Genomic DNA, 72,089 nt, shown 5'->3' with positions numbered 1-72,089 from the left:
TCCTTAGGTTAGTTAGGTTTAAGTAGTTCTAAGTTCTAGGGGACTGATGACCTCAGATGTTCCATAGTGCTCTTCCTGTTGAGTTGAGGTCCTGGTCGCGTTCTGCATACCCTGTCAACACGAATCAACTCGGTTAGTGTCCCCTTGTGCGTGTGTCTACAGTGTGTGCAGACAGCAGGAGCGTCTGATGTGGAGCTGAAGGCTTCTCTTTAACTGCTCAAGGCCAGCGTCCGTCGCGAAGGTTGGCCAGCGTGAGACGGGCGAGGCGGCGGCTGCGGCGGCGGTGCCGGCGATTTGCATTCAGCAGGGCGTGGCCGCCGCAACCGCCGCCCGCCGCCCACGGACCCCTATGCCAACCGGCCGCCTAGCGATCTGCGCGCTGCTGAGCGTCTTTCAAGGGAACCAGCAGCTCCCGCCTAACTAGTCTACATCACAACAGTCTTCTCTTGATTTTGTAAACCCTCGTCGTCAGTTTTGTAAGCCCTCGTCGCCAGTTTTGTAAAGACATTGTGACCGCTCAGTGTCATTCAGTACGATCACGACGACAACCCTCGATCGACGTTAACACTCGCGGTGTCTCTCGCCTTCATACATGGCAGTGGACGTTTGAAAATTCGTGACGCTAGCTCAATGGTCGTCAATTGATTTAAAAGTTATTCCCGGCTGACTCTTAATTCAATTACTGCCACGGGGGCGAGGAGAAATAACACATCCTGGTGATACCAGCATTATGCGTATTTAGATGTTCGATTAATCTGAATGGTTTGCAATGTTCCAGCGATTCTATTCGAACTACTCTATTGATACGGGCAAGTCTTCAGGTCCAGATTGTATACCGATTAGGTTCCTTTCAGATTACGCTGATACAATAGCTCCCTACTTAGCAATCATATACAACCGCTCGCTCACCGATAGATCTATACCTACAGATTGGAAAATTTCGCAGATCGCACCAGTGTTTAAGAAGGGTAGTAGGAGTAATCCATCGAACTACAGACCAATATAATTGACGTCGGTTTGCAGTAGGGTTTTGGAGCATATACTGTATTCAAACATTATGAATCACCTCGAAGGGAACGCTCTATTGATACGTAATCAGCATGGTTTCAGAAAACATCGCTCTTGTGCAACGCAGCTAGCTCTTTATTCGCACGAAGTATTGCCCGCTATCGACGTGGGATCTCAAGTTGATTCCGTATTTCTATTTTTCCGGAAAGCTTTTGACACCGTTCCTCACAAGCGACTTCTAATCAAGCTGCGGGCCTATGGGGTATCGTCTCAGTTGTGCGACTGGATTCGTGATTTCCTGTCAGGAAGGTCGCAGTTCGTAGTAATAGACGGCAAATCATCGAGTAAAACCGAACGATATCAGGTGTTCCCCAGGGAAGCGTCCTGGGACCTCTGCTGTTCCTGATCTATATAAATGACCTGGGTGACAATCTGAGCAGTTCTCTTAGGATGTTCGCAGATTATGCTATAATTTACCGCCTAGTAAGGTCATCCGAAGACCAGTATCAGTTGCAAAACGATTTAGAAAAGATTGCTGTATGGTGTGGCAGGTGGCAGTTGACGCTAAATAACGAAAAGCGTGAGGTGATCCACATGAGTTCCAAAAGAAATCCATTGGAATTCGATTACTCGATAAATAGTACAATTCTCAAGGCTGTCAATTCAACTAAGTACCTGGGTGTTAAAATTACGAACAACTTCAGTTGGAAAGACCACACAGATAATATTGTGCGGAAGGCGAGCCAAAGGTTGCGCTTCATTGGCAGGACACTTAGAAGATGCAACAAGTCCACTAAAGAGACAGCTTACACTACACTCGTTCGTCCTCTGTTAGAATATCGCTGCGCGGTGTGGGATCCTTACCAGGTGGGATTGACGGAGGACATCGAAAGGGTGCAAAAAAGGGCAGCTCGTTTTGTATTATCACGTAATAGGGGAGAGAGTGTGGCAGATATGATACGCGAGTTGGGATGGAAGTCATCAAAGCAACGACGTTTTTCGTCGCGGCGAGATCTATTTACGAAATTTCAGTCACCAACTTTCTCTTCCGAATGCGAAAATATTTTATTGAGCCCAACCTACATAGGTAGGAACGATCATCAAAATAAAATAAGAGAAATCAGAGCTCGAACAGAAAGGTTTAGGTGTTCGTTTTTCCCGCGCGCTGTTCGGGAGTGGAATGGTAGAGAGATAGTATGATTGTGGTTCGATGAGCCCTCTGCCAAGCACTTAAATGTGAATTGCAGAGTAATCATGTAGATGTAGATGTAGATGAACTCTGTGCTGATGTACCGACACGGACTATTTTCGCAGATATACATGCAAGTACCTAATGGATGTTCAGTTTCTCAATATAGTTCGTCGCACTCACACATTATACATCTGCTGTAAGAACAATTTCATGCATTTACATTTTTGGCGTCCCACAATATTGGTTGGCTAAATATTATGACGATACGTTGTATACAACTTCCACAGATATTGTTTATCATGTAGTCAAGACTACGTAATGAAGCCAAAATCGTGGATAAAATTGAAATTTAGTTTGTTTATTATCACTTTTCTTCTCACTAAATAAATATGAAATATGAATCGGGATTGGGGGTGATGATCCTATCCTTCTTTCCAGTATTAAAATGGTCGATATCGTGTTCTGAATAACGCGTGTCATATAATGTCAAAATATCGACATGACACAGGCTATCAATTCGGCACTTAAATGTCTATTCTTCACGCTCGAAATGTTCGATGTGATTGTCTTTCACACGCAGGGTTCAATTTAACGGTGTATGCACTGTTTTTAGTATTTTAGGCCCCAGTTAATTAATATATGGTAGTTAATGAGCGAACTATTTTTATGCTGGCGCGTTGTTTGTATTAGTTACCCCGCAACCGTCCAAGGATAAGACTCTCTTAATGTTCCGCGCACACGCGTTTCACAATTTTAAAAATGCAGAATTACGTCAACTATAGCTTTCCGTTGCGTACAAATTTCGTGGGTTCCACAACTATAATAGTTCCCAAGAGTATTTTTCCCAGCTAACACAAAGTTCGAATTATGTTGTCGGAATCATATTCACTTCACCCGACAGTAAACGTCTCTGATCACTTCGTCACACGTAATGTATTTTAAACGTGCTTGAAGAGTCTTTAAATAACCTCCTTAACGAATTTCGTAGTCGCGTACCACTTTTTCATCGACTAGCCCGATCGCGATAACTGAAGGTAGAGAGCTCAATAATGTGTTACATGTTCTTTTATATTTATTAAAAAACAAACGCGCCCCTATATCATTCTGTCCCGCTTGGTCTTTGCTACTTTGCTTTTTATTACTTTTCATTATATTGCTTCTTGCATCATTGCCATCAAGGTTAGGAAACGACTGAAACAACTCACTAACGGTTGCCAACAATGACATAAACGTTTCTATATTCTTAGAGTGAAGTACACAATTTTACTTGTGTAATAATCTTTGCTTCTCTGGATATTCTGGAAAACTACTGCAGATACAGGTCTGGGACATGTTTTATTAGATTCGTCAGACGAAGAACAACAAAATAAATGGAAATAGTGCTTTAATTTAGCCTTGTACAGTTTTGCGATGGTTTCATATTAGCGAAGTTGCTAAATTTTAGGTAAAATCTTTTACCAGCCATAACTCCGTAACTAAACATTTGCTGACATATGTTTATATAAACTTTTTTATTCAGTTTTACTTGTAGAATAACATGTTAACCCTAGGGTGCCCAAGCCTTTTTTTCTAATTTGGATGCCTAAGTGGGGGGGGGGGGGGGGGGGGGGGTGCGGCGAGTCCACAGGTATTAAATAAGTTTACTGACGAAAAATTACAACTTTCAAAATGGTTTATGTATTTTAATTAAGGCATCGGTTTAATAATGTAGTTAATTGTTGTAAATATTGGATTGAGTGAATAAAAAATTGACATATTACAATACAAAATACAGATGTGTTCATATACAATAGACTACTCTGAGTCCTCAACTTCAAGGCAAGAGACACACTTCACAATTTTTTCTGAATGTGTGTTACACACCTGTTTGACACTGTCCACAATACTGTTTTGGTTTACTTAGATTGTTGTACTTCTGCTTCTTTGTTTTAGCTTTTCTTACACAAATTTTGCATCGACATTTCCCTGCAGGAGCCTGACATGCTTCTATTGTCACTTCTTTGACTTTCTTTTGTAGAATAGTCTCAGCTGATTGAACAATTTGGTTAGATAACCCTCTTGTATTGGCACTTCTTTCTTCTACCTGCAATTTCACTAGTTCCATCCCAGCTTGCAGAAGATAAAGTTTCCGTTTGTTGTGTTTCTTCTCATTCCATCTTGGATGTTGCTGGATGAATATGGTGGTTGCATTGATAGCACAAATGTCGATGAGAGAGTAAAATACAGATAGAGGCCACCTCTTTGTTTCTCTCTTGCAGGTGTACCATTTGATCAATGGTATCAACTCCACCTTTAGTGGAATTATAATATGCATTTATCTCGGTTTTATTCTTCTCTCCTTCAACAGTGCCTTTATCTTGGTGCATTGTTGACAACATCAGTAAGTTTTTACTTGGTTTCGTTTTCGCTGTGTAGGACACCAAAGTTACTGGAGGCCTACGTGTTGGGAACTGCACTAACTCACTGCAAGTTTACAAGATAAATAACAGCTGACTGACATCAACAATCACTTTCTCTGAAAGTAAACCGATTGTTGTGAATATCAAGAATACCAACCAACAAGAATCTAACTTGCATTGTTGTAGAGATGAGAAATACGAAATCCTACTAAGGGAAATTTTCTATAGTATGGAAGCCTAAGGGGCGGGGAGGTTTGTTGGACCCATAATAAGTTTATTTATTTTTTCTTCCAAAGCAGGAATTTTTTATAAAATATATTGACACTAACGTTTCATAAAATAGCCAACAAACAATAACTCAAAGGGAGCATGTAGTATGAATGTTACTTGGGCAAAAGCAGGGGACATAAAAAAATTATGGTTTCAACGAACCCCCCCCCCCCCCCCTCTTAGGCGTCCTAGGGTTAAAATATTTGCATATCTTCGCGAATCACCCTGAATGTGTAGATAATTGCTTCAGTAAGGTCGATTTCCTCCTCTCCATTAACTCTACGTCGTTCCCTTTGTGCTTTGCCGCGAGGCCTGTTGTTCCAGAGTTGGGCTGTTCTATTAACGGCCTACGTGCAGCGCTTGTACACGGCTATGAAGTAGCTAAAAGCTCGTATAGGCGCGGGGAACGCGGAGCGGTGCTGCATTAACTGACGGGCAAGTGAGAGCTGGCGCCAGTGAGCGGGAGCAACGGCCACTTGGCTGGCGCCAACTTCCGGAGAACAGCCTCGCAGCGGCCAACTCGGCCGTGACGCGGCGCCGGCTCTGCAACTTGGTCCTCCGTGGTCGCCACAAGCCGGCCAGACCTAGAGGACCAAGTGGCCGCTGCTACTGCCGCCGCCCAGGAATTTCAGGCTGCTCGGCCAGCTCCACTAAAAGCCAGCTGCGCTATCGGCGACCACGCAGTGCGTGCGTGCGTACGTATGTGTATGTTTGAAGCAGGCGTGGGCAGCCTTTGGTAACCCGCCGGTTTGATTCACACACAAGAGATAGGCAAACTAATGTGAATACCTGAGACCTGAGTTTCTCCTGGCGTATACAGCTTTCAAATAACTTCCGGGAATTCAGCCAGGTAACACTTTCAGCGACCGCCGATATTTCGGCGGGAGAACACCCCGCCATTTTCAAGGCAAACTGGAACGGACAGGTGACGTACATGGAAATTCTTTAGATATGTTGACGATACCTTTGTTGTTTGGCCTCATGGTAGGGAGAATTGGAATGTCCATTATAATTAACCGGGCTGTTATGCCGTGGTCGGTTGATGAATTCTGTGTCAATTCCCAACGTTTCGTCTCCGTAGCTCGACGGAAGGTCCAACACACCCACTGGCTCGCTACTGACAGTCAGTAGCGAGCCAGTGGGTGTGTTGGACCTTCCATCGAGCTACGGACCTCCTTGAAGATGTCTCCCGTAGTCGGAGACGAAACGTTGGGAATTGACACAGAATTCATCAACCGACCACGGCATAACAGCCCGGATAATTATAATGGACATGATATTTCCGGCCGTGAAAGTCTACATTTTAGTATCAGAATTGGAATGTCTTTCTAGAACATCTGAACTCGATCCACCCGAACATACGTTTTACGGTGGAGGTAGAAGAGGATGATTGCCTTTCATTTCTTGACGTGTTGGTTAGGAGGAAGGATGATGGATCATTGGGACATGCAGTCTACAGGAAACGTACTCACACCGACTTGTCACCATGCGGCTCAGCGTTAAGGGGTACTTCGTACCTTGGTACACGGGGCACATGTCGTTTCTGAAGCTGAGACTTTGCCAGCTGAGCTGTCCCATCTTGAAGTTACATTTCGTCAAAATGGTTATAGTGATAGACAGATCGAACGTGCGTTGCGCTATCGACCAATTGTTTATCGGGTGATTGGTGATAATTCTGAGTCAACACCTAAGTCTACTGCCTTTTTGCCTTACGTAGGAAACACTTCCAACAAGATCGGTCGTATTTTACGGAAATACGATGTGAAATGTGTTTTCCACCCTCCATCTAAAGTTAGAGCGCTTTTGAGTTCTGTTAAGGATGATCTTGGTCTGCGTAAGGCGGGTGTATATCGTATTCCCTGTAGCTGCGGCATGGCATATATTGCTCAAACTATCAGGACCGCGGAGGACCGATGTACTGAGCATAAACGGCACACACGATTACAGCAGCCAAGTAGATCTGCTGTTGTCGAACATTCCTTGGATACTGGTCACCCCATGTTATATAATAACACAGAGATATTGGCATGCACGTCCAGCTATTGGAACAGTGTTTTTAAGGAGGCAGTTGAGATTAAATTAGCGAGCAACCTCGTTAACAGGAACGGAGGTTTCTGTTTAAACTCTGTTTTGAATCCGGCTCGCCGGCCGGAGTGGCCGTGCGGTTCTAGGCGCTGCAGTCGGGAGCCGAGCGACCGCTACGGTCGCAGGTTCGAATCCTGCCTCGGGCATGGATGTGTGTGATGTCCTTAGGTTAGTTAGGTTTAATTAGTTCTAAGTTCTAGGCGACTGATGACCTCAGAAGTTAAGTCGCATAGTGCTCAGAGCCATTTGAACCATTTTTGAATCCGGCTCTCTCCCTTGTCAAAAACCAGAGGAACAGAGTCAATGCTACCTCACTTGCGAATTCGTTGTCTCACTATCGATACCTCTGACTTTGGTCATCTTTGGTGACACTCGTGTTCAGTGTGTGTGTTATCTTTCCTGCTTCAGTTCGAGAACCGAGATTTTAAATTTGCATGTACGTCGCCTGTCCGTTGCAGTTTGCCTTGAAAATGGCGGGGTGTTCTCCCACCGAAATATCGGCGGTCGTTGAAAGTGTTACCTGGCTGAATTCCCGGAAGTTATTTGAAAATGTGATACCTGTTCTTACTTGGGAATGGTTTATTAATAAGGGGCTGGGCCCCATTTGCCCTTAATACAGCTGCGATTCTTCTTCGAATACTGGCAAATAATGATTGTATGGTCCCTATTGGAATGTTATGCCACTCCTCGATTAGAATCTAGCTGCAGTAGTGACGAGGGAGGCGGAAATCTGCTCCGGAATCTGCGCTCCAAGACCGTCCACAAGGGTTCGTTAATATTCAAGTCCAGGGACTGTGATGGCCAGAGAAGATACTGCAGTTCATTTCCACGCTCCTCATAGCACGATTGTATTATCCTGGCTGTGTGAATAGGTGCATTATCCTCCTGAAATATGGCGTCATTGTTGGGGAACAACATATGAATCGGGCTGCACTTGATCACCTAAAATTTTCACATAATCGTTGGTTGTAACTAGGCCTTTGAGAGTAATGATGGGACCAGCAGAATACCATTACATGGCTACCCATACCATCACACTTCCATGCTTAACCGTTGGAATCAAGCAATCAGGATTCTTGGCTTCTTTCGGCGTTTTCTAGGCGTAAACCCGGCCCGATGTTGGAAATAACGAAAACGTTGACTTGTCGGTCCATGTGTAGCGTTCCCACTGATCATCCATCCAGGATTTATGCTCCTCACACCATGTTGTACGTTCCTTTGCGTTGATTGTCATCACTAAAGGTTTCGCTATAGCAGCTCGTCCACGAATATTCGCTTTATGTAGTTCTCGGCGGACAGTGTCGTTAGAAAGCGGGTTTCAAAGATGGCTATTGAGCTCTGCAGTCACTTTAGCCGCCGTAGTTTTGTGTTGTTTTGACACAATTCGTGTTAGCGTACGACGACATCTGTAGTTTTGTTTTTCGACCACTATTTCGTTTACACGATGATGTCTTTCCATGTTTTTTGTAGGCTGAAACAGTTGCTCTTGAAACATTCAATTAAGCTGGCTGCCTTGGTTACTGATGCTCCAGCAAACTGGAGCCCCACAAGCTGCCCTCTTTGGAACTGTTAGGTCCTTCATTGCACGTCGATCTCGGCCTCTGAATGCAAATACGAGGTGTGCATTACTCGTAAACACCTTGCACTAATGCCTGGTCCGTACGCACAGTCCAGCGCGGCACCTGCCTTAGCTGCGTTGTTAATCGTCAAACACAACCATCCCATTACTACCACTGTTCACATTATTTTGCCTATCCCCTTTGCTTCACCTGGCCGGCCGCTTCGTCACGTGATACAACAGTGCTCCTAGCGCATAAGTCAAAACTGCAGCATCCGTGACGTTAATGTTTATGAAGTAACATACCGATACGAATGGCACCCCTTTCTCGAAATGTAACGGCAAAAAGTTGAGCATCAAAACATGTCTTTTTGAGAACACATTCATTTTGCCCTTCACCCATCGTCAAGTGATCACATTTATTTGTATACTTACTAAGTTTTACAATAGCTGTCTTAAAATTTTCCATTGCAAAATTCTGCTACGCCTGTAGCAAATAAACGCTGTTCACGACACGTAAACAAATGTTAACATCTCAAGATGGGATGCCAGGCATCCTGAAATGTTGTCGTGGAAAAATAAAATCCTACAAAAGAAGCTAGTCGCAGTTAGTTCATTATGCATTATCTCCAGTTTCACCAGCTGCAGCGTTCCTATTCGTCCACGGCGGACAAGAATTATGTTAATAACTAATGGTCAGACCATTGGTGGGATTGAGCCTGGAAGTTATAAATTCCAGTTGATTTTGGCCCCGCTGCACTGACTTTGTCGGTTGCACATGCTGGCGTCACATGCTTAATAAGCTGTACTGTTTCCATTTGAAAACTTCTTTGGTCTTTACATTGTGGTTCGTACGAAAATTGGTTACATATTCTGAATAAACGAGGTTTGAATCACAGTAACGCTGTTGGTTTCATTATTCGATTGCACCAACATTGGTGTTCTGATGTTCCCTAAATCGATGCAGGCGAATGTCGGTACGTTGCTTTAAAAGATGATGAATGATTACCTTCGCCAAACTTGTCCCAAAAGACCTTGTACTTCGTCTCCCTGTTGTCATGCAACATTAAACTCCCATTCTTCAGTTGTTGGACAAGCTGTCCTCTTCAAAAACCAGGAGGAATTAGCGCAGGTATTCTATCGTGCCTGATCTATGTAGAAATTGATCAACAACTGGGACAGAGCTGTTAGGATCAGCTGCAACTCTTAGCTAAACAGCATTTACGGAAAATCTAAACATGACAGGAGTCCAGTTGTAACTGTACACGAGGAATACTTCAACTAAAAAAATTATCGTTCTGTTTATGGCGTCAAAAGAAATTACAGTTCGACTCAGTATTCACAGAAAATGGTAACTTAATGCAAGACTACTTAGTTATACTTGCCGCCAGTGTTCTTAATGGAACGAAGCAACATCTCTGACTCTTAGTCGACACCAGATATGTGCAAGCACCTCTTACAGGGTAAATAAGGATAGAAGATAAGCCGATAGGGAAGGATCTGAGTGTCAACAAAGCATCAGTTGCATACGAAATCTTTTAAAACCTACACTGCGGGCAGCTTATATCAAGTTAAAAGGGCGCTGGTCAGGATATTCGAATACCAAGTCCAGAACACTGTTTCAGATAATTACCGTAACGATGTTATATCGCTACGAGGCGGATCTCATTTCCTGCGCAACTTCCTCTGCCGGTGCTCTCCAAGAGATTTCATTTACTACTTAGGGAAATAGGGGCAAAGAACTGGCCATTATCCGGATAAAAAGCACCGTTACTGGCAGTATAAAGCTAACCTCGCGAAAGAGAAATGTCGACTAAGGCCACTTGATAACTATTTCTCTGCAGTTCATACGGTTTAAAAGAATCAAAGAAGTTGAAACCTTCCGGCAGTATTGCTCCGAACGGTAAGCTTTAGAATTAGGCCATCACTAATACTTGCTTTGTTAGGCTTACCAAAAACAAAACAAAACAAAAAAAATTAGCACGTGGGTCCAATTAGAAGACATGCAATAATCCATTACAAACGCGGTTGTGAGGAGAAAGTGCGGCTATTGCGCCGGATACCCTCATGTGATCTGATATTAAGAGCTGATCGCTGTACTGGAAACGCAATAGTGTATGAGATACAGTGAAGAGTGTTAAACGTGCTAATTCCAAGAAGAGATTATAGCCGGTAATATGTGAAACAACCTATAAAACACTGATCCAGCAAGATGAGTGTTTCAAGGACATTATATGAGATAATTACTCAGCTGAAGCTTAATCATGGCTGTTTGAAGAAGATTTTTACACAACAGACACCATCAGTTGTGAACCGCAAGACGTGGAGGGCCCTTTTTTGGCGGCGGTGATGTGGGGGGGGGGGGGGGGCATGGGGAGGGGCACGCAATGATAAAGCAGAAGACAATCAACTGCAGCAGCTATCAGCTATATACCTTCGATGTCTAAAGCCTGTGTTATCAAGGAAATATTTAAGTATCTACAGACTGTTAGTACGATTTCTCAATGATCTGAATGTCTAAATAATGATGATGATTGGTTTGTGGGGCGCTAAACTGCGCGGTCATGAGCGTCCGTACAAAGTCCCAATTTTTACACAGTCACGAATAATGATGATGATGAAATGATGAGGACAACACAAACACCGAGTCACCGGGCAAAAAAAATCCCCAACCCCGCCGGGAATCGAACTCGGGATCCCGTGATCTACATTCAGCAACGCTAGCCACTTTTTTTTTTTCTTTTGTTCGTTGTATTTGGTCGAAGCAGACGTCCATGACATCCATTGAAGTTCGTTGTTGATCTTTTCACTCAGTTTTTTTATTACAGAGACACGGCAGGTCTCTGACCGAACACGCTGAGCTACCGTGCCGACAGCCACTAGACCACGAGCGGCGGACGAATGTTTAAATGACACCTCAGACTGTCCTGCTTCACAAATGACATATGTGAAGCGCAGAGCCGGCCGGTGTGGCCGAGCGGTTCTGGGCGCTACAGTCTGGAACCGTGCGACCGCTACGGTCGCAGGTTCGAATCCTGCCTCGGGTATGGATGTGTGTGATATCCTTAGGTTACTGTAGGTTTAAGTAGTTCTAAGTTCTAGGGGACTGATGACCTTAGAAGTTATGTCCCATAGTGCTCAGAGCCATTTGAACCATTTTGAAGCGCAGTCTTAGGGTACGATTTGGATAAGAACTGAAGACGAAAATTTTTTGGAGGGTGAGAGTGAGGGGAGGTGGAGGGTGAGCGGCGGAGGAGGGAGAAGGGGGAGGAGGGGATCAGTCTTCTGATTCATTTGACACGGTCCACCAAGATTTCCTCTCATAAACCATCTTCTGATACTTGTTGGATATTGTCGAACCTGTCTTACCTATCAGATTTTACCCTGTACAGCGCCCCTAAGACCATAGAAGTTATTTCGTGCTATTCCGTCCCGTTCTTCTAGTCAGAGTTTTCAACATATTTTTTTCCTCGCCGACTGGGTGGAAGACCTCCTCATAACCCACCAGTACACTAGATTTTCAGCACTCTCTACTGTGCGCAACAGAATTACATGGTCACTTTTTCGAAACACCGGCTCTCCACTGCGAAGCGTAAGTATGAAATTTGGGTCAAGAGGTGGAAAGCTTGGCACCCTGCGATGCCACCCTCTGCTCGGCGATGCTTCAAACAGAAAGGTGTTGATACATGCAAAGAACAGATCTCAACTCGGAAGTTCATGTGACTTTTAAGGTGACTTAATGATGTCACATTTACACCAAATTTCACAACAATTTTATCCATCGTCACCGTGGAACTGTTACACGGTGAGATGGTCCTCAAAGCCCTTACCCACATTTCACCCCTTCTTTTGACGTCTCCGCGATGGAGATCTGAACTGCTACACCAGAGTTAAAATCATCTCGTTTTCTTATGGGTGGCGGAGGAAAACATTTCAGACACATCGCCGCTTAGAATTCATACGAAAAGGCCTAAGAGGGTGGCATAAAGGGCATCAATGAAAACATTCCTTTGTCTGAAGCGTTGATTCCAACACACTTCGCAGTCGGAAACAAGTCGCAGCGCAATGAGCAAAAGGAAGATGTTCTTGACGACCTTTGACACTGCTTATGCCTTCGGACGTTTCAACCTTTCTCTAAGGACATTGCGGGGCTGCATTCCCGTTAAACGTGATCGCACCCCTTAGGATTGCAGCGCGACCGCTATTTTGGTTGTTGTGTCCAGGTTGGTACCACTAGGAATTGTACAAAATCATTCATAGAAACCTGAACGTGATCCGAAGCAGCAAGTTCTATTTACAATTATCTATCGATCCCACCAATTCTGAGTCGATTCCTCGCCATTACCTTTATAGGTGATTTTCTCAAAAACGCGGGATTGTTGACCCAAAATATCTTAGATTCCTTCGTTTTAGGTTGTACACAAGCGACCTGCCAAATCTGAGCCGAATCGGTTGGCCGTACCTGAAGCCTTCCCTTGTAAGACATCCAGTTCGGAAACACGCCTGGTGCTACCTGTGCACCTTACAAATTTGCCTATCAGATATGGTTCACCCTGGCGGCTGCTCTAGCACCTCAGTGTTAGGCAGCCCCCCCGACACCACTTGGGAGAGGCTTGCCTACTGTGTGACGGATAGAGACGGCAGCTGGTGTTGGCAGCTGGCCGCGCGCTGAATCCGGATCTGGTAGCTAGCGCACCGAATCCTCAGGAGGTCCCAGCATCCTCCTCCGATCCGGAGACAGGCGCATGCGGTCGCTAGCGACAGGAACAAAAAGCGCGCGGTCTGGCGACAACACGTGTTCACCAGCTGCACACGCCGCCGCTACCGGCCGTTTGACTGCCGACTCCTGCCCGCACCCGGCGCACCCACTGTCTTCCTGCTAGCCCTGCCTTGCACCTGCAGCCAACGGTCGGCAGTCAGCTGCCAGAAACCTGCATTGGGGGAGGACCGTGTTCGGTCATCCAGAATTGGCACAGTTATTAAAATACTCCAGCCTATTCTACAGTAGTCTAATGAATAAATAGAAGTACCATCTACACAGGATATCTTCAATAAAAGTTGAAGATTCTATGAAGGTCCGATTCACAACCACTGTGTCTGTACCAAGCCATGCTGTGAATAACACTGTCATTTGAACTACCTCTGTAGATGGGAACTGTGCGTTGAGTTCCACTAACAAGGAGACTGCACGGCAATGTAGTTTTGTACTTTTTTTGTACGAGGGCTATTCGAAAAGTAAGGAACGGTTCGTCTCGAAATGGATACCACAGTGAAAATTCGATGAAGCCTTGCACAGATGTATTGGACAGTGTCTCTAATATGCCACCTCGTTCTTCTCAGTTCTGAGTGCACTGTCAGAGCGTAAAGATGGCAAAAATAGTGTCTCCGGCCAAGTATAGGTGCCTGCGGAGAGACTTCGCCTGATTTCATGCAACCCAACATAACGGAACTGTCATGCAGTTCCTTTTTCATGGCCTCGACCCCTGAGTCAACAGATGGGGACGTTTGCAAGACAACAACCATCTGCACGAACAGTTCGACGTCGTTTACAGCAGCATGGACTATCAGCTCGGAGACCATGGCTGCGGTTACCCTTGACGCTGCATCATAGACAGGAGCACCTGCGATGGAGTACTCAACGATGAACCTCGGTGCACGAATGGGAAAACATCATTTTTTCGGATGATTCCAGGTTCTGTTTACAGCATCATCATGGTAGCATCCGTGTTTGGCGACATCGCGGTGAACGCACATTGGAAGCGTGTATTCGTCATCGCCATACTGGCGTATCACCCGGCATGATGGTATGGGGTGCCATTGATTATACGTCTCGGTCACCTCTTGTTCGCATTGACGGCAAGTTGAACAGTGGACGTTACATTTCAGATGTGTTGCGACCCGTGGCTCTACCCTTCATTCGATCCCTGCGAAACCCTACATTTCAGCAGGATAACGCACGACCGCATGCTGCAGGTCCTGTACGGACCTTTCTGGATACAGAAAATGTTCGTCTGCTGCCCTGACCAGCACATTCTCCAGATCTCTCACCAACTGAAAACGTCTGGTCAATGGTGGCCCAGCAACTGGCTCGTCACAATACGCCAGTCACTACTCTTGATGAACTGTAGTATCGTGTTGAAGCTGCATGGGCTGCTGTACCTGTACACGCCATCCAAGCTCTGACTCAATGCCTAGGCGTATCAAGGCCGTTATTACGGCCAGAGGTGGGTACTGATTTCTCAGGATCTATGCACCCAAATTGCGTGAAAATGTAATCACATGTCTGTTCTAGTATAATATATTTGTCCAATGAATACCCGTTTATCATCTGCATTTCTTCTTGGTGTAGCAATTTTAATGGCCAGTAGTGTATTTGAACCCATTTTACTAGACATTTTTGGTACATACCAAGTTATTGTTCGCCCTGTAGTTGTGTTTCGAAGTTAGTTTGATTAGTTACGTGATAATCAATACTGGATGACGTCACTGTTGATGAAAAGGAATTATGACAGCGCAGAAGTGTTGAGGCACAAACATCATGGTGAGGCAGCTTACACATTTCGTCCACCTAGTGCGCACTTCAGTGAGAGTAAGCTTTCGCCCCATGCTCATAACCAACACCTGTCACCCACCTGACACATAGTCTAGTGGAATAAGTTTTCGATCCTTGGTCGTAGCGAACACTTGCCTCTCGCCTGGCATATAGTCCAGTGCAGTAAACTTCCGCTCCTTTATCACAGCCAACGCTTGCCGCCCACTTGACGTGTAATCCAGTGGTGTGCGCTATCGCCCCTTGTTCATAGCCAACACTTGTCGTCCTCCTGATTACAGTCCAGTGGAATAAGCTTTCTCCCTTTGGTCATGGCCAACATTTGTCGCCCACCTGACATATAGTCCACAGGAGTAAGCTTCCCCCCCCCCCCCCCCCCCCCCCCCCATTGGTCATAGCCAACACTTGAACAGCATTGTCGTCCACCCTGACATACAATCCAGTGGAATAAGCTTTTGCTCTTTGGTCGCAGCTGACACTTTTGGCCCACCTGACGAATAGTCCAGCAGTTACCTTTCGTCCTTTGGTCGTAGTCAACATTTGTCGGCCACCTGGCACATACTCCAGTGGGAGTTACGTTTCGCCCCTTGGTCGTACCCAACGCTCGTCGCCCACCTGACGTATAGTCTAGTGGAGTAAGACAGCACTGCTTGCTGGTAGCCAACACCTATCGCCCCAAATTGACGAATAGCCGAATGGAGTAAGCTTTTGCCCCTTGGTCTTAGGCATCACTTGTCGCCCACCTGACGTACAGTCAAGTGCAGTAAGCTTTCGCCCCTTCGGTCGTAGCGAGGTTCGTCGCCTATCAAGGCGATCCTATTGCCCCCACCAAGCGGCGAGCCACCCCGCTGCGCGTTCCGACACGGCTGTTTATTTGCCGGCCGGCCGGCCTACGACGTCGATATCTGATATTTATTATCTCGGCGCCACGTGCTTCCCCGTTTACATCAGCAAATATTTGGGAAGGGGTTTGCAGGGCGGTTTGTTTGCGCAGCGAAAGTAATCAGGGCGCGGGCAGCGTGGAGGAAGGCACAGCGCGGGCCGGGAAGACGGGAGCCATTCTTTCATCGTGCGCCGCGTCGGGAAGGCGGGGGGGGGGGGGGGGGGAGGGGCGCGGATAATTGCGTCTGGGCTGCGCTTGGCGTGCAGGCTGGCGCCCCGTTTCCTCCAGGCGTATCAACGCGAGCTCCGCTGCTGTGTTGGCGCAAAGCATCCTGCCAAAATCAACACATAGCGGAGCTGGCTTATTCGCCGCGTTGTCGGTCACCTGTCGCGCTGATATAAAACGCGGAACGAGCAATAAAATGCTGCTTAACGTGGATCTTAGAAACTGCCGAAAGTAACAGAAAGGTGTTTGGAATATTTGATCGGGTGAACAGAGGAACATTTTTATAGAATAAAATCTATTTCAGCTGATAGTAATTTTCTTCATTTGTTCCACGACCGGTTTCGGAGCTTAAAGCTTCATCTTCAGGTGCCACCAAATAATTATGGGAACGTAAATGTGTGGCGGTCGGGCCAGTCAGTCATGGGGAATCGCACCCGCGTCAAACAAACGCATGGGAGCGAAGGACCGGCAACCACGCCGCCCGCCTGGACAGCGCGACAACTTTAAGCTTCGAAACCGGTCGTGGAAAAAACTGAGAATTTTATTGACAACTCAAGCGGTTTTTTATCATTTATCAAAAGGTTCGTTTACAAATAGTTTTTACTGCTGCCATTCACTCTAGTAAACGTGTAGTAAAATGCATACCGTAATACCTATGACCACTTGTTCATTTTAATATTGTGAAACAAATATCTTCTCTTGCAAGGTCTTTGTTTTCCCTATTTTGGGAGGGGGTAGTATGGACCAAAAGAGGGGAAAAAATCCCAGTAAACGTGAGCTCTAGAATGCATACCTTAAGAGGAATGAGCTCTTCTTCAGTAGAAGAGGTGTGTTTCACAGTAGCGAAGGAGAACAACTGCTCACAATCTTAAGGTATGCATTTTAGAGATCACGTTTACTACACATAATTTTTCTTCTTCTATTATGCTGTCTGTCCGTCCGTCAGTTAAGACTCCTTCTTCTGAGGAATGGGTGGGCGTATCAAGCTGAAATTTATGTACCATAGTAAGGTCTATGGACCCTTGGCGATGCAAAAAATGAAGCTTCCAAGTCATTTCAATCAAAATATACGGCCATTGATGTCACATAGTTTGATACAATCTCACTCATTAAAACCTACAGGATAAAAATGGAAAATAGCGTATGGCATCGTTCGCCGAGGGCCCCAACCGGGTAAGTTCGGCCGCCAGCTGCAAGTCTTATTTCAGTCGACGCCATATTGGGCGACTTGCACATCGGCGATGAGGATGAAGTGATGATGAGGACAACACAACACCCAGTCCTCGTGAGGCGAAAATCTCCAACCCGGCCGGGAATCTAGCCCGGGCCCACTTGCGTGGGAGGCAAGCACGTTACCACCCAGCAATGCAGGCGGACACTTACAGGATAATTCCTCTTGACACAGAATCACGAAGAAAGGTTTCACGGTACAAACAAACGAAAAAAATCAGAAAACTGTTGATTTGTAATTAAATCACACAAAGAAAAATTAATTTTGTTATTTGTTATCCGTCTGCAAACTTGAAATTAAAATATTGTCGAAAGTCTTGGAATCAGTGGGACCGACATCTTGCCAGTATTGTTGTGGTCTTCAGTTCTGACACTGGTTTGATGCAACTCTCCATGCTACTCTATGCTGTGCAAGCTTCTCCATCTCCCAGTACCTACTGCAGCCTACATCCTTCTGAATCTGCTTATTGTATTCATCTCTTGGTCTCCCTCTATGATTTTTACCCTCTACGCTGCCCTCCAATACTAAATTGGTGATCCCTTGTTGCCTCAGAACATGTCCTACCAACCGATCTCTTCTTGTAGTCAAGTTGTGCCACAAACTCCTCCCTAATCCTATTCAATACCTCCTCATTAGTTATGTGATGTACCCATCTAATCTTCAGTATCCTTCTGTAGCACCACATTTCGAAAGCTTCTATTCTCTTCTTGTCTAAACTATTTATCGTCCAAGTTTCACTTTCATGCATGGCTACACTCCATACAAATACTTTCAGAAACGACTATACTCGATCTTAACAAATTCCTCTTCTTCAGAAACGCTTTCCTTGCCATTGCCAGTCTACATTTTTATCCTCTCTGCTTCGACCATCATCAAAACTCATCTGCTACATTAAGTGTCTTATTTCCTAATCTAATTCCCAAAGTGTCTTATTTCCTAATCTAATTCCCTCACAATCACCTGATTTAATTCGACTACGTTCCATTATCCTCCTTTAGCTTTTGTTGATCTTCATATTATATCCTCCTTTCAAGACACTATCCATTCCGTTCAACTGCTCTTCCAAGTCCTTTGCTGTCTCTGACAGGATTACAATGTCATCGGCGAACCTATAAGTTTTTATTTCTTCTCCATGGATTTTAATACGTACTCCGAATTTTTCTTTTGTTTTCTTTACAGCTTGCTCAATATACAGATTGAATAGCATCGGAGAGAGGCTACAACCCCGTCTCACTCCCTACCCAACCACTGCATCCCTTTCATGCCCCTTGACTCTTATAACTGCCATCTGGTTTCTGTACAAATTGTAAACAGCCTTTCGCTCCCTGTATTTTACCCTTGCCACCTTTAGAATTTGAAAGAGACAGTATCAATGTCAACAACAAGACAGAAGTCGTCGGGATTGTCGATTCCCAGAACGGATGAGCTGTCTATAAGTTTGTACGGAACCCTCAGTGCGCGATACAGTTTTCTTAATAATTTTTTCCCAAAGGAGTGTTTCACTCTTCCATCAAAAAGTGCCTTGGTTTCGCTCCAGTGATTATAGACGCCGTTGTTATCTTTCATTTCGAACTTTACCACAATTGACCACTTTATCTCAGGAAGGTACACTAGTCTCTTTTCCCGGCTGAAAGGTCACGCAAGCTACGAGCAAGGCTGTACACAACTACTGGCAGCGCACTCGTTTCGCTTTCTAAGACGCGTGGCGCCTCGCTTTAAAGCCGGCTACTCGGTACTATTGAGCGCCGCCCGCTGCCCGCACTTGGGCGGGAATTATTAAGGACGGGAGGCCGGAGACACGTGTGCGCCGCCACACGTGCTGAGTGCCTTTTTGCCGCTCGGCGCGCCGCTATGAATTCTTGAGCGCCTTCTTCTGCTTCCCGGCGTGTCGGCTGTCGCGCGGCCTCCATCATCAGCGGCGCTTCTGATGAAACACCTCGCACACCACAGGACGGGTAACTAGGACGCGCGTTGCCGCGGCTGGCACAAGAAGGCACCGCAGGCGAGCTTTCCCGACATTACGCAGGTACGTCAGACCCTTCCGCGATCATCTGTGTCCACTCCGAGTCCCAGACGGTAGGCGACAAAAACTTGTTGTTGTTGTTGTTGTGGTCTTCAGTCCTGAGACTGGTTTGATGCAGCTCTCCATGCTACTCTATCCTGTGCAAGCTGCTTCATCTCCCAGCACGTACTGCAGCCTACATCCTTCTGAATCTGTTTAGTGTATTCATCTCTTGGTCTCCCTCTACGATTTTTACCCTCCACACTGCCCTCCAATACTAAATTGGTGATCCCTTTATGCCTCAGAACATGTCCTACTAACCGATCCCTTCTTCTTGTCAAGTTGTGCCACAAACTCCTCCCCAATCTTATTCAATACTTCCTCATTACTTACGTGATCTACCCATCTAATCTTCAGCATTCTTCTGTAGCACCACATTTCAAGGGCTTCTATTCTCTTCTTGTCTAAACTATTTATCGTCCATGTTTTAATTCCATAGATGGCTACACTCCATACAGATACTTTCAGAAACGACTTCCTAACACTTAAATCTATACCTGATATTAACAAATATTTCTTCTTCAGAAACGCTTTCCTTGCCATTGCCAGTCTACATTTTATATCCTCTCTACTTCGACCATCATCAGTTACTTTGCTCCCTAAATAGCAAAACTCATTTACTACTTTAAGTGTCTCATTTCCTAATCTAATTCCCTCAGCATCGCCCGACTTAATTCGACTACATTCCATTATCCTCGTTTTGCTTTTGTTGATCTTCATCTTATATCCTCCCTTCAAGACACTGTCCATTCCGTTCAATTGCTCTTCCAAGTCCTTTGCTGTCTCTGACAGAATTACAATGTCATCGGCGAACCTTACAGTTTTTATTTCTTTTCCAGGGATTTTAATACCTACTCCGAATTTTTCTTTTGTTTCCTTTACTGCTTGCTCAATATACAGATTGAATAACATCGGGGAGAGGCTACAACCCTGTCTCACTCCCCTCCCAACCACTGCTTCCCTTTCGTGTCCCTCGACTCTTATAACTGCCAACCGGTTTCTGTACAAATTGTAAATAGCCTTTCGCTCCCTGTATTTTACCCTTGCCACCTTCAGAATTTGAAAGAAATTATTCCTGTCAACATTGTCAAAAGCTTTCTCCAAGTCTACAAATGCTAGAAACATAGGTTTGCTTTTTCTTAATCTTTCTTCTAAGATAAGTCGCAGGGTCAGTATTGCCTCACGTGTTCCCATATTTCTACGGAATCCAAACTGATCTTCCCTGAGGTCGGCTTCTACACAGTTCTTCCATTCGTCTGTACAGAATTCGCGTTAGTATTTTGCAGCCGTGACTTATTAAACTAACAGTACGGTAATTTTCACATCTGTCAACGCCTGCTTAAACATAGGACAAAAATAGTAACTTCTGGGAGTCATGACGCCAATATTGTGCAATACCGTCACAGTTCGGTGCAGAAAAGAGTCCACAGCTTCCTCAGATACGTCATAAATCGCTACAGCCTCTCATTTCCCACATGTTTCATTCAGGCTTACGTTTTCGTTAATCTCAATTTGCGCTTTCTGACCCTTCCGATGATTGGTGCAGGGTCATGACTTTCGAATGTTCCACACTATACATGCCAACGGCCATCCGTTCAAGTGTTTCAAATGGCTCTGAGCACTACGGGACTTAACATCTGAGGTCATCAGTCCCTTAGAACTTAGAACTACTTAAACCTAACTAACCTAAGGACATCACACACATCCTTGTCCGAGGCAGGATTCGAACCTGCGACCGTAGCGGTCGCTCGTTTCCAGACTGAAGCGCCTAGAACCGCTCGGCAACACCGGGGCCATGTGTCCAAAGGCGCATGAAACGTGATACATTTCAAAAGGCCAGCTGTCGTCACACAGCGGACGCCCATTTGCGGTTCTGGCGTGCAAATTCCAGCCTTGTCCGCCGATAAACAGCCACCAGCACGGGTACGTGAACCAGGAGCCAGCTTCAACGCAACAACGTTCGGCGAACTATCCTTGAGGAGACACTGTCGGTAGCTCCTTGATTCCTTTGGGCAGTCGGTTGCTCAACAGTTGCACGTCTATTCGCCCACAGACGAGACGCAGCCGTCGATCACCCCTTTTATCTATGTTCCGTGGTGCACCAAAGTTGCCTTGGGGCTGGCTTCGGACAGCGCCATTTTGCCATGCATCTTGTTCTTTAATCACGGCGGTACGCCAACAGTTTACAAACTTAGCCGTTTCGGATATGCCTCCTCCCTTGGCCCGAAAGCTAATAACGATGCTCGTTTGGATGTCAGACAAATCGTTCCGTTTCTTCATTACGACAACGGTTGCACTGTTTTCGGCGTCCCCCGACACGCTCTGTATCCAATGCTGGCCGGAGTGGCCGTGCGGTTCTGGGCGCTACAGTCTGGAACCGAGCGACAGCTACGGACGCAGGTTCGAATCCTGCCTCGGGAATGGATGTGTGTGATGTTCTTAGGTTAGTTAGGTTTAATTAGTTCTAAGTTCTAGGCGACTGATGACCTCAGAAGTTAAGTCGCATAGTGCTCAGAGCCATTTGAACCATTTTTTATGCTCCACTGCTAGTGCTACATCTTCCTGTCTGCGAGTGGCTACTGACGTCGAATATAGGCGGTGACCCCATTAATGTGACTGCACCGTGTATAAATCATTCTGGATCTCTCGAATCCAGCTTGTAGTTCATGAGTGGGCGATAATTTCAAAATGGCTCAAATGGCTCTGAGCACTATGGGACTTAATCTCTGAGGTCATCAGTCCCATAGTTCTTAGAACTACTTAAACCTAACTAACGTGGGGACATCGCACACATCCATGCCCGAGGTAGGATTCGAACCTGCGACCGTAGCGGTCGCGTGGTTCCACACTGTAGCGCCTAGAACCGCTTGGCCACTCCGGCCGGCCGGCACCAGTCGATGTGGCATAGGGCCTCAGAGTTTGTCAAACTAGGACGGTATGCTTGTAGCCCTGACAACACGGCTGTCATCGTCTTGGGAGAAGCGACTATCTGCAGCAGACTAATTATAATGACGTGGAAAAATGGGCAACGCTTGTTCGCCGAGAGTGCTGAGATAAAAATCCTGGGTCTTGTTCACGGTAACCTAAATGAGTGATCCAAGTTTCTGACAGCCGATGTGGAGCTAGCCACGAAGCCAGCATTGCCGAGGCAGTACACAGTGAGTGCATCTATACTGGTGCTCCATTCCTGGAGAAGACAGCGGATACGGCGAACTGACCACGGCGATAGTATTCGTGTTTCGCGTCGCGGCGCCTAGCGACGTGTTCGCTTGAGCAGCCACTTTCTGTGCGAGCCACGGACGCGCGTACAGAGCCCAGCTTCCGGTCGTGCAGGAATGCAACTCTCGGACTTCACCCTTCTCGTTCGGGACCCTGTCCTCCGCAATGATGAAGTCTCCTAAGTGACACATAAGAGATGTAGCAAAAAATAATAAAACACTTGCGTTTGATTGTTTTACATATGCTAGCTGAGATGCGATAGATCAGTGAGTCCTAAGCTTTCTAGGACCATTACTCCTCAGTGAAAAGCCCGCATCTCGTGGTCGCGCGGTAGCGTTCTCGCTTCCCACGCCCGGGTTCCCGGGTTCGATTCCCGGCGGGGTCAAGGATTTTCTCTGTCTCGTGATGCCTGGGTGTTGTGTGCTGTCCTTAGGTTAGTTAGGTTTAAGTGGTTCTAAGTTCTAGGGGACTGATGACCATAGATGTTAAGTCCCATAGTGCTCAGAGCCATTTGAACCATTTTTGAACCCTCAATGGAAACCCCCCACCATCATCAACATTAAGCCTAACTAAACTTCAGAATTAAAAAAAAAATATTTGAACACTTTTATTTTTAAAATGACGAAGGCTAAATGATATTTAATTTTTGTGAGTTTTTTTTTATCAAACCATGAGCTGATGAGTCAGCAGCAATTCACAGTGCATCAAGAGTGCTACCTACCGCTCCCTCTCAAAAAAGGAAGCTGGTTATCCACATTGAGAGTAGACGTTGAAAAATTCCTCTGTACCAATCTTCTCCCTAGAGGCACTAGCTTCCCTCATAGCCTGCATCTCCATTTAAAATCATCCTAGTTAAAACAGGTGCGCTATATACTTTGTCTGTAAATCACTTGATTGCTGGACTCCTTGCTATTGAAATGACAGACTGGATGACTTCAGGCTGCCGATACTTCGTACCTGACCACTGCAACTATAATAATCAAAAATGGTTCAAATGGCTCTGAGCACTATGGGACTTGAACATCTGAGGCCATCAGTCCCCTAGACTTAGAACTACTTAAACCTAACTAACCTAAGGACATTACACACATCCATGCCCGAGGCAGCATTCGAACCTGCGACCGCGGTTCCGGACTGAAGTGCCTAGAACCGAACTATAATATAATAATAATAATAATAATAATATCAGCATTGTGTAGGCCCCACAGCAGTGTAGTATACATTACATGGTTATTGTTGTGTTGTCAGTTCGTTTATTGATGCGGAGCGAATAACAAAGCAATTTTTGGTCTTTTAGCGAATAACAAAGCAATTTTTGGTCTTTTGCGAGAACTACATACATGAGATATTTAAGTATATGAGACATACGTCTCAGTTTTTCTGTCACAGATGCGTGGTATGAAGTATGTGCTTAGAGGGTGGAATATGAGTGCTAGACGTTCATACCTTCACTTCGCAAGCTGAAGCTTCCACGATATTCTGTCAGGTGTGAATATGTTTCTTTTAAAAAAACTGTAATGATTAGTAACTTATGTAGTTAGTACTAAAGTTTTATGGAACAGTGATAATAGTAATGATCTTTCAACAATAATTTAGTTTCGTGATCGAAACACAGTCGAATCCTTTCGTATTTACGACTTAGAAAATTACAGTTTACCCCTCAGGAGGTAATTATCCGCAAGTTAGGAACCAATAACACAATCAATGCTACACACTTTTAGAGGTTGTAGTGCGGACTTAGCAGATGAAGTTTTACATAGGAACCCATGTCTGGAAACGTCATGCAACGACGTTACACAGCGTCAAAGTTGTATGCGCCGGGGCCTGTAAATGGGGGTATATTCAGGGTGATTCCGTGATGATGTTACAAATTTTTTAGGATGATGGAGGCGGATAAAATTTCTCTGAGTCTGGCCAAGAAAATGTCATCACTGCTGCGTTGTGTCAGATATTTCCACGTACCGCTTTATGACGTTGCGATAGAAACTCGTTGTGCAATAAGCGTCGTATTCGCCTTTGGTCTCTGCGTGCGTGGCAGTCGTAACTGCACGCCACGCTGGTCATAAATTTTTTAAACAAGTTTCTACTGTACTTCACCTGCCTTAATGCCTTCTTTTTTCATGAACGTCTGTTACTAATCGCCAGGAGTCATAAACTAGTTTTTTTTTTTCTCAACCACTCCTTCAACATTTGTTTCCAGTAACTTCTTTCCAAGAAGTCGTTTTGTCAGAGTTCTGTGAAGCAGTTTTCAGGAGCTCATTCTTGATCGTGCCTCAAATGTGCGATGACTAATAGAAAGTTAATTTGTCTCGCTTATGGATTTATCCGTACATTAATGACCAGTGCTTTGGAACTGTCCTAGCGGGGAGATCGCTACTGGCAAGCAAGTGAACCTGTAACGTACAACTGGCGCCTAGGTAAAAATCTGCTTTAGATCGGTACACCCCTTTAAGAATTAAACTCCCACGTGTAAAACGTCATGGCCCTCGAACTATGTGTCGCATAATGGTAGAACTTTGCAGATACATCCTGTGGTATATGTGAATATTGTCGGCAAAATGTTTTACAAATAAAATTAGTACTAAGTCATCATGCCGGTGTTGCAATTTTAGAACGAAAAGTGATAATTTTTTTCCTTTCGTAATTTTTGAAGAATATCAGCTGGAAAAGCTTTCGTACAGATTTGAAATGATGTGTTGGGAGTCGCTAAGAGCTCTCATTCCCGAATACTGGGCCGGCCGCACTCGCAGAGCGGTTCTAGGCGCTTCAATCCGGAACCACGCTGCTGCTACTGTCACAGGTTCGAATCCTGCCTCGGGCATGCATCTGTGTGATGTGCTTAGTTAGGTTTAAGTCGTTCTAAGTCTAGGGGACTGATGACCTCAGATGTTAAGTCCCATAGTGATTCGAGCCGTTAGAGCCAAATACTGGACGAAAATAGTGTGGATAACATGCGCGCCAGGAATAAAGCTGCCGCAAGATATACAAAACCAGGGTTGTGTCGAAAGTTTCTAGCAGCTCATAAACTACAAGTCTGACGACAGTGGGTTTATGTTTGAAAGAGCGTTATGTTTCAACCTCGGAGGCTCTCCGGAGAATTGGTGACGAAAGGAATCTATGAAAAACGACGTCAAGAAGAAGCGACAGGGCGAAAGGACATCTGTGAAGACATGGGGCAATAACTTCCACTGCACTAGAGGGAGCTGTAGAGGGCAAAAACTGTAGAGGAAATAACAGAGGACATGGGTTGCAAGTGTCGAGTTTGGCACCGGAGAGGAATTCGCGGTAGGCCGTATCAAACCAGTCAGAAGAGTGATGACTCAAAAAAACAAATAACTACACAATTGCCGGCCGGGGTGGCTGAGCGGTTCTAGGCGCTACAGTCTGGAGCCGCGTGACCGCTACGGTCGCAGGTTCGAATCCTGCCTCGGGCATGGACGTGTGTGATGTCCTTAGTTAGGTTTAAGTAGTTCTAAGTTCTAGGGGACTGATGACCTTAGAAGTTAAGTCCCATAGTGCTCAGAGCCATTTAACTACACAGTTATATCGTAAACAACATTTTCTGCATTTCTGATAAAAAGTTTTGCCACATTATGTACAGTAGCTAAATGTAATACCTGACTTTACCATAAGATCATAGCTGTTAATGAGATTATGATACCATTCAAAATTTTTAATGTAGATCAGTAACTGTAGGACACATTAAAAATCATTTATTGCCAGGATACGTCCTTAGGCAGCCTGCAACTGGAACCGTGCACCGGACTAGCCATTTAGTAATATACAGGGTGGTCCATTGATCGTGACCGGGTCAATATCTCACAAAATAAGCGTCAAACGAAAAAACTACGAAGAACGAAACTTGTCTAGCTTGAAGGGGGAAACCAGATGGCGCTATGGTTGGCCCGCTAGATGGCGCTGCCATAGGTCAGACGGATGTCAACTGCGTTTTTTTAAATAGGAACCCCCATTTTTAATTCATATTCGTGTAGTACATAAAGAAATATGAATGTTTTAGCTGGACCACTTTTTTCGCTTTGTGATTGATGGCGCTGTAATAGTCACAAAGATATGTCTCACAATTTTAGACGAACAGTTGGTAAGAGGTAGGTTTTTCAAATTAAACTACAGAACGTAGGTACGTTTGAACATTTTATTTCGGTTGTTGCAATGTGATACATGTATCTTTGTGAACTTATTTCTGAGAACGCATGCTGTTACAGCGTGATTACCTGTAAATACCACATTAATGCAATAAATGCTCAAAATGATGTCCGTCAACCTCAATGCATTTGGCAATACGTGTAACGACATTCCTCTCAACAGCGTGTAGTTCGCCTTTCGTAATGTTAGCACATGCATTGACAATGCGCTGACGCATGTTGTCAGGCGTTGTCGGTGAATCACGATGGAAAATATCCTTCAACTTCCCCCACAAAGAAATCCGGGGACGTCAGATCCGGTAAATGTGCGAGCCATGGTATTGTGCTTCGACGACCAATCCACATGTCATGAAATATGCTATTCAATACCGCTTCAACCGCACGCGAGCTATGCGCCGGACATCCATCATGTTGGAAGTACATCGCCATTCTGTCATGCAGTGAAACATCTTGTAGTAGCATCATTAGAGCATTACGTAGGAAATCAGCATATATTGCGCCATTTAGATTGCCATCGATAAAATGGGGGCCAATTATCCTTTCTCCCATAATGCCGCACCATACATTAACCCGCGAAAGTCGCTGATGTTTCACTTGTCGCAGTCATCGTGGATTTTCCGTTGTCCAATAGTGCATATTATGCCGGGTTACGTTACTGCTGTTGGTGAATGACGGTTCGTCCCGTAATTTGTCTTGTGCCCAGTTGCAGAACTGTACACGACGTTCAAAGTCGTCGCCATGTAATTCCTGGTGCATAGAAATATGGTACGGGTGCAATCGATGTTGATGTAGCATCCTCAACTCTGAAGTTTTTGAGATTCCCGATTCTCGCGCAATTTGTCTGCTACTGACGTGCGGAGTAGCCGCGACAGCAGCTAAAACACCTACTTGGGCATCATCATTTGTTGCAGGTCGTGTTTCACGTTTCACATGTGGCTGAAGACTTTCTCTTTCCCTAAATAACGTAACTATCCGGCGAACGGTCCGGACACTTGGATGATATTGTTCAGGATACCGAGCAGGATACATACCACACGCCCGTTGGGCATTTTGATCACAATAGCCACACATCAACGCGATATCAACCTTTCCCGTAATTGGTAAAAGGCCCATTTTAACACGGGTAATGCAGCACGTGGCAAATACCGTCCGCACTGGCGCAATGTTACGTGATACCACGTACTTATACGTTTGTGACTATTACAGCGCCATCTATCAAAAGCGAGAAAAGTGGTCCAACTAAAACATTCATTTTTCTGTACGTACTACACGAATATGTAATAAAAAATGGGGGTTCCTATTTTAAAAAACGCAGTTGATATCCGTCTGACCTATGGCAGCGCCACCTAGCGGGCCAACCATAGCGCCATCTGGTTTCCCCCTTCAAGCTAGAGAAGTTTCGTTCTTTGTAGTTTTTTCGTTTGACGCTTATTTCGTGAGATATTGACCCGGTCACGATCAATGGACCACCGTGTAGATACTTGAAGTTAATTAATGGAAGTTTATACATATTTGTAGGAGGTACAGTCCTGCGAAATCGAATTAATCTTTTCGAAACAGCCTTCGTAATAGCTATAGTTAGCCGGTGTACCCGATTTTCGAAAGCAAACTGATCCGGCGACGATTTCCGGCGGGCAGTGGGCTCAGGTCGGCTCAGTTTTCGGCCCGTGCATGTACTCTTTTTGAACCGGACGCTTTTGTTACGAATCGGGGACAGCAACGACGCAAAAAAATAAATAAATCCGAGAGGCGCGGCTCCGGCTGTGCCGCTGCGCCTCGCCGGCTGTTAATCGCCTTTAATCCCCCCCACCCCGGCGCGGCCGCGCCCGCTGCGTTCTCCCATGTGCCGACGGCAGCCGACCTCGCTCCTGCAGCAAACGCTCCGCCCAAATCCTCGAGCGGGAGGTATAAGTATCGATCATCCCCCCGACGCGCTCGCTATATAGTGGCCTCCTTCCACCGGCAGACATCGCGAGCGTAATCAAAAAGTCACCAGCGCGAGCTCGCCATTTATGTAAAGCAGCAAATGTAAATTACGCTCACCGTTCTCGAAGTGCGCCGAGCACTTGTACAGCCGCTTGAAAGTCGCATTGGCCGTTAACGCATGAATATGAAAACTGCAGGACACGCAGAAGCGCAAAGAAACATCTGCATAGCATTTTGCATCGATGGCCCACTGCAGATTCTGTATTCCGGATAAACGGTTTTTTTATTTTTTTGAATAATACTTTTAAGCTACGTAGTAATTATTCACTACTAGACGAGTTCCCGGCGATGCCCAGGTATGTTTTTATTGCAATCCTCTATTAATCCATCTCCTGCTTCCTCCTCTTATCTTTCTCTGTCCATCTCCTCCTCACATTCTCCCTGTCCAACTCTTCATCTCTCTCCCTCTGCTCTTCTCTTCCTCCCCTGTATACCTCATCTTCCCTCTCTCTGTCTAGCTACTCCTCTCCCTTCTCTCTGACCATGTCCCCCTCCCACCCTCTCTGTCCATCTCCTCCTCTCCCTTATCTCTGTCCATCTTCTTTGCTCCTCTCTCTTTCTTCTCTCTACCGGCCGGGGTGGGCGAGCGGTTCTAGGCGCTACAGTCTGGAACCGAGCGACCGCTACGGTCGCAGGTTCGAATCCTGCCTCGGGCACGGATGTGTGTGATGTCCTTAGGTTAGTTAGATTTAAGTAGTTCTAAGTTCTAGGGGATTGATGACCTCAGAAGTTAAGTCCTATAGTGCTCAGAGCCATTTGAACCGTTTTTCTTCTCTCTCCACGTTATCACGCCACACCCCAATAAGAGGTTAGTGTTTCTTACCCCCGCAGTATTTCTTTACAGATCGTACGTAACTAGCATGTGTAACAAATTCGGTTGAAATCGTTCTATGTGTTGTGACTTGGCAAGACAGCCAATCCACAGTGACGGGTAGCCGAAAGGCACGCGTTTAAGCTCACGCAGGCTGGCGTGAGGTCTGGAACAGTTAAAGGAGTTATACTAGCAAGAAAAGTACGTAGCTGCTGGAATACTTAACTTTAATCCATAACTGGTAAACATCGGTCTGACGGTACATGCATCACAAGGTAAATAGCAAATGATAATGGCACCTTCGTAGGTCGTAGCAAATGACGTAGCTGAAGGCTATGCTAACTATCGTCTCGGCAAATGAGAGCGTAATTTGTCAGTGAACCATCGCTAGCAAAGTCGGCCGTACAAGTGGGGCGAGTGCTAGGAAGTCTCTCTAAACCTGCCGTGTGGCGGCGCTCGGTCTACAATCACTGACAGTGGCGACACGCGGGTCCGACGTATACTAACGGACCGCGGCCGATTTAAAGGCTACCACCTAGCAAGCGTGGTGTCTGGCGGTGACACCACACTATGTGTTTGGGATTATCTTTCCAGTCGTGGCTTCTCCCGCGCAGTGGCAAATCAAATATATTCCATATATACACTAAGATTACCATTTCCCCCTAATGTCGTGTCGGACCTCCTTTTGCCTGGGGTAGTGCAGCAGCTCCAGGTGGATGCCCCATGCAGAAATATTAAGCTATCCCTCCATAACTCCGAAAGTGTCGCCGGCGCATGATTTGTGCACGAACTAAGCTCTGAATTATGTCCCGTAAATGTTCGATGGGATTGATGTCGGGCGATCTGAGCGGCCAAGTCATTCGCTCGAATTGTCCAGAATGTTCTTGGAGCCGCCGGTCGCTGTGGCCGAGCGGACGGGCAGTTCTAGGCGCTTCAGTCCGGAACCGAGCTGCTGCTACGGTCGCAGGTTCGAATCCTGCCTCGAACATCGATGTGTGTGATGTCCTTACGTTAGTTAGGTTTATGTAGTTCTAAGTCTAGGGGACTGATGACCTCAGATGTTGTCCCATAGTGCTTAGAGCCATTTGAACCATTTTTTCTTCAAGCCAATCGCGAACAAGGTGTGTCACGGTGATTTATTTGGAGACATGAAGGCCAAGAATGGCTGCAAATGGTCTCCAAGAAACCGAACACAACCATTTCCAGTCAATGATCGGTTCAGTTGGACCAGAGGACCCAGTCCATTCCATGTACACACAGGCCACACCATTGGGGAGCCACCACCAGCTTGCCCAGTGGCTTGATGACAACTTGGGCCCATGGGATCGTGGGGTCTGCGCCACGCTCGACTACTACCAACAGCTCTTACCAACTGAAATCGTGACCAGGTCACGGTTTTCCAGTCGTCTGGGATCCAACCAAGGTGGCCACAAAAGCCAACAGATGAGATGTTGTGCCGTTAGCCGGACACTCGCCTTGTCGACCGACTGCTGCCATAGCCTATTAACGCTAAATTTTACGATACTGTCTTAACGGATACATTCTTCGTACGTCCCAGACTGGTTTCTGCGCTTATTTCATGCAGTATTGCTAGCCTGTCAGTGCTGACAGGCTAGCAACACTGCGTGAAATAAGCACAGAAATTAGTCTACTACGCTATCTGAACTGCATCAAATACAGTCCCTTGGAAAACTTCAAAGCCAATTTTTTTCTGTAAATTTATGAAAAATATTAAGAACAACCTATTTCTCGGCACTTTTTAATCGTGTTCCATTCTCATGTTTCACTATGGCACAGTAAGCAGCCTCAGCCACTTTCTTACTGCGTATTAACAGTGTGCCGGCCGCGGTGGTCTCGCGGTTCTAGGCGCGCAGTCCGGAACGCGCGACTGCTACGGTCGCAGGTTCGAATCCTGCCTCGGGTATGGATGTGTGTGATGTCCTTAGGTTAGTTAGGTTTAAGTAGTTCTAAGTTCTAGGGGACTGGGACTGATGACCACAGCTGTTAAGTCCCATAGTGCTCAGAGCCATTTATTAACAGTGCGACAATCAGAGCATGACGATACAGAGACTGAATGTACACGACTGTTAAATAAAAACTACATAGCTTAAGCTGATTAAGAAAACCTTTGATGGCTGTTAATACCTCAGAATAACTTAAAAGTTTCATTTAACACAACTTAGTAACGATATATCTAATAAATAAATAGGATCTACTTCCAGGAACGTAACAACGCCACTGTACGTGTGCTACAGCTTCTGACCGATCATTCGCCTTTATACATAAAAGTTTGCTACAGCTTCTGACCGATCATTCGCCTTTATACATAAAAGTTTTCTGGGTATAGTACCGCGTCATAATGTAACATTTACATTATGACGTGGTACTATAAACAGAAAACTTTTATGTCGACTGACTCTGGCCGCGGAAGCCTACGCAATTATATTCGCCTTTATGTTTGTTTACATCAGGTTCATTCTTACGATGAACAGAGTGTTGTGTTGGCAGAAGAGCCAACACCGTGTTACTAGTGGAGGCCGAAATGCATGCGTTTTAGCTTACGCAGGCTGGCGTGAGGAGGGAAGGACTATACAGACGTGAGGTCTGGAACATGACAAGGAATTAGAATTCAGAAAGCGGACGTAATCAGTTTGATACTTAACATTAATCCATTAATGATGAACGTCGCTCTTGACAGTACATGATTCACAATATTATCTGTTCAGAATACTCCTTGAAGATAGAAGTTATAGTAACTGAATATGGCGCCTTGCTAGCTCGTAGCAAATGACGTAGCTGAAGGCTATGCTAAACTGTCGTCTCTGCAAATGAGAGCGTATGTAGACAGTGAACCATCGCTAGCAAAGTCGGCTGTCCAGCTGGGGCGAGTGCTAGGGAGTCTCTCTAGATTAGACCTGCCGTGTGGCGGCGCTCGGTCTGCAATCACTGATAGTGGCGACACGCGGGTCCGACGTATACTAACGGACCGCGGCCGATTTAAAGGCTACCACCTAGCAAGTGTGGTGTCTGGCGGTGACAGCACACTGAGCATACCAATGCTACCAATAAAACTGGTAATCCTACCATTTAATGCATCACTTGGGTACAGTACGAAAACAACCGAACCGTAGTTTTGGTAGAGCGCAGCACTTTAACTGTCGCGAGCGTCCCCGCTCCGCGTTGTCGCACGGCGGGACCAGCCGACAGGACCGTGGCTGTAAGCTGCTGTAACCGGACCCTTGGCTGCAGCGTAACGTGACGCCGGTCCCCCACTCAGAGCGCAGCCCTGCTTGCCTGCCACCTGTTACAGCCAGTCTCTTGTGGCTCAGCATCAGCACATTGTATGCAGGCGTCGGCTTGCACACGCCCTCACGTGTTGTTTTTCGAAAGCCTGGACAATCGCTGCGAGAAAGTTATGTGTATGACTATTGTTATTTAAACAGCATCGCTAACATTACTAAGCCAACTGTCTCAGAACTGAGACTGTTGATATTTTTTAGAATATCGCGAATCAGATATACCGATATTTACAAAAAAATATCATTACAGGCTCTCATCATATCGAAATATCGATGTATCGGTGAAAAAATAGCGACATACCTATAAATATATTGGCTGTACATTGTGAATATACTGCTGGTTTTAGAGCTGTATATGTAAGTATTGATTTATTATTAGATATTCTGTAAATTAAAAAGCTGGCACCCTGCCTATCCACCTTAGAGCAATAATTGAAAGGAAAACGAGGCACGTTCACGCTTCGCGATAACCACTTTGCTAAAAATGATAACCGCAAGTAAGTGGCACAATAAAAGACGTCTGTGGGTCCACCGTTCAGTTTCGTCACATATCGGAACTGTTCGGAACACTTGATGTGAGCTACCCTGATTCTTTTCTTTTTTTCTTCATTTCTGCAAACGCCAGCGACCTACCAGTTCGGTCAAAACTCCGTGGGGAAGCTAGAAGTTGCAGTTTCTGTTGGTAGCCCCGAGCACCGTTTACGTCAGCGTTTCCCTTCAAAAAATTCAAATGGTTCCAAGCACTATAGGACTTAACATCTGAGGTCATCAGTCCCCTAGACATAGAACTACTTAAACCTAACTAACCTAAGGACATCACACACGTCCATGCCCGAGGCAGGATTCGAACCTGCGACCGCAGCAGCAGCGCGGTTTCGGACTGAAGCGCCAACAGCCGCTCGGCCACAGCGGCCGGCAGCGTTCCCTTCAATCGTCTCCGCCAGCTGCAGCGACCAATTTTGTCGTTTGGATTTTTGTTCATCATTTTCAGTAACTGTTTTTAAAGAATGGCCATGTGAAGAAATAGCACAGTAGTTGCGTTAAAAATAGTTTAAACGCAACTGGTGTGCTGTTTCTTACATCGGAAATCTTGTTATTCCATTCACACCACCACCCCCAGTGCAATCGGTGTTCTTTTGTGCCACATATACTTTCTTCACATAGTCAAAGAGCAAAACTGGGCGTGATGAAAGCTCAAAAAGTAGTAAGACTCCTTCGCACAGTGAAAGTAAAATTATATCCTACAACAATTAAAAAAAAAACAAGTATTTTCCGAAAATTGTAAAAAATATATATATATCGGCACTCGATATTGCCGTTTTGATATTGATATACCGATGGAAGAAATATCGGCGGTTTATGTCGATATGTTTTGAAAGAAATATCGGTACTGTATCAACAGACCTACTCAGAACCTGAACCTGTTGCAGGAGAACAAAAATTTTGTTTTTAATATTTCGCACAATCATTGACTGAATTTAAAAACTGAAAATACTGACATAAGGAAAAGGATAGATTGCTACTCACCGTAAACATAAACCGCCGAGCAGGCCGATGTGGCCGAGCGGTTCTAGGCGCTTCAGTCTGGAACCGCGCGACCGCTGCGGTCGCAGGTTCGAGTCCTGCCTCAGGCATGGATGTATGTGATGTCCTTAGGTTAGTTAGGTTTAAGTAGTTTTAAGTTCTAGGGGACTGATGACCTCCGCTCTTAAGTCCCATAGTGCTCAGAACCAACCATAAATCGCCGAGTTGCAAACAGCGCACGGAAAAGACTGTTACGCATTATGACTTTCGGCCACAGCCTTCTTCAGCAAAGAAAACACACACACACACACATTCACAGAAGCAAGAGCACATTGACCGCTGCCAACGGCAGCTCTATGTGTACAATTTTCAGTATTGCATGTGATGATGCCCTCATGTCCGAAACGGCAATAGTGTTTTACATAAATAAACAATTTTGCACTCAAAGGCGACCGTGATTTCTTTTAAAACATGCGTTACACGAGTTGTTGAAAGTGGGCTGCTTGATCCTAGTGCTCACGGAAATCAGGCTTGGACAGTGGGCCAAACGGAAAAGAGCGTCCTGCGTCATTCGAAATGGGACGCTGCAGGAGATTGCTAGAAATTAACTAACGACATAAAATGTGAAAGGAAGCTGGAGCACTGAATAGCTGTGAGAAACGCATCAAAAGACATGCTACAGTATCCAAGTGCGCATGAGAAGGATACAATATTAGAGGACGATACTGAGATACAAATTATAGGATTATAGGACTGTAACACATAGCGCTGATGATGGAAGACGCTGTGTATGTGGTCGTTGTGCAGAGATGAACAGATCCGTAAACTGAAGGAACTGACAACTTCAAAAGAGTCGGCAGACTGATCGCTGGACAAAAATGCGCCATAAAAGAAACACACACGCTTGAAACTGCTATCTACTTCTCCTGCCCCATTCCCCCCCCCCTCCCTCCACCCACCGCCTTCTCTCCTTCATCTTCCCGCAAATACAGACACCACAGTCTCCCGTCCGACACACACAGTACAAGTGCGCTCATATCTGCGCATGCGCGCTCTTTGTGCAGCCATAGGAGTGGTAAACAAGCCCGGCCGGTGGTTTAAACATCGCTGAATAAAGCGCCTCACGCCCACCGCTGATGGGCCACGCCCCGCGCCAGCCTGTGTCGAGGGGGCCGGGTAATGCGGATTACGGCTCTCAAACGCACGTGTGAAAACGAACCCCGGCAATGGACATAAAACATTCTGTACGTTGGTTAATTAACTCGTTTCAGGTCGTGTAATTTTAAAGCAAGTGCCCCCGCATGCACCTCGGTAGCGCGCGCGTCCGCGTAGAGTTCGGCAATGTTGCGACGTTAATCTTAATTGAGAACCAACTCGGGCGAATTAGCGAGATACGAAATGAATTATGGGCTATTTTTTTGGTGTATTTCACAGGGTGTAATCTTTCGTCAACAGAATGTTTAGCGAGTGAATTATGACCACATCGCGGGAGTTTGCGCAGATAGGGAAATTCGCCGGAATATTTCGCGGTACAGGTGTGTTAAGAGGTGAACACAGAAAATAGTTCCTACGAGTGTGTTAATGATCAACAGGCTGCAACAGCTTTTTCCTCTCAATTTTTCGTGCACTTTCTTTCTCAACTAATCTGCTACGGCGGTCTTGCTTTACATTCTCGTAGTCATTTTCATCAACCCGCATTTTGGTGTCCTCGCCTGCTTGCCCAAAAAAATTGACTGTCACACTGTAACTTTCAATATCTGATATTTCTTTTACAGTTCAGTCATTTATGTATGTTGTCCGTCCGCGGCAGATGAGTGGTCAGCGCGACAGAATGTCAATCCTAAGGGCCCGCGTTCGATTCCCGGCTGGGTCGGAGATTTTCTCCGCTCAGGCTCTGGGTGCAGTGTTCTCCAAACCATCATCATTTCATCCCCATCGATGCGCAAGTCGCCGAAGTGGCTTCAAATCGAAAGACTTGCACCCGGCGAACGGTGTACCCGACGGGAGGCCCTAATCACACGACATTTACATTTATCTACGTGCTGTTGCTATCGCTAGCGCCGGCCGCGGTGGCCGAGCTGTTCTAGGCGCTTCAGTCCGGAACCACGCGGCTGCTATGGTCGCAGGTTCGAATCCTGCCTCGGGCATGGATGTGTGTGATGTCCTTAGGTTAGTTTGGTTTAGGTAGTTCTAAGTCTAGAGGACTGATGACCTCAGATGATAAATCTCGTAGTGCTTATAGCCATTTGAACCATTTGAACCTCGTTTTCAAAATTTTTTTCTCCTTTTTCGGGATAGAGATTAAGGAAATAATAAATGAATAATTAAATACTGATAATCTGCAGACTCAAAATAAACTTGAAGTTAGAATTACGTGGGAATGAAAAAATGTAAGTACAGGCGGGGACCTGGAGTCTACGAAACCAAGCGCTTACTCGCCCGGGTACGGACGCTTCATCTACATCTACATTTATAGTCCGCAAGCCACCCAACGGTGTGTGGCGGAGGGCACTTTACGTGCCACTCTCATTACCTCCCTTTCCTGTTCCAGTCGCTTATGGTTCGCGGGAAACGCGACTGCCGGAAAGCCTCCGTGCGTGCTCGAATCTCTCTAATTTTACATTCGTGAACTCCTCGGGAGGTATACATAGGGGGAAACAATATATTCGATACCTCATCCAGGAACGCACCCTCTCGAAACCTGGACAGCAAGCTACACCGCGATGCAGAGCGCCTCTCTTGCAGAGTCTGCCACTTGAGTTTGCTAAAGATCTCCGTAACGCTATCACGCTTACCAAATAGCCCTGTGACGAAACGCGCCGCTCTTCTTTGGATCTTCTCTATCTCCTCTGTCAACCCGACCTGGTACGGATCCCACACTGATGAGCAATACCAAGTATAGGTCGAACGAGTGTTTTGTAAGCCACTTCCTTTGTTGATGGCCTACATTTTCTAAAGACTCTCCCAATGAATCTCAACCTGGCACCCGCCTTACCAAGAATTAATTTTATATGATTATTCCACTTCAAATCGTTCCGTACGCATACTCCCAGACATTTTACGGAAGTAACTGCTACCAGTGTTTGTTCCGCTATCATATAATCATACACTGAAGGATCCTTCTTTCTATGTATTTGCAATACATTACATTTGTGTATGTTAAGGATTTGTTTCCACTCCCTGCACCAACTGCCTATCCGCTGCAGATCTTCCAGCATTTCGCTGCTATCTACCATTCCAAGTATACAGGGTGTTACAAAAAGGCACGGCGAAACTTTCAGGAAACATTCCTCACACACAAAGAAAGAAAATATGTTATGTGGACATGTGTCCGGAAACGCTTACTTTCCGTGTTAGAGCTCATTTTATTACTTCTCTTCAAATCGGATTAATCATGGAATGGAAACACACAGCAACAGAACGTACCAGCGTGACTTCAAACACTTTGTTACAGGAAATGTTCAAAATGTCCTCCGTTAGCGAGGATACATGCATCCATCCTCCGTCGCATGGAATCCATGATGCGCTGATGCAGCCCTGGAGAATGGCGTATTGTATCACAGCCGTCCACAATACGAGCACGAAGAGTGTCTACATTTGGTACCGGGGTTGCGTAGACTAGAGCTTTCAAATGCCCCCATAAATGAAAGTCAAGAGGGTTGATGTCAGGAGAGCGTGGAAGCAATGGAATTGGTCCGCCTCTACCAATTCATCGGTCACCGAATCTGTTGTTGAGAAGCGTACGAACACTTCGACTGATATGTGCAGGAGCTCCATCGTGCATGAACCACATGTTGTGTTGTACTTGTAAAGGCACATGTTCTAGCAGCACAAGTACAGTGCGTAGGTGGAAGAACATGGGGCCCTATCAAGATATCACCAACAATGCCTGTCCAAACGTTCACAGAAAATCTGTGTTGATGACGTGATTGCACAATTGCACAATTGCGTGCGGATTCTCGTCAGCCCACACATGTTGATTGTGAAAATTTACAATTTGATCTCGTTGGAATGAAGCCTCACCCGTAAAGAGAACATTTGCACTGAAATGAGGATGACACATTGTTGGATGAACCATTCTCAGAAGTGTACCCATGGAGGTCAATCAGCTGCTGATAGTGCCTGCACACGCTGTACATGGTACGGAAACAACTGGTTCTCCCGTAGCACTCTCCATACAGTGACGTGGTCAACGTCACCTTGTACAGCAGCAATTTCTCTGACGCCGACATTAGGATTATCGTCAACTGCACGAAGAATTGCCTCGTCCATTGCAGGTGTCCTCGTCGTTCTAGGTCTTCCCCAGTCGCAAGTCATAGGCTGGAATGTTCCGTGCTCCCTAAGACGCCGATCAATTGCTTCGAACGTCTTCCTGTCGGGACACCTTCGTTCTGGAAATCTGTCTCGATACAAACGTACCGCGCCACGGCTATTACCCCTTGCTAATCCATACATCAAATGGGCATCTGCCAACTCCGCATTTGTAAACATTGCACTGACTGCAAAACCACGTTCGTGATGAACACTAACCTGTTGATGCTACGTACTGATGTGCTTGATCCGGCCGCGGTGGTCTCGCGGTTCTAGGCGCGCAGTCCGGAACCGTGCGACTGCTACGGTCGCAGGTTCGAATCCTGCCTCGGGCATGGATGTGTGTGATGTCCTTAGGTTAGTTAGGTTTAAGTAGTTCTGAGTTCTAGGGGACTGATGACCACAGCAGTTGAGTCCCATAGTGCTCAGAGCCATTTTTGATGTGCTTGATGCTAGTACTGTAGAGCAATGAGTCGCATGTCAAAACAAGCACAGAAGTCTACATTACCTTGCTTCAACTGGGCCAACTGGCGGTGAATCGAGGAAGTACAGTACATACTGACGAAACTAAAATGAGCTCTAACATGGAAATTAAGCGTTTCTGGACACATGTCCACATAACATCTTTTCTTTATTTGTGTGTGACGAATGTTTCCTGAAAGTTTGGCCGTACCTTTTTGCAACACCCTGTATAAAGACGCCTCAGATTTTACAAACACGATTTTCTCTAAATCGATTGAGTTACGCGTCGCTGTTTACATTTGTTCAAATTCCAGTCGTGACCTGTACATCATCCAGTCGGTATGAATCAAATCGGTGGGAGGAAGTTGGTACGGCCCTCTCGTAAAGAGGCGGAGAGCACACATGTGCCGTCTGCCCGGGTGGTGAGCGGCGACGCGACTCGGCGGCGCCTGGGGTACGCGACGCAGCGAGGCTCAAACCGGTTCCTCGGAGTGCGCATGCGTCGGCCAGCTCGTTTGGAAATTCCTGGGAGTGGTGCGCTGATGGGTCGAGCCTACTCCCAGCTGCCGTCCGGCGTCCACTCCTCTGCCACTTCGCTACTGCTGCCCTTTTCCGCATACCAGTTGCCAGTTGTCGGGGAATAGCGTGCTTGCCTGGCAGCCAGCTCCTCATGACACAAGTGGTATAAAGTTATTCGGTAAGCACAGTAGTTGTCGCATGTAAGTTATTATTTTTCTTATGTTTAGATGACCGGTTTCGATGTTCTAAAGAGATCTGCATTTCTGGGTGACAGTAGAAAAACGCAATTTTGTCATATGATGACATGATGGAGACCGTGGCTGTTGTTTGAAGACAAATGTTGATGGTGTTAGGTCAGCAACCAGCCACAAATTTACTTTCAGTTGCTTTATTCAAAGGGTACCGTTACCGGTTTCGAATCGTTGCGATTCATCCTCAGACGGTTTACACGCTTTCTTTATGATATGTGGTGTGTTTTTTTTACAGATTAATTGTCCTAAAATATAAATAATACATAATTATAAACACGCTACACACAGATGGTTGCGTTACAGATTTTCGTTGCATGTTACTTACGTGAAACGTCGGTTTCGAGTGTTTGTTTTCATAACATTCGTCCAACAGATGTAAATGCATTCCCACTGCATCCTTTCACGTAAGTCACATGCAACGAAAATCTGAAACGGAACCATCTGTGTGTAGCGTGTTTGTAATTATGTATTATTTATATTTTAGGACAATTAATCTGTAAAAAAAACACACCACATATCACAAAGAAAGCGTGTAAACCGTCTGAGGATGAATCGCAACGATTCCAAACCGGTAACGGTATCCTTTGAATAAAGGAACTGAAAGTAAATTTGTGGCTGGTTGCTGACCTAACACCATCGACAGCAGGAATAGCTGGCGTGGAGCAGGCCCGTCCGTGCTGGATTGGGGAGCACTTCGGAGCAGTGATCGCCTTAAAAGATCGTAACTGGTCATCTAAAAACAAATTTAACAACTTACATTCGACCACCACTCTGTTTACTAAATAGATAGCCGCTTTCCCGGGACAATTTTCCAATTTTTTTTATAGAAACCTGGTGATTGCAACAAATTAGTACTAGCGCCTCACATTATAGTAACGTGTTGTTGTTGTTGTTGTTGTGGTCTTCAGTCCTGAGACTGGTTTGATGCAGCTCTCCACGCTACTCTATCCTGTGCAAGCTTCTTCATCTCCAAGTACCTACTGCAGCCTACATCCTTCTGAATCTGCTTAGTGTATTCGTCTCTTGATCACCCTCTACGATTTTTACCCTCCACACTGCCCTCCAATACTAAATTGGTGATCCCTTGATGCCTCAGAACATGTCCTACCAACCGTCCCTTCTTCTAGTCAAGTTGTGCCACAAACTCCTCTTCTCCCCAATTCTATTCAATACCTCCTCTTTACTTATGTGATCTACCCACCTTAATCTTCAGCATTCTTCTGTAGCACCACATTTCGAAAGCTTCTATTCTCTGTTTCACTTCCATACATGGCTACACTCCATACAAATATTTTCAGAAACAACTTCCTGACACTTAAATCAATACTCGATGTTAACAAATTTCTCTTCTTCAGAAACGCTTTCCTTGCCATTCCCAGTCTACAGTTTGTATCCTCTCTACTTCGACCATCATCAGTTATATTGCTCCCCAAATAACAAAACTCCTTTACTACTTTAAGTCTCTCATTTCCTAATCTAATTCCCTCAGCATCACCCGATTTAATTCGACTACATTCCATTATCCTCGTTTTGCTTTTGTTGATGTTCATCTTATACACTCCTTTCAAGACACGTCCATTCCGTTCAACTGCTCTCCCAAGTCCTTTGCTGTCTCTGACGGAATCACAATGTCATCGGCGAACCTCAAAGTTTTTATTTCTTCCCCATGGATTTTAATATCTACTCCGAACTTTTCTTTTGTTTCCTTTACTGCTTGCTCAATATACAGATTGAATAGCATCGGGGAGAGGCTACAACCCTGTCTCACTCCCTTCCCAACCACTGCGTCCCTTTCATATCCCTCGACTCTAGTAACGTACAATTCTTCAACGTTACTGAGACAAAATGGCAAAGCACAGTTCTTAAACAGGGTGGTCCATTGATAGTGACCGGACCAAATATCTCACGAAATAAGCATCAAACGAAAGAACTACAAAGAACGAAACTCTGCTAGCTTGAAGGGGCAAACCAGATGGGCCCGCTAGATGGCGCTGCCATAGGTCAAACGGATATCAACTGCGTTTTTTAAAATAGGAACCCTTTTATTACATATTTTGTAGTACGTAATGAAATATATATGTTTTAGCTGAACCAGTTTTTTCGCTTTGTGATAAGACACTCTCCCAAGCTATGCACTGATAACGCCCCCAGGGCAGCGTGCATATAGGCCGCCGCCGCCGCCCGAGTCGTCTCAGTCACTCGCTCTCAGTACCTCAGTACGTCGCATCGGGACTCAGTTGGCATAGCATCTAAGTACGTCGCACTGTGCGCTAGTCTTCCATAGAGAAGTCGTCGCTTTGTACCTTAGCTAGTTGTAAAGGAACGTTAGTCGTTGTGTATAGTTACGATATCGACACACACACAAGATTCAAGAATTAGTACATGTTCCTTTGTTGCTGTTAACCACAGAACATCAGACTGGACATCACTGAAGTAAAGTACTCAATTGGTTCCCGTAATAAAGTGTATTTTAACCACGTGTGCATTTTGTGTTGCAGTGACAGGAAACCGGCCACCCACCTTTCATACCACAATCTCCTCATCCAGCCAGGAAGGAACCACAAAACATTACAGGAGGGCACAGCCACAACACAGTACACGATTAAAAAGCCATGAGCCGTGCAGCAGACTGACCTGCAAGGAATATTCGATTGGGACAAGATATTCGCTAGTGTGGGAAGGGCTTTAACGTGGCAGGGAGTTTCATAAAAGTGCACCCTCCGCTGCAAAGTGAAATATTGGCTTTTTGAAAACAGTGTTACCACCTTCGGCAAGTCGAAAGTCGGGACCCTGCTGCTTTTGTCAAGTCAGAAGTCGGGACATTTCAGAGAGAGGGCAGCACTTAATATATCAAATGTGCAATTCTTACTAATGTTCGTCAGCTTTTGTCTCAGATCACGTTTTGACTTTGGCTAACAAGAATAAGATCTTAAACTTAAGAAAATGAGATTAAAAATCGTGCAATATGATATAAAAGTAGTAACGGATACACCACAGGCGACTATCATGTTCTTCTCAGACTTCAGCTAAGCCTTTGACACTGTCAAGTTGACGTTTTATTTGCCAAACTTAGCAGGTTAATTTCTCGCCAAGTGCAGTGCAATGGTTTCGTATCTGACGTCTTGCCAGCAATGCGTCACGTCCAGCACCAGAAAGTCATAATGAAGACAAGTAGACGTCCCCTAAGGTTTGGTATTAGGTCCTATGTTAATGAATGTCACCAGTTTTGTACTACTGCAAATACGACATGTGCGCTGATGATCTCCAGTTATGTCTAGGTGCTAAACCAATAAACCTGAAGACAGCTATCGAGAATCGCAATACCTGCATGTGTGCCTATCAAAATGGGCACAGAATATTGAGTTAAACATGAACTCATCCAAAACTTGTGAGAAAATAAAATGCATACAGCCGTTCTTATATTGCCAACAAATAAATAAAATGATAATTAATTGAAACCTTCAGCTGCCGACAGGGGTTGTTGATATACCTCGATGGGGACAGATGAAAATGTGTGCCCCGACCGGGACTCGAACCCGGGATCTCCTGCTTACATGGCAAACGCCCTAGCCATCTTTCTCTCTCTCTCTCTCTCTCTCTCTCTCTCTCATTTTGTTCGATAAAGTTCGTTGCGTTTGGTCTGGGCGTCACAAGACATCTGTTCAAGTTGATTCCTTGACTCAGTTTTTTTTATTACAGAGAACACACAGCCCTCTGACCGAACACGCTAAGTTACCCTGCCGGCTCCCATCTGAGCCACCGAGGACACAGATGAATAGCGCGACTAAAGGGACTTATCCCTTACACGCTTCCCATGAGACCCACATTCCTCCACGGTGGCTCAGATGGCTAGAGCGTCTGCCATGTAAGAGCAGGAGATCCCGGGTTAGAGTTCCGGTCGGGGCACACATTTTCAACTGTCCCCATCGAGATATATCAACAACACCTGTCGGCAGCTGAGGGTTTCAACTAATTATTATTTATTCTAGAGAAGCTGCACGGTCATCAATGGTATCTGTTCTTTCGAGAACAGTTACTATATTCACATATGAATAAGTAAAATCATAAGGACGGTCCCGGTTTCGATTCCCGACGGGGTCATGGATTTTTATCTGCCCCGAGATGACTGAGTGTTGTTGATCATCACCATAATTCATCCCCATTACGGTCGGAGGAACGCAACGGCAAACCACCTCCATTAGGTCCTTGCCTAGAACGGCGGTTTGGGTCTCCCGCATCGTTCCCCTACGCTCTGTCAAGAAGCATGGAACTTCATTTCCATTTCCATCATAAATAGTGGCAGCAGTAGTAGAAGTATATTAACTTCATTAGTTCTTGGTCAGTATTATTTACTCACGCTGTCTCTATAGACATTCACTTGTATTAAAACTGTTATTTCTTAGGTAACTGTGATGGCCGGCCGAGGTGGCCGAGCAGTTCTAGGCGCTACAGTCTGGAAACGCGCGACCGCTACGGTCGCAGGTTCGAATCCTGCCTCAGGCATGGATGTGTGTGATGTCCTTAGGTTAGTTAGGTTTAAGTAGTTCTAAGTTCTAGGGGACTGATGACCTCAGAAGTCTCGCAGTGCTCAGAGCCATTTGAACCATTAACTGTAAAAAAAAAAAAAAAAAAAAAACAAAAAACAAAAAAAAACGTATCTGTGTGGAAGTGCAAAACACTGGTCCAATGCAAGAGAGGGCATAATAGCCATAAGCCGGTCAGGTCAAATAAATAAACTGTAAAAGTAAACAGAAGAAGTGGGGGTTTGGAGGTGTCCCGTCGTACTGATGTAGGGACACTCGGACATTTAGAGAAAAATAGGGCCAAGTCCTGTAAAATAGGGACAGGTGGCAACGCTATTTGGGCACCACAGCCAAGTTGACCAGCGGACGTGCTCTCCGGGCTGGAATAGCGCCCCCGCGTTTAAAATGCGCGGCCGACACCGCGGCAGCGAGACGCGCCACTGCGATTCCCATTTGAGTGCGACCCGCCAGCGACCGTTGCGAAGTGCTAATCTGTGTAGACGGCAACGCCGCTAGCGGCCGGAACGGAGAGCTCTGACGTCACTGGCTGCCTGAGGGCAAGAGCACACAGCTGCACTGCGCCGAGTACTGCGCGGTGAAGTATGCGCCGCAACTCACCGGTAACGGCCTATGCGAGGCGCTGCACTTGCTTACGTCCACCCACCTGAAACAAAACCGTAAACACATATTACTACGGCGCCGTCTTGGAAAGCTGCAGCGTGGAGTAAAGGCCGATTCACGACACGGCACGTCGAAACATTCCACAATACACTTCAAATGGCGCTTTCAACACTGGCCGTCACGTCACGTCACGCCACGCCACCGTCAAGGTTCCTCGGGAAAAAAAGTTTGGACGGCTGAAGTCATCGTCCATTGATGATCACGTGACCGCGGAGCTTATTTCCGTCCTATACATAGCCATGCTTTCATCCTCGTCGTTCTTTTGTTAGGTGTTGATATGCGTGGTCGATAGTTATTTTACGTGATTGTTATTCGTTCTTTTTTTTATTATTTGTAATAGATTGAAAACAGGTGAGGATAGCCATGCGAGCCGAGATCACGTGACATAAACTGATGTGTCGTGACGTGGCGTGAGTACACCCTGATGTAACGGTGCCGTGAATTGGCTTTAATGTACACAAATCACAAAATCTTACATCTACATCTGTCCTCTAGAAATCTCTGTGAAAAGCGTGGCAGAGGGTACTTTCTTCTGTACCACTTAATTTGGGCTATTCCCCATTCCATTTGGGTGGGTGGGTGGCAAGAATGATTGCTTAAATGGCTCCTTTCGCACTGTATTTAATCTAATCTTGTCTTCGTTGTCACTACTTAAGCTATCCGTAGACGGCAGCGGTACATTCATAGATTCCTTGGTTCTTGAAGCTTCGTAAACAGGCTCTCGACGATAGTCTGTATTTTTCTTCAAGCCTCTGATGGTTCAGCTATTTCAGCATCTACGAGACGGTGACCTGTGGGTCAAACAAAGTTGTGAGAATTCGTGCTCCTTTTCTTTGTAAGGATTCAATATCCCCTGTTCGTCATATGAAGTACCAAGCGATGTCCTAGGACTGATCGCACTAGTGTTTAGTAACCTACATTTTTCGTACCAATGAACCGAAGTCTGCCAGCTGCTTTACTTTGTAGTGTAACATATCACTTTGGTGAAGTGATCTGTTGCACGAAAGGAAAGGTCCATTAACTAGGCAAAATGCTTCGTATTACTGGCTCAAATACGCACTTAAGACCAGAAAAGCGTCTAAAAGTGCTTTACTGACGGTGTGTTAGTCACGAAAGAGTTGTAATATATTCTATTTGAAACAATTGTTGAGTGCACACGACGGGAACTGAGAACAAGAAGTAATGACCTGCTAATGTACTGGGGCATCTAGCATGGCGGCACCGGCTTCAAAGGAACGTACATCGTACGTCTGTACCGGCATTTCCCTTATAATACTTCGATGATGTAAACAGTGATCTCTATAATACCTGGAAGTAGACCTCTGACATCAAAGCGGGTTCTTGTTATCTGTACAGTCTGCTATGTTTTAATTAGTGTAAAAAATTTTCACCGATCTGTACATGATAAAGAATTCCTTACTTAAATCTGGTTTCGAGCTTTGTGTCAATACGGTGATAGGCTGATGTGGGGAAGAACCAAAAAGTATTTTCATTTTGCTTTCTCGTGATATTTCGTGGCACCCATGTTGTAGTTAGGCGGGAATCGAAATACGAGAATCTTTGAACGGCACTTTCAAAAAACTTGAGCTCGACATCCAGGTGAGACGACTGTGTGTAAATGTCACCGGGTTATCAATAAAGCACTCATAAATGCTAAGTTTGGCTGGATCATGGTATCTCGTCCAGTTGGCTGCGTTAGATAGGTTCGTCTTAAATTATGAAAAATACATTTGCCGGTTTCGTTGCATTATCCGGTTTTATTTATTTTTTCCCTTGGTCTCTCAGTCTCATAGCGCTTTCTTTCATTTTGCGTGTCTGTAGCTAGCTTATCTTCAAACAGCGGGAGAATGCTAAACAGTAAGGCGATTGTCTTACATCCTCGATACAGTGCAGACAGGTAATCTTTACGTGCATATAATCCGTTGCATAGATACAGCTAAGCTCTGACATTTATAAAGGGCAACTGGCAGCGCTTAACGTGACGAAATGCCTAAGTGCCATTTAGACGTAGCCGCGTTTAGGGAGTATCGTCAGACAGCAGCTGCGTTTCGCGATGTGCCGACATTTACCCTCTACATCTACATCTACATCTACATACATACTCCGCAATCCACCATACGGTGCGAGGCGGAGGGTACCTCGTACCATAACTAGCATCTTCTCTCCCTCTTCCACTCCCAAACAGAACGAGGGAAAAATGTCTGCCTATATGCCGCTGTACGAGTCCTAATCTCTCTTATCTTATCTTTGAGGTCTTTCCGCGAAATGTAAGTTGGCGTCAGTAAAACTGTACTGCAGTCAGTCTCAAATGCTGGTTCTCTAAATTTCCTCAGTAGCGATTCACGAAAAGAGCGACTCCTTTCCTCCAGAGATTCCCACCCGAGTTCCTGAAGCATTTCCGTAACACTCGCGTGATGATCAAACCTACCAGTAACAAATCTAGCAGCCCGCCTCTGAATTGCTTCTATGTCCTCCCTCAATCCGACCTGACAGGGATCCCAAACGCTCGAGCAGTACTCAAGAATAGGTCGTATTAGTGTTTTTATTAGCGGTCTCCTTTACAGATGAACCACATCTTCGCAAAATTCTACCAATGAACCGAAGACGACTATCCGCCTTCCCCACAACTGCCATTACATGCTTGTCCCACTTCATATCTCTCTGCATTGTTACGCCCAAATATTTAATCGACGTGACAGTGTCAAGCGCTACACTACTAATGGAGTATTCAAACATTACGGGATTCTTTTTCCTATTCATCTGCATTAATTTACATTTATCTATATTTAGAGTCCCTCGGGAGAGCCTGTAACTCCTAGAGGGCGCGTCCCCAGGTGGCGGATCGGGGAACGCCTCCCAGATATGGGTGGTAGGAGGGAAATCAAATACCTCCCGCGGACCAACAGGCCGGGCAGAGCAAGTTCGTTAGCTGAAGTGAAAGCAACTGCTCTAGGGGTAGGCATCCCCGAAATCAAGACCCTGGTCCTCCAGGTTGGGGGTTGTGCTTAGGGCCAGCGACCCTATCACAGGATCCTGTAGGAGAAAATGGATTGCTACGAATCAGAATGACAAGAATGCTGGGCCACCAAACTTGATGACGAACTTGCAAAATTTAAAGGTTATGAATATGGGAACATGGAATGTATTAAGTCTCTATAGATCAGGATCACTGATAAATGTCATACAGGAACTTGAAAGGTATAAAATGGATTTAGTTGCAGTACAAGAAACCAGATGGACGGGTAATGGAAGTATAAACAAAAATAAGTATACAATAATGTATGGGGGAAATGATACACAAATACATGCACTAGGGACAGGATTTATAATAAACAACAAATTGTTACCTTTTATTAGGAAATTTGAGGCAGTGAATGAAAGGATATCTCACATTACGATTCAATGCAAATATAAGACTTAAATGTTATAAATTGCCATGCTCCAACAGAGGATAAAGAGGACAATATTAAAGAAGAATTTTACAACAAATTGGAACAGGTATATGATACATTCTCGAAAAATTCAATTAAAATAATTCTAGGAGATTTCAATGCCAAGTTAGGACATGAAAATCATTATAAACCTACAATTGGACCTCATAGTCTACATCAGCAGAGTAATGAAAACGGAACAAAACTTATTAGCTTTGCCACTTCCAAAAACATGTTGATCAAAAGTACATATTTTGCACATAAAGATATACATAAACAAACATGGGCTTCAAGAGATGGCATCACAAAAAATCAAATTGATCATGTATTAATCGAAAAACAACATCATAAATGCATACATGATATCAGAAGTCAAAGGGGAGCAGACTGTGATTCGGATCAATTTCTTGTAAAAGCCAAGTTCAAGATCTCACTCTCAAGACATAAATGGTCTAAATTAAATGGTGTTCCTAGGTTTAATACAATGAAACTGAAAAACCCAAACATTCTCAACCAGTACATTAGAGAATTAGAAACACACAAACCTGAAGTGGAAAGTAAAATTAACAATGATGATACTAATCAAGCCTGGAACGCTCTGAAAGAAAATATCACACGAGCAACTACCTCAGTTTTGGGACATTTTACTACAACTAAGAACCCCTGGTTTGATGCCGAGTGCTCGAACGCTATCGAAGATAGAAAATTAGCAAGGGAAAAATTCCTACAAAAACCAATAACACAAAACAAACTTATTTTTGAAGAGAAACAGAAACTTGCCAGGAAACTCATTAGGAAAAAGAAAAGGGATTTTATGAATTACAAATTAAAAAGAGCTGAGAATGACCGTACCACAGACTCCAGAGGATTTTTCAAGAGCATAAATATGTTTAAAAGTGGAAATATAAAAAATTATGGACAGTTCATAACAGACCCAGATGGCTCCTTGCTAACAGAAAGAAGTGACATTGCTAACAGATGGAAGGAATATTTTAATGAGTTACTAAATGCTCCAACTATAAGCGTCTCTCAGGAAGATGACAATGAATATCTTACTGCTGACCCATCGGACGAAGAGCCCAGCTTAGCAGAAATTAAAGAAAGCATCAAGAAGCTGAAGAGACATAAAGCTCCTGGAAGTGATGGTATAGACACAGATATATGGAAGCTCAGTAAATTTCCTTTTGTAAACTGCTTACACAAAATCATCACCAACATCTGGAAGCAGGAACAGGTCCCACATGATTGGAAAGAAGTAGTTGTGTGCCCTATATACAAGAAGGGGGACCCAACAAATTGTTCAAACTACAGAGGAATTGCGTTACTAAACACAACATATAAAATTCTGACAAATATACTGTTAGCAAGGATAAGCCCTTACGTTGAAGACTCCCTAGATGATGCCCAATGTGGATTTAGACCTAACAGATCGACTATTGACAATATATATGTCCTAAGGATGCTGGGTGAAAAGAAATATGAATTCAATCAAAATGTACATATGCTTTTCATTGATTTTAAAAAAGCTTTTGACAGTATCAACAGGGAATATTTATGGAAGTGCATGAGGCAGATTGGCATCCCTAACAAATTGATAAATTTAATAAAATCTTGCACTTTAAACTCAAAATACAAAATAAAAGTAGCTAGCAAACTTTCTGAAGACTTTGAGGTTAAAACTGGAGTCAAACAAGGGGATTCACTCTCACCAGTTCTTTTTAACATAGTAATCAATAGAATAATCCAAAAAGTAAAGCTACTACAAATTGGAGCACAACTGGAAAGCAAAATTAACATTGTAGCATACGCTGATGACATTGCATTATTATCTGACAGTGAGAATGATTTGAAGCTTCTTACAGCACAATTAATTAAAGCCACAAATGGCACAGGCCTCCAGCTGAATACAGACAAAACAATGTACTTTATCTTATCCCGCTATCCATCAAATAATAATGTACTGCAAATTAATAACACAGCTTTCACAAAGACAAATGAATTTAATTACCTTGGTACAATAGTAACCTCTGACAACTCCATAAAAATTGAAATAGAATCACGAATTCAGAAGGCTAACAAATGCTACTATAGTCTCTTGACAGTTTTCAAAAGCAAGTTAATTTCTAGGAACACCAAACTACAAGTATACAAATCATTGATTATACCAGTACTCACCTATGGATCTGAAACCTGGACTCTCACAAAAAAAGAGGAAAACAGATTAAGAGTATTTGAACGGAAAATTTTGAGAAAAATATTTGGACCCATAAGAGATAGGATCAGTGATGAATGGAGATTGCTAAATAACAATGAAATTTACAAATTATATAAAGACTCCGATATAGTGGCCAAAATTAAAGCCAAAAGACTGAAATGGATAGGGCATGTCATCAGAGCACCACCAAACAGGACCATCAAGAAAGTGACTGAAGAGATTCCCACCGGAAGACGACCTCTTGGACGCCCACGCATGAGATACTTGGACAATATTCAAGACGATCTCAGAAAACTAGGACATGACAGACAGTGGCAAATTACTTGTAAAGACAGAGCAAAGTGGTTCAACATTGTCCATTCTGCAGCAAAAAGCCTTCATGGATTGTAATGCTTAATAATAATAATAATAATAATATATTTAGAGTAAGCTGCCATTCTTTACACCAGTCACAAATCCTGTCCAAGTCGTATCCTTCTACAGTCTCTCAACGACGACACCTTCCCGTACACCACGGCATCATCAGCAAACAGCCGCACATTGCTATCCACTCTATCCAAAAGATCATTTATGTAGATAGAAAACAACAGCGGACTTACCACACTTCCATGGGGCACTCCAGATGATACCCTCACACCATCGAGGACAACGTACTGGGTTCTATTACTTAAGAAGTCTTCGAGCCACTCGCATACATGGGAACCAATCCCATGTGCTCGTACTATAGTTAGGAGTCTGCAGTGGGGCACCGAGTCAAACGCTTTCCGGAAGTCAAGGAATATGGCATCCGTCTGATACCCTTCATCCACGGTTCGCAAGATATCATGTGAAAAAAGGGCGAGTTGCGTTTCGCAGGAGCGATGCTTTCTAAAGCCGTGCTGATGCATGCACAGCAACTTCTCTGTCTCAAGGAAATTCATTATATTCGAACTGAGAATATGTTCGAGAATCCTGCAACAAACCGATGTTAAGGATATTGGTCTGTAATTTTGAGGATCCGTCCTTCTACCCTTCTTGTATACATGCCTCACCTGCGCTTTTTTTAGTCGCTCGGGACTTTACGTTGGGCAAGAGCCTCACAGCTGCATGGAAAACCTCTCACAAGACAAGAAATCTAAAGACTCATCCTGGATCTGTCACTGTCGGTCAAAGATTCACAGAATTCCACGCATGATATTCAAATCTATATTTTACTGAAACTTCCTAACAGATTAAAACTACGGTGGAATGGATGGTGCTTGAAAGTGTGTTCAGACTACTGCTGTTCGTGTCGTGTATTGTTGACCTTGCAGGCAAAATTGATGAGCGTTCAAAGTGGGGGAAATATTAGCAACTTCCTTTAAATGTACAGAAAAGTAAAATTGCTTTCTTCACAAAACGAAATAACGAAGTATCCTGCAACTACAATGTCACCGCATCACAGTTGGAAACATCGAATGGATTTAACAGTCTGTGGGGATATGAGATGGAATAATCACGGAGGCTCAGCTAAGTTTCGAGTAACCAAGAAGATATCTACGTGATATCAAAGGGCTGCTTTCGTAATCCAGTAATTTCCTTAACTCGGACTGACGAAACTGACGCCCTGTCTATGTCCTCTCCCTCAAAATGCTTTGAACATATTTTGTTATGTTTAGTAGGTTCCCAGTCTTTCCTTCTCATAGCGTTCACCCAGACAGATTTTCGAGTTGGACTGAAAGGAAATCTAAAGTTAAAGGGCAGAAATAAAACAACTATTTACAGTAAAATTACAGCGCAACCAAAATTCATGCATAGAAAAAAAAAGACTTGAACGGATCCACTTACGAATGAAATGTGATTCCATTACACTTGAGACTATAACGAGGATGATTCGTACACGCGTAAATGACGCAAGCTGGCACTTCCTCCACAAGCTTTTGTCTGGAGCAACTAACATGCCGGAAGTCGGCTTCAAGTTTGAGACATAATGACAACTCTCCTTACTATACCTCCAGAACATTAGACGCACCACACTTTTATTCTTTAGTCAACATTTTATTCTTTGGTCAACACTATATTTGTGCATAAAATAAGTATCAAAACTGTCAAAACAGTTTGTAAACAATACTAAATGAGAGTGCGAAAACGCTGCCAATTTAGACATAAGGCTAATTTAAAAGAAAACTATTTTTTCGCTAATTTACCTTCTACCACTGTGTTCTTATTTCATGTAGGTACCATAATCGTGTTGTAGAGTACAGATGTATACTGGACAGTGACTTCATATTCTGAAACCGGTATGAAAACAAATAAATTATAGTCTAAGTGAAAAAAATGTCGCATTCATTCAAGAAAAGGGAAAGGTTATGTACAAAATGACTCGACCGCTAATTCCCTTTATCACTGGCAGGGAAATGAAAGTAAGAACAAAAATGCAACTATACAGAGCAACAGTTCAACTTAACAGTAGTGTTTGGAACCACCTCGTGGTGGACGACGTATCTAATTATAAAAACGTTCCAACACCACAGAATCAGCGCCAGAGATAGACAGTGGATATAAGCATATAGCACAAAAAAAGATTTTGCACTGAAGTTTTCATATTCAGTCCTCGAGTTAGTTAAGCAACTTAAAAATATCGGTATGATCAGTCAACTACCTTGGCACAACTATACAGTATGCAGAACAAACATCAAGAGACAAGAAGCCACGAACAAGGCGAAACGCATACAGCAGTGAAAAATCACGCATAATTAGATGATTGTATTGGTTGTAAATACCAATTAAAGAAACGATGAAGATATCCAGTTTCGTCTGCGAGGAAGAATAACATATAACGCAGGATATGAGGATCCAATCGGTGTAATCAAGTCCCCTTTGACAGTTGACTGCACAAACAAAGGAAAAAAAATTAAGCAGCTAACAAAACACCTAGAAGTCAAAATATTATTTTATCCGCGATGATTTGTGAACAGCCTGGTTGTTTTTGTGAATATTACTACATAAAAATTGTAACCGCCACACTTTTTGAATGCTTGATCTACTTTACCGTAACTGGTTCCGGGCGTGGGCCAATTGTCAGACGACAGCAAGAATTTGTCGTACAAAATCTCGCGTTTTTGTTCTATAATACAATATTCATGATTATCTTGTTTGCGAAAGCTTTAACATTATATGAAAGTCTTTTCATTTTACTTATGTGAGGAAAGGTTTTGCTTTATACGTTACAGCACAGGACTCTGCGTCACTGTTATGTGACTTGGTGAGCAAGAGCTAAAGACAACATGGTGTCCACAAATGTTTACATCTGACATCACGACAGTTAGTGATTTGATTGGCTATACCAAAGAACAAAGTGGTACACTAATGGCACAAACGCTAAAATGAAAGCTCAACCACCTTACACGATGCAAAGGCATTGACCATAAAGAAACGGCAAGCCTTCGTCATCAGAATTATTATACAAGAATCGTTAAAAGCGATAAAGATAAGAATATCAATGAAAATATTAAAATTTCTTAGTCACATCCCCTGTAACAGTGTGGCGACAAAATTTTAATATTTTTATTTATGGTTTTATCTTTATCGCTTTTAACGATTCTTTTATAATAATTCAGATGGTAAATGCTTGCTCCTTCGAAATGCGTAAATTTTAGTGCTTTTGAATTGTGACACGTGTTTAAGCCTAGATTTTGACGTTGATTTTAACAACCACAACCTCGTATCAAAGTAATGGAATACTTCCAAAGCTATGATGTTTATTATTGCAAAACTTCTTGTTGTTAACCTAGATGGTTATTTAACTTTTAAAAAATAGTGGCAGCTTCCAATGAGGGGTGGGTTCTTTTTTTCAGTAAATTATTTTTTTTTCTTTTTGATAAATTGAACTACCTAGGGTGTTATACGTATTCCCTCTGTCAGTACATTATAGAAGTTGGATGGCATATTGCAGCTATATTTGGTTTCTTGGCTCAAATTGCTCATTCAAGATGCACTGCAGTTTGTTGTGAGTTTCTTCCAACAAACTCATCTGTACTCTTTTCTCACTGTCAGCAAAATTTAAAGTTTATAATTCTTCAATGCTATAGTATGTGTCTCCAAGCTGGATCATGAGAGCATGGAACGTTAATATATAAAAACTGGAGTCTTCAGAACACGCAAGACACTAAAAAAAGGACAGTATCCAGTATCTCTGTGTTATGATTACAAGATAAACAGTTTTAGTTCTGAAACCTTACCTTTTTGCACCATGATTATCTTTCCAGCTGCTAGGTATTTTCCTCTTCCCGTCTGTCTATGGTGTACAGTTATGTGTAAGCAAACGCTGCCTTAATAGGTAAGGTACTTAAACGTCCTAGCTTCACAGTAGTTAGTTTTCCCTACTTGTTTACGAGCAAAGATTCATCTCTTTGTGGGCTACTACAACCAATGAAGTACAAGGTTTTTCTCACACAGTAGGTTTGAGCCTCTGTTTCTACTGCAAGGCTAAAATAGCTCAAGGACTCGGAGAGGACCCAGGTCACTTCATAGCACTGTTGCCCTTTTGATATTTAGACGCTTTTAACCGCCAGCTTTGCATTAATGCTCTGGTCTCGTAACGCAAATTGGAAGCTGTTGATACGGGACCAGCGCTTACGCACTTTCCAGAACGGTGAATAGCACGGAGCTCTGCTTTTTTGTGAAACGCTGTTTGCAAAAGTAAATAAGCGACAGCATTCTGCTGTAACGCTGCTTTTTCCGACTGTTGTACAATACTGCCGCTGCTGAAACAACATGCAGTCATTGTTTGAGAAGGAAAAAGATACACTTCCACGAATGTGCATCCAACGGAACTTGCGCTTTAAGGCTGGAATAACATCTGCACGTCTACATCACTCGTTTTCCAAGCAACGTATTACGGGTATATAAATGTGGAATATTCTGGACAGGAAAATATTAATCTCAAGCCTCAGAAGATGTCATTTTCGCTCAAGGTCAGACAAGGGTTCGCAGAAGTCGGAGGGATCGGATGAGAGCGAACGCTAACGATCGCTATCCAAGTGAGAAAGGAAAGGCGTGCGCAGATTCCGCCACGTGCTAAAGCAAAGATGTTTATGCTTTTAAGCTTGTACCACAAGACGAAGATTCCAGCACTTACTCTACATTTAGATCAGAGAGGAGATACTGACGCACCATTTGTCCAGATGTGTGATCTGGTAAAAGCACAACTTGTTTGAGAAACACGATCCCATTACAAGTTCTATAAACAAGGAAAACATGAGATCTTTGGCACCTGGCTTCAGGGACACAAGAGCAATCGTTGTCTGAGAAATACCGATAAATCAGCAGTAGCAGATCATGTACTGGGTCTAGGGAACCACCAAATTCGTTTCTCCGATATTGTGGTTTTATCAAGATCGGATCGTTACTATGCTAGGATATTCAGTTACGTCGCATGGATTCAAAAGCACAAAGCTAAGTTTAACAGAATAGAAACCAGGATTGAAACTGGACAAGTCGTGGACATTAGTGCTTTATACTAAAACGATTTTTTTTTTGGGGGGGGGGGGGAAGAGTCCGTGACACTCATGACCTTATCCCTCCTTCCTATTCTTAATGCCGGCCGGAGTGGCCGAGCGGTTCAAGGCGCTACAGTATGGAGCCGCGCGACCGCTACGGTCACAGGTTCGAATCCTGCCTCGGGCATGGATGTGTGTGATGTCTTTAGGTTAGTTAGGGTTAAGTAGTTCTAAGTTCTAGGGGACTGATGACCACAGCAGTTAAGTCCCATAGTGCTCAGAGCCATTTGAACCATTTTTTTTTCTCTAACAAAAGTGGTTCCTCATGACGTGAATTATCATTCCTACACTTTTGACGCAAAGAGTTTGAAACATCCTGTATATGCAGTGGATACACAAGATGTGTCAAAAGTTGCGTAAAAGGCGTGATGGTAATAAGAGTAGTACGCTGTGTCCACATCTTGATAATAAACTTAGTTCGAAAACGTTTCGTTTCCATGCTATCGTCTCCTAAACGCGAGGGAGGACGTAGGGAGTTTAGACCACATAAGCTATAGGCAAGGAGTAAGAGATACAATTTACATTATTGTCAGTAAACACAAGTTTAATTCACTTGCAGAAGGTGCACAATATGACCGCCGCCGTCTTCGATACATTTTGTGTATCGCCTCAGTGATGTCTTATCGAACCCTTGGCCTCTCGCTCACCAGATCTAATACCATTCGATTTTCATTTTTGTGGTGCATGAAAACTCTGGCGTATGAGACGCCCGTGGATTCAAATGGTTCAAATGGCTCTAAGCACTATGGGACTTAACATCTGTGGTCATCAGTCCCCTAGAACTTAGAACTACTTAAACCTAACTAACCTAAGGACATCACACACAATCACACACACCCATGCCCGAGACAGGATTCGAATCTGCGACCGTAGCAGTCGCGCCCCGTGGATTCACCACAAGATCTTGTGACACCAATAGAAATTGCAGCTGGAGTCATCCGTGATTTTCCAGGTTTCGGCAAGATTTCGTCAGGCGATACACCAAACTGTATCGAAGTTGGAGACCGTCATATAGAGCATCTTATGCAAGTGAATTAAAATGTTGTTTACTGATAGCAATGGACACTGTTTCCTGTGCCCTTCGTCTAGCACGTGTGGTCCAAACTGCCTACGTCTTCCTCCACCTTTCAGAGACGCTAGCACGCAAATGAAGTATTCCCAAACACATGTTTACCAGCGGAGCACAAAAAAGGGTAATACGCTCCTGTCTTAAAAGACTCGACTGAGAAGTGATGTACCAGTTGCCTCATTCTACCTTCCTCAGCACCTTTAAAAAATTACCCAGAAATTTTGGCATGCGAACATATTCGTGCTCTTTTTAACGTTGTTGTTGTGGTCTTCAGTCCTGTGACTGGTCTGATGCAGCTCTCCATGCTGTTCTATCCTGTGCATGCTTCTTCATCTCCCATTAACTACTACAGCCTACATCTTTCTGAATCTGCTTAGTGTATTCATACCTTGGTCTCCCTCTACGATTTTTACCTTCCACGCTGGCCCCCAGTAATTGGTGATCCCTTGATGCCTCAGAACATGTCCTACCAACCGATCCCTTCTTCTAGTCAAGTTGTGCTACAAACTCCTCTTCTCCCCAATTCTATTCAATACCTCCTCGTTAGTTATGTGATCAACCCATCTAATCTTCAGCATTCTTCTGTAGCACCACATTTCGAAAGCTTCTATTCTCTCATTGTGTAAACTATTTATCGTCCATGTTTCACTTCCATACATGGGTACACTCCATACAAATACTTTCAGAAACAACTTCCTGACACTTAAATCAATACTCGATGTGAACAAATTTCTCTTCTTGAGAAACGGTGTCCTTGCCATTGCCAGTCTACATTTTATATCCTCTCTACTTCGACCATCATCAGTTATTTTGCTCCCCAAATAGCAAAACTCCTTTACTACTTTAAGTGTCTCATTTCCTAATCTAATTCCCTCAGCATCACCCGACTTAATTCGACTCTAATCCATTATCCTCGTTTTGATTTTGTTGATGTTCATCTTATATCCTCCTTTCAAGACACTATCCATTCCATTCAACTGCTCTTGCAAGTCCTTTGCTGTCTCTGACTGAGGTTCGCCGATGACATTGTAATTTATTTATTCTCCATGGATTTTAATATCTACTCCGAACTTTTCTTTTGTTTCCTTTACTGCTTGCTCAAAATACAGATTGAATAGCATCGGAGTGAGAAGAGACCTTTGGAGAAAAGAGAATCACTTGCATGCTCATATGGAAATCCAGTTCTAAGCAAAGAAGGGAAAGCAGAAGGGTGGAAGGAGTATATAGAGGGTCTATACAGGGGCGATGTTCTTGAGGACAATGTTATGGAAATGGAAGAGGATGTAGATGAAGATGAAATGGGAGATATGGTACTGCGTGAAGAGTTGGACAGACCCTGAAGGTTTTTAACGTGCAACTCACATATCACTACTACAAGCTTCGCTAACTATATCTCGCTCACACCCTCTAGTCCATCGCTAAAAGTCGCTCATACCCATCCACTCTCACTCGCTCATTGTCACTCACTCATCCCGACTCATTTTCATTACCTCTTTGTGTCTCTCAAACTGTCACAATCTTCTGTCTCACAGTCACTGTCTTGGAATCCGCGTCTCGGTTTTGGTCCCCAAAAAATAATGTTTTTTCGGGTTTTCTCAGGAACTGCACATGAACCAAATGGTGCCCCCGTAAACCCTTAAGGCGCGCCAAAGACCACATATAATGCAAAAGGAACAAATAATTTTGCTCCATTTGCCTAAGTTGGAGGATGTGTGTAGTATTCAAACTTTGACACTGTAACGTATGATTTACAGTAAGGCATTCTATTGGGTATGCAAATGGTCCCTAGCCCAAGAGTCTTCTGTATCACCAATAAAACCAGAGATGTGAGCCCAGGAAAAGTCACTTTTTTATGTACGGTGTTTTGGAACATATTACGTAGCGCATTTTGTCACATGGCACAATGTGCTCACATGGTATCCATTTACCAACCACCACGCATCGTAACATACCTTCCGATACACTCTGTAAGCGAAGTTACAATTGTGTTGGCAGTGCAGAGATTGATTTTTCTTGGGTACGGTGTACAAAGGCGAAGTCACATTGATGACGGCGAAGTCACATTTTGGCTGGTGCTGGCGCATGGGCGCGCGAGTCGGCCGCTACCTGGCGGCGAATGTCAGCTCGTTAGCGGGCATTCAGGGGCGGCTTACCAAGCCCACTGTGTCCGCCCAGCGGAGCGCGATCTAATTAACGAGCCTGCGGGCTAATTTCGCGACGAAGCGCGCGCGGCTTTTAGTGTGGGCAGAAAAAAAATGTGTTGGTGTCGACTACGGCGGTGCTTGGGTGGAAGCAAATGAGGTCGCCCTATCTCACGCAAACTCGCCGCGTTCCGTGGTATGCAAGACACTTGGTGCGTACACGTGTTTCAGGCAGAAAACGGATCACGTTGGGCGTTATATCGTTGATCGTTATACGCGAGTTAAGTAGAGGAAAACGTTTGTACGAGGGCTATTCGGAAAGTCAGGTACGGTCAGTTGGGAAATGGAAACCACAGTGACAATCCGATGAATATTTGCACATAGGTGTTGGGCCGTGTCTCTAGTATGTTCGTCGATCACATCACGTCACTCTTTTCAGTTCTGGGCGCACAGTGAGCGCGTAGTCCGCAGCTCGTGGTCTTGCGGTAGCGCTCTCGCTTCCCGCGCACGGGGTCCCGGGTTCGATTCCCGACGATTTTCTCTGCCTCGAGATGACTGGGTGTTGTGTGTCTTTCATCATCATTTCATCATCATTGACTCGCAAGTCGCCGAAGTGGCGTCAGTTAAAAAGGACTTGCAATTTCGGCGGCCGAACACCCCGCATGGGGTCTCCCGGTCAACAATGCCGTACGATCATTTCATTTCAGTGAACGCGTAAAGATGACTAGAAAATGGAGCCTCCCGCCAAGAATGACTTCCTGGTGAGATATTTCGCCTGACGTCGTACAGCCCACATAACTGCCATGCGTTTCCTTCTTCATGGACAATTCTCGGCCGTACTCTTTGTCCGCAGCTAGCGTTGCTGCCTCTGCTTCGGTCCGGAACGACGCAGCTGCTACGATCGCAGGTTCGAATCCTGTCTCGGGCATGGATGTGTGTGATGTCCTTAGGTTAGTTAGATTTAAGTAGTTCTAAGTCTAGGGGACTGATGACCTCAGATGATAAGTCTCATAGTTCTTAGAGCCATTTGAACCATTTGTTGCTGGCTCTGGATCAAGGGGTCCCGGCTTCGATTCCCGGCCGGGTTGGGGATTTTCTCGGCCCCGGGGACTGGGTGTTTGTGCTGTCCTCATCATTTCATCATCATCATTCATGAAAATGGCTAGATTGGGTTAAGTCCCATTGTGCTTACAGCCATTTGAACCATTTGTTGCTGCCTATGGATCACGGGGTTCCGGCTTCAGTTCCCGGCCGGGTTGGAGATTTTCTCTGCCCGGGGACTGGCTGTTTGTGTTGTTCTCATCATTTCTTCACCATCATTCGTGACAGTGACTAGATTGGAGTGTGAAAAAATTGGAATGTGTAAAAACTGGGACTTTTATGCGCGCTGATGACCGTACAGTTGAGCGCCCTACAAAGCTAACATCGGCGGCACTCTGTAGGGTAAATGAAGATGCTCCTGCACGGATTTCGAGGGGAAGTGTTTCATCACCCACAATACAGCTTGTAATTTGTTCCTCCTGAGTTTCATCTCCGCTCACGTGAACCACTGGCTATGGAGATAACATTTTGGCACAGACAAAGAACCAGCGTAGTGAATTGGCGGGAGGCACAGGCGGCTGCCTTCTGTGACGAGGTTATGGAAAGTTGGTAGAACGCTAAGACAAATGTCTAGGAGCGGCGACTATCTAGAGAAACAGCTGGAGGGTGTAACTGACTGTTGCAAATAATACGTTTTTTTATTTTTGCAGTGGTTTCGATTTCCCGACCGATCGGATGTCACTCCCCGAAAAACCCTCGTATTATATACTGAGGTGACAAAAGTCAGGGGACAGCGATAAGCACATGTACTGATGATGACGGTAGTATCGCGTTACCAGTGCATTCGTGGCGGAGCTGTCCATTTGTACTGTGGTGATTCATGTGAGAAAGTTTCCGACGTGATTATGGCAGCACGATGGGATTTAACAGATTTTGAACTGGGATGGTACTTGGAGCTAGATGCATGGGACATTCGACTTCGAAACGCAGTGGTCGACGGTCTTCACTTAACGACCGAGAGCAGCGACACTTGGCAGAGCTGTCGGTGCTGACAGACAAGCAACAATGCGTGAAATAACCACAGAAATCAATGTAGGCGGACGACGAACGTACCCTGGATCCGAGTACGTATATCTGTCGAACAGCTTCAGCCATTTGAACGGCGTCGAATCGTGGGCCTGCAGGAAGCTGGATGGATGTATAGACGGTTTGCTGCACCTGTTGGGCACAATGTATCGGTGGTGCCGCTGCTTTCAGACATCTGTAGACCAGTTTTTAGACAGCCGCATAGTACAGACGCAGGTCAAGATGGACGTATCATATGAGCCGCGGTAACCGGTCGAACATTATCCGCCGGCCGCGGTGGTCTAGCGGTTCTAGGCGCTCAGTCCGGAGCCGCGCGACTGCTACGGTCGCAGGTTGGAATCCTGCCTCAGGCATGGATGTGTGTGATGTCCTTAGGTTAGTTAGGTTTAAGCAGTTCTAAGTTCTAGGGGACTGATGACCATAGATGTTAAGTCCCATAGTGCTCAGAGTCATTTTTTTTAACATTATCCACGGATGAAACCCGGGCTTATGTTGCAGCTGGTATGTGCTTGCAGCAGGACAAAGATCACGCTTAAATCTATCCATTCTACCATTGACACCACGACAACACCAAGAACTGCTAATCCGGTGTTGTGAAAGCTACCTGAAAATGGATGAAAGCCGAAAACTTATTTTCACAAAATAAAAGTGAAAAGTCATATTGACGAATTTTTCGGTTCATTACACCCATTATATAACTATTATCATTGTAGAAAGAAAATTGTATTGGTTCTGCAAAATTAACCGTAAGGAATAAATTAACCATAAGGAATAAATTAACCATAAGGAATAAGGAATGGATAAAAAACACAATATGCCATGTTGTTGCAACAGTGGCTGCCCTCAACCAAGAATCAGCAGCTCCTTAGCATTGCATATGATCAGAATTTAAGTTCGCAGTGGAATGGAATGGAATGAAATGTCTCGACATCACAAAGTGTGTTTTTGGGAGAAGTGAACGCACACAGATACACACACACACAGATACACACACACACACACACACACACACACACACAAAGAGAGAGAGAGAGAGAGGTGGGAGAGGAAGAGAAGGCGTCAAATGTATTCACCACTTTTTTCCGCGCTGGCTCCAGGTCTAAATCGAAGTTATGTTCGGCTGTCGAACAAATAGCAGTTATTCACCGTACGGGTGTTAAATCACAAGGACACCGAAGGGATTAGTTCGGTGCGCATTGCGCCACTCGCTACAAATATTCCTGACGCAGTCTGTCTACTAACAGCATCGAGGTGTCGACGCGAGCCCAGAACAACAAACTTCCGAACTGGTGATCCGTCGAGCGCTTCGAAACCTGTCGCCGAACTGTAGCAAAGGGACGTAGCTCCCTACGTTCCTCCAAGAATATGGCGACGTTTTTACGTTACTCCATACCTGGCTCCACCTATCGCCAACAACCATATCCACGTTTTTTTGTGGCAACGATTCGTCTGCCTCGTAAAAAATTGTTAAATGAAATATGAAATATTAATTGGGCCTAATACGCGTGGACGTTTTTCCACGGATTTGATAAATCAGCTTATTAATTTTAGATTCGGTTCCCTTATTCGTTATTGATGGGGCCCCACGGTTGACGCTAGTCGTTAATTAACTATTTCCTGTCACTTCGCTTTATTTCCCTTGGTAATTAACAACGCCGATAAGCGCACCTGCAATCTCGGCGGATTGCGCTAGACCCGCAGACATCGTCCGTCTGTGAGGGAGCATAGCAAACCGATATGCACGCTGCGGCTTTACAGTGGATGGGAAAAATAAACGCAACTGACAAAATCACAGTCGCTTCCTTAACACACCACTCTCTCACTTAGGAGCGGTTTAGATGGCGCAGGACTGTAACCAGATGGATATATGAACCTTCTGTGTCGTAAATCGTGGCAGTGAAGTGGTAAGTATTTGCCATTCAGTTGAGCGGTATCAGGGCACTACGATGGGTAGACGCGGAGAAGTGACAGAAAGGAGCCATCGTGTTAGACGTGTCCATGAGGAAGAGGTAGCTCGATTTGAAAGTAGAAGTAACGAACTTCGAAATCCCACGATCGCTTTAGTAGAGCATTCACTCTGAGACGAAAAACTAAAACCGCGAAATGAAATATTCGCCAAGAGAGATACAGCAACTCAGGGTAATGAGTTCACGCCTATCCAAGCTTAGGGTCGAATTTAAGGTTCACAAGAAAGAAATCCCAGTGAGACCTATTGTCGATGGGCGTTGTGGGTCATTTAGCAAAGCCACTAAAATGCCTTTATTAGCAAATACAATATTATTGTGAATGAAAAACACACAACACTGGTGTATTATTCTACAATATTTATTATTTGCTACGCAAACCGGTTTTCGACTGTTACGCCATCATCGGGTATAAAGATAAGTACCTGATAATGGCATGACACCCGAAAATCGGTTTGTGTAACAATAAATACTGTAGACTAAGACACCATTGTTCTGTTTCATTCATAATGTACGAAGTATTCTACCAAGAGCAGACGGGACAGTCAATAAACGCAATAAAATAAAATAAGCTTCAGCAACAGAACAACCAGTATTCAGTCAAAAACAGTAACGAATTGGTCATTAGCATTCATGAAGTAAAAATAATAACAGAAATGTAATTTACATCACCGGATATAGTTAACTTATACACAAATTTACTTGCTGAGGCTACAGTTGAAATCATTACGAGAAATTTAGTTGCAAAGAATAGATTGTCTGGGGACGAGATTGACGAATTTATCTGCCTCTTCTCCTTAATCCTTAAGTGTAATAATTAATTTGCGTTCAGTGAGGAGGTATATTTGAAAAAAGCGGACCTAAGTATGGATAGTTCAATTTCTGGCCTATTAGTAGAAATTTTATTAACCACATAGAAAACAGATTTTTCGTGAAATCCCGAATTGGCACTTACAATTGTTTATTACTTCAGGTATGGAGACGATATGCTTGTGCTATTGAATGGTAATGAAGATGACATTAACAAAATTGTTAAGCAGTTTAATAATTTACATGAGAGAATAAAGGCAACAAGTCTATAAATTTCCTAGATTTAAAAAGTAGGAATGAATATGGGGAACATGCCATATATATTTTCCGGAGAGGCACCTGTACAGATTGTGTTTTAGATTTTAACTCAAACAACCCAAGCCAAAGTAAGAAGGCATTTTTTTAACTTTTCCATTAATAGCCTCTTTAAATTACCACTATCGGAAACTGAACGCAAATCGGAGTTAGACGTTACCAACTATTTGCAAAACCTAATAATTTTGCACGAAATTATGTACGAGTAACTAATATTTACCACAAAACTGCAAGAAAAATGGAACAAAATACCACACCATATGTAAACAACATAGTAAAAGATAAGGATAAAGAATTTCTTATGTTGCATTACTATTGTAGGCCTACTGTTACCACGAGAATGGCTTCCGTTTTTAAGAAATATAAAGTTACTGTATGTTTCTCACAAGCGATTAATCTTTGTGTTTTATTTTTATATAATATTAGTACACAAAAAAACTTACATCTTTCACGAATCAGGTGCATACAGATTGGTGTGTTCTGAGAGTAACGTCTCTTACGTGGGTCAAACTGGGAGGCGGCTCGAGCCCAGACTCCGTGAAAATATGGCACTCAAAGAAGGGACGTGGCTGATTAATTTTGACCTACCTGACAGACAACAGGTACAGCGTTCCGGATCTGATTTCATAATTAAAATTACTTCACAGGGGCGAAAAGGATAGATTTTTGGATTTATTAAGGATAGATTTTTGGATTTATTAGAGGAGATTGAGATTTTTTCCCATCTGAAAACTTCTCGCTCTTTCGTCCCAATGAACATGTGGCAATGAGAAGCACCTTTTTGGAGAACTCTTTGAAACACGTGTTCTTGGTAAAAGGCATGGTGATGACCCAGGAGGGACGCATTCAACCTAGTGGGTCCATTTCTATGTCGTAGCGCTCTGGCAGCACCACAGAGGAGTACAAACGGTATCACTAAAAATCTAAGCCGTATTTCCAGCATTTACATATTGTGTAGTTCAAAATACAGTTTTTAACATAAGTGTATGCTGTTTATCTTGCTTGAAATTGATTTATAAACACCTTATAAACATTTGAATGTCTGTTACATTTTCTGTGCAGCTACAACAGCTGTTTAAAAATTTTATCACATAGTGTCACTATACATGTACAGGGAGATTATGATTTACATTCAGACTAGGAAATTAAACTAAGATAGTAACTCATAATTTTATACCGACTTGTTAATCCTGGTCCAATGTTTTGTCGAAACGAAGTTCGACTCCAGCTAAACCATTATCATCGAACTCTATATATATAGAAGGTGATTCAGCTGCCCCTATTTATGGGATCTATGCAACCCGCAATACCTTCGAAAACCACATGCGAGATTTTAGTATTCCCTCGCTCGCTAGCGAAAACTATTAGTCCTGTAGAAAAAATGATGAACACCTTTTTGTAGACTACTTAATGTACTTTAATTTTGTACTAGGATACGTTTCGCTGTAGGGCACAGTTTTCGAGCATAGCATTCCAAGGTCACTTTGGTGCGTTTATCTGAATAAGTCGAAAACTACTGCCTCTCGTGAAAACTTATGCAATATGAACAGGTCCTCTAAATTCTTTTTTGGTAGGACTAATAGTTTTTGCATAGCGAGAGAGAGAGAATACGAAAATCTTGCACGTGACATTTGAAGGAGTTGCGAGTAGCATAAAACACAAAGGTGGGGGGAGCTGAATTATCCTGTATCTTATTACTCTTGCAAAAGAATTTTTGCTAGAAATCCTCGACTAAAATTTTTATTCTCTGTATTGGTTGGAAAAAATTTATGTCAGAGGTAGAAAGCTTGAAATGTCGAATGTAATGAAATAGATAAATGGTAGATTAATTGGGGAGTAGTAAAAATACACCGTCATACATTCACGATAATGTTTTTCCCGGTATTCTGGAACATTTCGATCCTTTGCTGCAGAACACGGGCAGGGACCTGTCGAAGGAGAATAGTCAATAGCTTGTAATAAGTAAGACGCATAGCCGATATCGATCAGTCAGACAACTAGATATGCATGCTGGCTGGAATTCTCTCTCTTTCTTTTTCCCTTAGAGCTTAACGGCATACCGACAGCGAGATCACAGAAGACAAATTAACCTAATATTGCGTCCTGGGAAGAGATAATGTCCGGCGTCACCTGTCACTGAAACTTATTAGTCGCACTCAAAAATAAATTTCGCCGAGCCACCGGTTCCAGCACACCAATTGATCGTCTCCTCCCACATTCCCCCTGTCCAATCTCCTCCACTGTCGCGCACCGATGAACGTTTCGGATGAAAGATTTTTCAGCTTAATTTTAACTCAGATTAGAGATATGCAAGATTAATGTCGCTCTTTCGCTTGTGGTTAAGTTAACATGTTACCTTCAACTCCATAACCACGGTCGGCAACGCTTGTCGCGCCGATGGCTTCCGACCTGAAAGAAGCTGCTTGGAATCCTGGCCGTGGGAACAGTATTCACGACCAGCATTTGGTCAGGAAGTGGAGAGGAGATGGTAGTGCTATCCTATACATCACCCTGATATGCACTCAAGAGCCGAACACTATGACCACTTGCTTAATATACTTATTTTGTTTCAACGAGGATAGGCCTACAATTACTTGGATTTTAAGAAAATTAGAAACATAAATCTTACCAAATTGGCAAACTTTGTGATAAAGTTTCATCTGTGTGTGGATGGAAACAAAGCTCGTAACACTGAGCAAATATGTAACGAAGTTATAACTGCGTGTCATAAAGAAATACAAGGTCGACCCATCCTTCTGACAGATACATTTACTTTTCCTCTCTTAGACTTCATGTCACTACGTTGTCCTGAGTTGGAGAGTAACTTCGTGGGGGTAACTTTGTGACAATCAATATTCGGAGGACCTCATTGGGCGTAGAAACTTTAATACTACACAAATTAAGGATAAGGATAAGTTTTTAAATTTCCATTTATGTAGATGTTAAATGTCGGTACATATTCGTATGAAGTTATGTTAAAGAAAGTGCTAAAAGTGCACGAAGTTGCCTGGTTTTACCGTAATAATAATAATAATAACAGTAATAATAATAAAAGGATGAAAGAAAAATGTTGATTATTGAAATAAGATACAACGTTACGAATGTATCCCAAACATGATGCAAATATAGAGTTTTGATGAGGACTGGTTAAATAGCCTTAAAGTAGTTACTGAATGCAGCCATTCTGCGTACGACTGTTACAAATATTTATTGCTTTTGCAGTTTGGAACGTTTGTCATTTTCAGGCACAGTGAGATGGTAAAGCCCATTCTTCAACGGTAAGCTGTGACTTTCTGCAATATTGTTCCTAGCAGCCTGATCCATGCACCAGGTGGCTACAATTAAATGCAACTATTCACAGAGGTGTAGTGAGGGTTGTAATTATCGTATAGCAGCAAAATCTGATAGATATACTAATGCATCAGAGCGAAACGACTTACGCTGGAAAAAAATTAGTTCCAGTTGTTGGCCACCAGGTGCAAATCTGGCATTGTATAGCATCTCGTCGACGTCTCCGGCGCCCAGATTAAACAAGTGTGTAAGCAGCATTTAATAATAAAATCAACATTATGCCTTTCTCACTTGTTTGAAATTTCTGTCCGCGTTCCGTTCCTAATCCATTACGTATGCAAACATTTCTATTCATCTTTTTCGCATTCAGAACGCCTGATTTGCACCTGGTGGCCGAAATTGGAACTAATTTTTTTCCAGTGCAAGTTGGTTCCGCATTAACGCAGTAAAATATCTACCAAGTTTTGCTGCCATACGATAGTTTGACCCACGCCGGACCTCTATGATTAGCTGCACCTTAATTATAACCAACTAGTGCGTATGGTGGTATAAGTGTAGCAGTTGTCCCGTACGCCTTGTGAGCACAAGCTATGTGGCGAGCACAATCATAGCAGTCAGCTTGTATAAAAATTAAAAATATGCGTCCGCAATGTACATCGAAATGAACGTAGCCAACGATGTGGCTCGATAACGATAACGAAAAAATTGATCTACTCTCGAGAATGCGATATGGCAAAATAATGTAATGTACCGGGTGATGAAAAAGTCAGTATAAATTTGAAAACTTAATAAACCACGGAATAATTTAGATAGAGAGGTAAAAATTGACACACATGCTTGGAATGACATGGGGTTTTATTAGAACCACATCTACCGTTATCGGGCCTTTTTTCTTCGAGGAAATGCGTGATGCTGGTTTTGTAACTGCTACCGTGACGGGTGAGAGGTACGCCCATATGTTACAGAATCGCATCATCCCCAGCCTGGCTGATAAATACCTGCTGGAACCTACGATGTTTATGCAGGACGGCGCTCCACCCTATATTGCTAGACGCGTGAAAGATCTCTTGCGCGCGTCGTTTGGTGATGATCGTGTGCTCAGCCGCCACTTTCGTCATGCTTGGCCTCCTAGGTCCCCAGACCTCAGTCCTTGCGATTATTGGCTTTGGGGTTACCTGAAGTCGCAAGTGTATCTTGATCGACCGACATCTCTAGGGATGCTGAAAGACAACATCCGACGCCAATGCCTCACCATAACTCCGGACATGCTTTACAGTGCTGTTCACAACATTATTCCTCGACTACAGCTATTGTGGAGGAATGATGGTGGACATATTGAGCATTTCCTGTAAAGAACATAATCTTTGCTTTGTCTTACTTTGTTGTGCTGATTATTGCTATTCTGATCAGATGAAGCGCCGTCTGTCGGACATTTTTTGAACTTTTGTATTTTTCTTTTGTTCTAATAAAACCCCATGTCATTCCAAGCATGTGTGTCAATTTGTACCTCTCTATCTACATTATTCCGTGATTTATTCAGTTTTCAAATTTATATTGACTTTCTGATCACCCGGTATTTCGTACTGATGTACTGCTGTATTTCCGATGTACCAGTGTGATCGGCCCAGCTTTTCTGAATGCTACAGGGGCACTTTTTATTTCTTTTTATTTAAGACAGTTTCTGGTACTGGCGAGGCTCTGGCGGAATACCGTGAATCGCGGCTGGAAGTTACGGGGTCCGCGCGCTCCGAGTATCGGCTTTGCCGGGACTAGGGATGCCCCGTGTTTGGCGTGGGATCACGCCCGCCTATCTGGGCTTAGCGAGCCATCACATGCCTCGCGCTGCTCGCTAATCACGAGCCCAGATTATACACGCTGGCCGTGGCCCTCCCTAACCAGCACAACACACTCCGTCCAGGTTGGCGCAAAACGAAAGTTCCGGCTCACACAAAGAGAAATGGACAGAAGTGGAACCGATGATAACAGTAGTTAGAAATCTGGGATGCGATGTTCGTTGATATTGGCACATCCGAGAACAGAAGTTGACACAAAATTCAGTAATAATAATGGGCGTATGGCATTTGTGGCCGGAAGACCCCTCGCGGGAGAGGAGGGGGGCCGGCGCTTCACAAGTTCTTTAACTCCACTACGGCGACTTGCGAGTGAATGAGGATGAAAGACACACAACACCCACTGATCTCGAACCAGAGAAAATCCCTGACCCCGGCGGGAATCGAACGCGGGACCCGGTGCGCGAGAAGCGAGAACGCTACCGCAAGACCACCAGCCGCGGACACAAAAATCCAGTGCTTTATCAGCCTATGAAAACTCTAGATTGTTTTTTGTTATTCTTGATGTATGTCCACAGTCTCAATAAATCTGAGGAAAGGCGTCGTTTCCAAAAACCTTTCGTTTTAAAGTACTGGATGACATACCTGCTACAACAAGAATGCTGTCTGCGTTTGTCATGTACGGACCGATGCCCCTTTACAACTTAGTACTCTTCTCTCACGCTATATCTTCCTCCTCTCCGAAAGCCCACACCCGGTGCAGTTTAGCTAAATTACTTACATTCTGAATTAGCCACATCCAAAAATAGCACTTTCATAAGCCCTTAAATACATTTTTATCTGAAACTTCCTGTCAGATTAAAACTGTGCGCCAGACATAAGCACTATTTAACTGAATATCATTTATTATTTTACTTCCTGTTACTTATCTGTAAGTCGGTGGCAAAACTGTGTTCATTACGCACAAATTAAATTTTACTTAAACACAACCAAGACCCTTGTAGAAAATTAATAATTTTTAAACGGTTACTGTCAGTGAAACTTCCTGGCAGATTAAAACTGTGTGCCCGACCGAGACTCGAACTCGGGACCTTTGCCTTTCGCGGGCAAGTGCTCTACCAACTGAGCTACCGAAGCACGACTCACGTCCGGTACTCACAGCTTTACTTCTGCCAGTACCTCGTCTCCTACCTTCCAAACTTTACAGAAGCTCTCCTGCGAAACATGCAGAACTAGCACTCCTGAAAGAAAGGATATTGCGGAGACATGGCTTAGCCACAGCCGGGGGGTGTTTCCAGAATGAGATTTTCACTCTGCAGCGGAGTGTGCGCTGATATGAGAGCTTCTGTAAAGTTTGGAAGGTAGGAGACGAGGTACTGGCAGAAGTAAAGCTGTGAGTACCGGACGTGAGTCGTGCTTCGGTAGCTCAGTTGGTAGAGCACTTGCCCGCGAAAGGCAAAGGTCCCGAGTTCGAGTCTCGGTCGGGCACACAGTTTTAATCTGCCAGGAAGTTTCATATCAGCGCACACTCCGCTGCAGAGTGAAAATCTCATTCAGGTTACTGTCAGTGTTTTTCGAGGCCCAAAGGCATGTGCATACAAGTCTCTCTTATCTTGTGCCGTGATGCCGCAATGTGTATCTTCGCAGATTTTGGTGGCGTCTCTCTTGATTTTAAGCGAATATTCACAGAAATAAATTTCAAAGCTTTTATTATCAAACTGGCACGAATCAAACAACTTTTCTGAAAAGTACGAATTAATGCAGAGCAATATATGAAGCAAAATCCAGATAGGTCAAATATTTTCAATTTACTCACATCGCCGATTTTCGGTCATATTTGATCGCAGTGCTCGATATTTAATATTTGAGCGCGATCTTCTGCTAAAAGAAAAGACACAAAGCAACTGGAAATGCTATGCCCCCACAAAAACGTAGTTTAGTACTCTCTCGCCTTAATTCAGTAAAATTGACATTTCAGCTCCTCTGTGCTGATAGACCACTTGCAGAATCTCAGCTTTAATCACTTGGAATCATACGTTACTTATTCCGCCTTTATAATTCTTTTTCACTAACTATTAGCCCTTGAGTCGCTCAGATCTTCATTTTCATAGTTCTCATTGATAACACCAAGTCTCGTCACTCTTGATGGTTTCCCTTTAGAAAAGAATAGTCCGCGTTTCGCATTTCAATCAAGTCGCGGCAGGC

The sequence above is a fragment of the Schistocerca piceifrons genome, chromosome 6 (assembly GCF_021461385.2).
Source record: "Schistocerca piceifrons isolate TAMUIC-IGC-003096 chromosome 6, iqSchPice1.1, whole genome shotgun sequence".
Taxonomy (NCBI): Eukaryota; Metazoa; Arthropoda; class Insecta; order Orthoptera; family Acrididae; genus Schistocerca; species Schistocerca piceifrons.
Note: the sequence above shows the minus strand (reverse complement) of the source record.